Here is a 72,089-nt window from a genome sequence, read left to right on the forward strand (position 1 = left end):
ATGTTGCCATAAGCACTAAATGGCTCACAGGCGCTCAGTTTTGGACAAGTGTGGCATTTCGTTATGTGGAATAATTGCGTAATTTTGTTGTTTTTCTGAGTAGTTGTTGTAAGCACGATGCTAAACAATGCATATGGAATCCCGTTAACGCACAGGTTTTTATACCCATTCTTGGGTAGTGAAATGCATGGGGCTTGCATAAAAGTCAACTTTTGCATGGAATGCATGCTTTTCTGTAGCAGTTGCGTTTTTGTGACTAGATTCCATACATGTACTACAATATTGAAAACCAAACTTTACTTGTTTGAAAAATACACTAAATTATTGGTGTCACAGGAACTTTTCTTGTTGAGTATAGTACCCTGGCAAAAAAACAAGAACAAAGAAGTACTGCTTATTACCATAGTTAATGTATAGAGATCTACTTGAACGTTGAGGTAAAATGTACATATTGATAATCTATGTCAGGCAGAATAGTTTCTTTTTGTCTTTGCTTCAGGAGTTCAGACATGGTGTACAAAGTATTAGTAAGAATTAGTCTTCAGGCGAATCATATGTCCTGTGATGAAAATATGAGGGCTATATTGAATTTTACTTATCGCGTACATGACGACACTTTCAAAGACATGTTAGAAGGGGTTACTTTGATCAGAAACATTTTTCTTCAAGGTCAAATTGTTGGTTCTCAGACTCGCTCCAAGATAGCATTGCTACCTTTTATTGGTGAATTCTCACACAATTTATTTGGTGCCGCCCTGACAGTGACGTGAACATAATATGTCAACATGTCAATATCTTATCAAACAGAATGAGAGCTGAAGAAGCAGTTTTTAATGTGTCACAGGTTTACATGGGTTTGTACATATCTAAGGCCAATGACAGAATGGATGGTTTGAAGCAAGGTATAATTGCAAATCATAATGAATTGACTGAACTGATAAAGGTAGAGGATGATAAGATACGATGGTTTCAGGCCATCTATGCACATTGGATACAACTTGTTGCAAAGGAGTTACATTTTGCGACTATGGTTGAAAGGAAGATTAATCGGTTGAGCACAGGATTATATAAGTTGTTACAAAATGTACTATCACCTGAGTTGTTACCTTTCCGACATTTAAGGCGTGCTCTATCAAAAAAGGAGAGCATTAAAGGATAAATATCCAAATTTCCATCTGGTTCATAAGGATTTGCCATACTATTACACAGCTACCAAGGTACATTGCATAAGACATGTCAGTACTGTTTATGTCACTATGATGTTACCAGTAACATCCAAAGATAGGGAAACACAACTTTATCTTTTTTACTCAGTGTCATATTGATGATATTATGATTCGACATATGAAAGGTTTTCAATATTTTATGTGTAAAACTATCTGCTTCGTGAGTAGACTCATTGTAAATGTAAACACAGTCAAGAACTCTTCAGTAGGTTTTATCTTCTTAAGCGCTTTCTGTACCCATTCACGGCTAATCCATGGATGTGACACTCGCGGTACCAACAGTAAAACTCGTGTTCTGCATTCGCAGGGCTATCTGCTGTTCAAATGTGGCGTTTCCGGCCCATAACCAGTTTCTCTATCAGTTCTAATCCTGAAACCAGAAACAGATTCAGGAGGAAATTCAAATAGGAGTCAAACTACTTATTGTGAAATTTCTTATTTCATATGTACCATTTTGCTATCTTAGAAAGAATACAAAATTGCTACCATCATCTTACATGGACCCTTTGGTGAGCAAATAATATACTAGAAGTCAATTTCTTCTCAAATACAAATTCTTGTCCTTTTGCCTTGAAAGCAAGATTGTAATGGAACTGATTATCCTCAAACAAAAGCAAATTCAACAGTTCATACATTTTAAAAAGGTTATGCCACTTCTTGACAGAATGATATATTTGATATAATATTAAAGCTTTATGGGTGGGATGGTATTTTAAAAAAAAGGTGGTAAAACATATGTTACACTTGTTGCTGTTTTCATATATCTTACTTAGCTGTATTATAACCATATGTCACATGTATGAATCCCTGTATTGTTTGGTCAAGACTCGATTATTCACAGGTCACAATCATGCAGCTTGAATATTGACAAGTGCAGTGTCAAACAAGAAACAAATAATCTGCTTCATTTAGTGACACATTACTTGGAACAGTATTTCAGGCACGTCATGGCATGTCAGATTAATGGGAGATGAATGCCGAACATGATGCAAGTCGAAGACGTTTACCACTCTCATGAAAATCAAGACGACAGGTATTCTGCTGCCAAACCAAGAAACATAACCTGGACAATTCTATGACTTGAACCCACAATCATAGTATTCTGGCATGTTTTATGGACACGACTCTGCACAACTAAGTGCATGCCTTGGATGACTGGGTCTAGTCTGCCATACAGACCCTGAAACAATTATATCCAAAAAGAGTCTCTCCTTTTTATTATATTTTTATAACTATAATATAACAACTGTTTTGATCTGTAAAATATGTTCATTTCAGAGACAAGGCGTTTGTCTAGACTGGGCCATATGTGCTTCTGGAACTCCTAAAAACTTTTGAGAATCTGAGCTACAAGTCAAAGTATACCCTTACTTTAAAGAAGGTGTCCTGAGGTTATAATGTGTTGTGTTTTGGTTGGATCACATGTAACGGGTCTCCATATCTACAGCTTTCCATATGCCTCTATCTGATGATCTGTTGTTGAACTTCTTCTCTTGGCCAATGACATTCGCATCCTAATCATTTCTATCAGCATAGAGAAAATGTAAATGGTTAGTTCGTAAACGATGAAGGCGTAACAGTATGGTTCTTTAAGATAATATTATTATTATTGTGTTGTCATTTAGTTCTGTCTGCACCAAGTAGTCATGACTGTATGGCAGCAATATGGTAAGCTAATTTGAATCCTGCAATAAAATGTGGGACAAAAAGAAAACATGCCTTATTTTGAAAGGCAATTATTCTCATTCTCGCTTAGTATATAAGTTTTGAAGATATAAGCTTAAAGACTGTATGCATGTAACTTCTTGAAAATAATGATATGAATATTCTTTTTACAGCCAGACTCCGAACAGAATTTTGCACCGTTGTTGTGATTGAGCACACAGTACAAAACAGTGTTGCTCGTTATAACAATTTATCAAATACTGCTTCTTGCAACTACCGTACTTGAATATGTTTTTGTTTTGTAAGCTGCATCATTGGCTTGCTACAACATTATCAATGAGAAAGGTCAGTGTTAGTGATACTCATAGGTTATCTGTAACTTTGGACATACGCTCCAGACAAGCGGACATTAAAAAAGTTAAAACATAACCTTGCCATATACAATCATATCTAAATTTCACAGATTTACAAATTATTTCACAAAATATTATTGAATCTTCTTTTGTGTTCATTCCCATAGGGAATTCAAATAATTCCAGTAAAGTAAAATTATTTTTTTCTGCTACAACATTAACAATATGAGCTAATGACCTTGCTTAATTTACACTGAGGTTCTCACACTCTTCATATAGACTAACATATAGTCTCTGAAATGAACATATCATACAGAAAAAAACAGTTGTTCAGTTATCTAAATAAAAATCTAATAAAAAGGGAGCCCAGTGATACTCTTCATTTTCAGGTCCTGCAGTAATCTAGACTTGCCAAACATTATAGACTTGCATGGGCTGTAGTTGATATAAATGTATCAGGGTCTGTAAGACAGACTAACTCTTCATAGAGCCAGTTCCTCCTTGGAGTCAAGTATCCACAATCTGGTGAGCAGTAAGAGATCTGAACAGACAACTAGTCAGTAGTAATTAGGGAATCATATTGTGACATGTTTATGGCTAGTGTGTCAGGTCAGTGCTAGCAGTAGCTTGCCTGTATTCAGTTGTTTGAGCCCTCAACAGACCAATGAACCCTTCAGTATAAACTATCAGTTTCCACTTTCCCCAGTTTGGCTTTAGCAAGTCTAGAAATAGACAAATACACACTTCCAAGGAAGGTGGTAATACATCAATCAATACAGATGTTCACAGGTCATAATCAACCTAGGACATTTTATACACAATATCATCATACAATCTACACTTAATGGAATGTTCAGATTTCTACTTGGCTGATGATAGTAAATCACATTTCAAACTTGTGAGCAGAACCTGAGTACTATGGGTCAATATTTCTAATTTTAAGAGATTTTTTGCTATTCTATTACTCGTATCCCCTCGACCAGAAATGAGATAACACCTATAAAATCTACAGTTAATGGAATCTGAAGATTTTCTTTTGGCTGCGGATAGTAAATCACATTTCTAGCTTGTGAGCAGAATCTGAATGCTATGGGTTAATATTTCTAATTTTAAACGATTTATTACTATTTTATTACTCATATCCCCTCAACCAGAAATAGGATAACGTCTTTTAAGTCTAAGATTAATGGAATCTTAAGATTTTTTCATGACTACTGATAGTAAATAACATTTGAAACTTGTGAGCAGAATCTGAAATCTATGAGTCAAGATTTCTAATTTTAAGAGATTTTCTACTATATTATTATTCATATAACCTTGACCGGAAATGGGATTACACCTACAAACTCGACAAATAATGGAATCTGAAGATTGTCTTATGGCAGATGATAGTAAATCACATTTCAAACTTGTGAGCAGAATTTGAGTGCTATGGGTGTATTTCTAATTTTAAGAGATTTTTAACTATATTCTTACTCATCTTGCCTTGACCAGAAATTGGATAACACCTTTAAACTCTACAATTGAGGTAATCTTAATATTTTCTTTTGGCTACTGATGGTAAATCACATTTCTTACTTGTGAGCAGAATTTGAGTGCTATCAGTCAATATTTCTAATTTTAAGAGATTTTTTTACTAAATTATTACTCATATCCCCCCTCAACTGGAAATGGGATAAGACCCATAAAATCTACAATTAATGATATCTTCAGATTTCTTCTTGGCTGATGATAGTAAATAACATTTCAAACCTGCTAGCAAAAGCCTGAATGCTATGAGTCAAGATTTCTAATTTTAAGAGATTTTCTTCTATATTATTACTCATATCACCTTGACCAGAAATAGATAACACATATAAAATCTACAATTAATGGAATCTTAAGGTTTTCTTTTTGCCGCTGATAGTAAAGCACATTTCTAGTTTGTGAGCAGAATCTGAATGCAATGGGTCAATATTTCTAATTTTAAGAATGAAAGGAATCTTGAGAGTTTTGTTTTCTGAACATTGAATGAGTTGGGTTTAACACCACTTTTAACATTATTCCAGTTATATCACGGTGTGTCAGCTTAATGTGGGAGGAAAGCCCGAAGTGATGGTGCTGACAAACCTAGAGCATTATTGGGGCTAACCGGGATTCGAACCCACAATCATAGGTTGCTGGCGGATCCAAGGGACGCAACTCTGCACAGTGAATTGCGGCGCCTTAGACGACACGGCCACCCGTGCCCCATCTAATTTTAAGAGATTTTTTACTATATCATCACTCATCTGCCCTTGACCAGAAATGGGATAACACCTTTAAAATCTACACTTAATGGAATCTTAAGATTTCTCCTTGGCTGATGACAGTAAATCACATTTCAAACCTGTGAGCAAAGTCTGAACACTTTGAGTCAAGATTTCTAATTTTAAGAGATTTTTTTACTATTTTATTATTCAGATAACCTTGACCAGAAATTTGATAACACCTCTAAAATCTACAATGAATGAAATCTTAAAATTTCTTCTTGGCTGATGATAGTAAATGACATTTCTACCCCGTGAGCAAAGCCTGAACACTATGAGTCAAGATTTCCTCTTATGTTAAGAGATTGTTGACTATATTATTACTCACAACCCCTCGACCAGAAGTGGCATAAATGTAATGCTTTCAAGAATGAAAGGAATCTTGAGAGTTTTGTTTTCTGAACATTGTCATTCACATTTACAACCTTTGAGAAACATGTACTTTGACAATAAGCTTTGCATATGAAACCACATAGTTTTAAAAAAAGCTTCGTCCCCTTCACAGCTGTAATAGGCTAACTGATCATCATGGAGGGACTGACTGCACAATGTATGACATTGTGCTAGGTCTGTACCTGCCTTGATAGAAACCACAGAAAAAAAGTAAAAAGTAAAGGTATAATGACTTACCTACACATTCTCGTCTTATATATAATATTATCTTAGAAACTTCAGCTCCTTGGCCTTCAACAGCAAGGAACAGACGACCATTTTAATCAAGTTGTAAAGGGAGGATAACTCTTACTGTTGCTTTGTCTTGCAAATATTAATGTCAATGATGACAGAGCTTGAGATAACAAGTTCAGTTCTCCATTAGTAATGGGTTTATTAAATATATGTTATCTGTCTTAAGTTGGTAATTTTGAAACCTTTCTAAATATTTCAATCATATTAAATAATATCATTTAGATTCCATATGGTCTCCCCAGAAATATGAGGACATTTTGCTGGCAAAACGGTTTTGAAAGCTTCAACGTATATATGTCAATAAGCTACCAGGAATGGTTCAATGAGTTTCCCAGTTATTTTAATGCTGACCAGGAAGGAGATTTTGTCATACCGGGTATTACATGTGGTATTTTTTCCTTTAAAACAATGAGAAAAAGAATAGGGTGGTGGGTGAATCAAAGGAACATTAAAGAAATCTTTTTCAACAAGAGAAATCTTTTTCAACAATTTCTACTCTAATATTTCTATATGTATTTAGTTTCTTTTATTTTTTAAGTTAGACTTCTAAGATGAAGCACAAACTTTCTCACATCCTGCATCTGCTATGCATGGAAGCAGTTACATGCACCTCCACCATTAATATAAAAAATAGTTGCTTTTATCATCATGTACACAATAATCAAATGGAGTGATTTTGAATAATTGTTACCACTAAAATCTAACATGATAATGATAGTAATATTTACAAAAATGACTTTGGGACTTGAGAATACAAACAAAAATACACGCATCAGTTGCCAGAGGGCTGTGAGGTGTTGGGGCTTAGAATCCCTTGAAAAGTACAAATTTAACTGTACCCCTTTCAACTCTGACATGTTGAGTATTCATTGTTTGATGTTTAATGACACACTTAGTTATATTCAAAATAATTAATATTATTATATTGATGTACATACCCTCCCACATATCTTTTGTGAACATCATGGCCTATTGTACAATGTCATGAGTATTTATTCCTAGACATTTACCTGCTGTGTTACTGTGTATGAGAAGAAATATGTCCAACTCTCATAACTCTTTAAAAATAGCATAACACAAACATCCTAGGAACTTGAATTATTACGCTTGTATCCCCACCAATGAGTGGCATAACATCTTTAAAATACATAAATTAGAGAATAATTTTATTTTCATTTGGCTTTTGCTATTTTGTAGGAAACACTGTGTTCAGAAGTGGCCAAGATAGCTATTTAACAGAAAATTTACTCTGTTATTAAACATGTCACCACCTCACAAAGGTTATGATATGATAGACAATTAAATAATACATTTGGGAGTGATATCATGGTTAGAAATTAAACATGGCAATGGGCAGTAATTACAGATAATAAGCAACACGACCAGTTTTATAGGACTTGCATTTTTTTCATGAGCGATCTGGATAAAAAGAAGAAATTGTATTCCGCTTTAGTTCCGCAGTACCACTTTTATATGCTGCTATATTTAGCTGCAAATGTCGGACATCGAGTCAGTAGCATTGCCATTGGCGCACTTTTCAGAACGGAGTAAACATACAAAACACAAGAAGTGCAGATGATTTTGCTCTTATTAAATGTGTGTCAATTAAACACATAGTTGCATGCCAGAGATATAATTCTCCACGGTGTTTATCCCAGTTCTGGTCGCAAATTGACGACGCGCACAGAGAGGCGGGACCCAGTTTAACAGAACACCGGCTCCACTGGGGGGAATCCCCTGTTAAAAATAACAACGGGATCGAAAGAGCTGCACAACGTTTGTTTTGGGAGAGTTTGGTTTATGGAAAGTCTGGGCTTTAAAGGTGAGAAATATTGATACACTGAGCTGTCTAACAGTTGCATAATGGCTTCTGTAAAATGTTTCAGCTTTATTGTCACGATCCATGACACATTTACTTTTCTCCAACATCTAGATTTAGATCAGTAAATAAAATTTTTACCTCTGTACAAATAGGGGTACATATTCATTTACTGACCAATAACGAGTTCCTCTGCCACGGGCTGTGGTTTGGAAGTATCTCACTGTCACAGGAAATCACTGACTGACTTGACCATTTAATTATTACAGTCGTGATTTTTGGTCTTATACAGTGATATTTGTTGAACTTACATAATGAGTCATTTTAAAACAAGTGAAACATAGTTGTATTTCAATGTAGAAATAAACAGATTTATCTCTTTGCAAAGATATTTCCTTCAATTTCAACCAATAGTATCAACATGATTAGACCGCATAGGTTAACAGAGCTAGTGAAATAACAGTATATAAATTAGGGCTGGGACGAGTCCAAATTTCCCCCCTATAACCCGACCCTACCTGGGTACCCACTGTAGGTCTCAGGAGATTTCTCAAAATGTCCTATTGGGAACATTTTTAGCATAGCCCTTGCAAAACGCATTTAGATACATGTATTAAACAATCTGGTCATTCATACACTGAAGTTGAATTAAGTTATATGTTTATTCAACCATATGAAAAATCAGAAGAAATGGGTGCTTAGTCAGAAAGAAATGCGAACATTGTAGTGTAACCATAGAGCTCTAGATAGTTTTTGTCATTAAACAATATATCACGCGACTAACCATGGGTCCGGGTAGTCCTGTGGGTACCCGGGTCCTACTCAGTACCCACCCGACCCGGGTACCCGAGTTACCCGTCCCAGCCCTAATATAAATGAAATCTTTAGTCTTTAAATCAGGATATATATGGTACAAATATATATGAGAAACAACTTGTGCTCTAATCCCACATGCAAATTTAACTATTAGGCATTGAATATATCCACACATCTGCAATAGAATTTCAAAATGATGTTCGTACAGGTTGGCAAAGAATGAACATGATGAAGTTGAAAAGATTGGTCTGTCAGTGTCCATGCTCTGACAAATACAGTGATGTGATCTCGGAGAGGCCCAGACTGGGTTGGATGTCATCATTTGTGTTGATGAGAGCTCGCACAGCAGGTAATGAAAACTTTAAAACTTTACTGTGTCTTTACTGGTCTATACAAGATGTTACACTTGCTAAAATATTACTTACTATTCGTTTAATGACCCCCCAGTGTTTTGTCAATCCAATGTTGCAAAATGTGTTGTCAGCAGCCTTTCAATTTTTACAAATAACATGACGAAAAGTAGCTGCTATGAACATATGTGACTGCTAGCTTTTCCTTTTGAATGCTCTGCTCTGAAATATTTATAGTCAAGAAGTTTCCACACGATTTGATGTAAATATGAGTTACACAATACATTTTGTATCATGACCTATGTATCGCGACCTTCCTGTATTGTTCCACCCCTAGTAATCATGGTAATTAGTGCTACTGTGGTGTGGATAACACTGGTTATGGATTACCAGCATCTATTATAGCACTCTTACAATCTCCGTTGTCGATCCCACCATCAACCGCTGGTGTGATTGATCAAGTATTGCTGAGTCACCATGCTCATCCGATATTGTATTATAGCTGTAATATTTCTGTCCGGGATGTTAACAATTCTGCATTGATTGAGGTAAGTATGACCTTTGAGTGACTTGCCTTGAAGGTCAAGGTAAGTTGAATCACCTGTGAAGAACCGGGGTAGAATAGGTCTTTAGCAACCCATGCTTGCCGTAAAAGGCGACTATGCTTGTCACAAGAGGCGACTAACGGGATTGGGTGGTCAGGCTCGCTGACATGGTTGATGCATGTCATCAATCTCAATTGCTCGTGATATCAATCACTGGATTGCCTGGTCCAGACTTGATTATTTATACCGACTGCCGTCATATAGCTGGAATATTGCTGAATCACCTTTGTGTACTGAACTAACCCTGTGGTGGTGTGTGATGTGTATGACAAAACACTTCCTGTCAGGTTTTCATGAGATTTAAAACCCTTGGATTCAGGTTTTAAATCTCATAAAAAATCAAGAGGAAGTGTTTTATCAAACTTATGAACTGACAAGAAATCTGAAACAATATTTATCAACAATTTTATGTTTTAAACTTTTAATCATACTTTTCATGGACCTTACTAAAAGGGCATAAAATATCTGTGGCTGGTGTGCATGTACTTTAAAGAGCTAATCTTAAAAGCATTATGATTTATCAGTACCTCTGTAGCCAAGTGTTACACTCACTTTAGGCTACAGAGATGAAGTTTGTAAGTTCCATCCACTGAACTGTTTCTCACCTGACTCTACTTCATTCTGCACATTTCCATGTCTACGCTGTGTTCAAATGCAAAATAAATGTCATGGGGGGTGCATTCACACGTTACGATATTACAGGACGTTGTAAATATGTAATCCAAGGATATTATATAAAATCCCTTGGATATTGTATAATATCCTGTTTATGAAATTTAATTTAATTTAATTGGAGATCAATAGGATGACATCACTTGAGATTTATAAATGTTTGTCATAGCTATAGTGACCATATAACTTGATACTATCAAGCATGTGTTTGGCTGAAATTGAGGTCAAGGTATTAAACTGGATTAGGATACATGTTTTTGTCCTTGTGAAAGCTATAACTTTCTATTTTCATGTTTATTTTCCATTATTTTCCTTTGGTAAGCCTATATGGATTTATTAATAGACACTATAATGGTCACATGTCAGTACTGTTTCATGTTTTCCTACTGTTTCAGATGCTCGTCACTTTTCATGCCACATGTTAAGTAAACTGAAGCTGTGCCAGTTGCATGAAACATTGACAGTATTGTTTGCTTTTGTGGTAAGAAAAATAGTGAATGCATTAAGGAGTGGCCATTTATTATGGGGTTGGGTGGGGTGAGGTTTAGGACGGGTCCTGAAAAAATGACTGTGAAAGAGGGTGGCCAGCAAAATTTATCAAAACTATATGACACAGTTCCATTTTTTCACATAATTTATTTTATAAATTTGAAGATTATTTAGGGACTGGGCATCTATATTAGGGTGTGGGTGTGGGGGTTTATGAACAATTGTTACATCTATGGGTAGGGGTGTTGAGGGCGCATGAAAAAATGTGTGTTTGTCAACCAAATATGATACACTCCCCCCCCCCCCCCAGCAGAAGTTGTGACCAGGATGTTTACATGGTTGAAGAGATCTGAGAATTGCATTCTGATTGTGTCATTGTCCCTAACATCTACCCGAGGCAAGGGAGTTAACTGACCATAAAATTCAAGTTTCCACCCTTTCCAAACTTGACTGCAATTATCGAGTTATGTTTTGTCTGGACTGACTAATCTATGCATAGTCAGTTCAAAATTGCGTAATAAAGTCCACATCCAGATTTGGAAAGCATGTGTACTGCCAACTCAGCGTCAACAGATATTTTCTAAATCTTTTCATGTTTATAATAAAGATGCTCTCATGATTTGATGCACTTTGTGACGTAAGAGACCTGTTTTATCACAATATAGATTTTGACTATTGATCAGATTGTCTTCACTGGCGCCACGATTTTGTTTGAAGCAAATGCAAGTGATGTGAGAGATGGAATCTGATTGGTCAACAGGAAGGAAATAGAAGGGACATAACTCGTAATAGCCACTGTTGGTGCTATGATCGAGCCCAAAAATTCCAGTCCAGTTTGTTATGGGTGGACACTGGATTTTTACAGTCAATTAACTCCCTTGCCTCGGGGAGATGCAGCTTGCAATCAGTTCCTATGATAAGAGTATGGTTCTCTTTGTGAATGTTGGGTGAGCCTAACTACTCGGTTGTTATTTCAACAACATAATATAATGACACACGACTGACATCACTTCTGAAGGAATGCCTTTATTACATTACTGGAAGTTTGTTTCACTCACTCCAACAATGTTCTGATTCCATGTATTATATGTAAATATTCAAATGTGTTGTTTATGTAGATTCTACTGTGTGCATGTGGAACTGTAGCCGAGTCAACATCTACCGATACAATCCAGTACAGCATAGATGGATCATGGATTACATGCAAAAGTGTCACATGCCCTCGTGGTAGGTCATGCTCTACCTTACTAAGATATGAGACTTTGTTTGTTTGTTTGTTTAGTGCTGCACTCAGCAATAATCCAACTATATCATGGCGGCCTGTAAGTAATTGAGTCTGGACCAAACAATCCAGTGATTCATATTGTGAAAAATGATACACATGACGTCAGGGTGCGATGACACACTGTCACCGAGTCTGACCAACCAGTCCATTTTGTCGCTTCCTATGATAAGCACAGCTTGCTGGGGAAGTACTCTAACCTGGAGTCCCCACAGGGAGACAAGCCTTTAGTTGAGTGGTTCTGGGCCGGGAGAGCGAAACCTAGCCATAATGAACTCTAAAATCTCTTCGCTGTCGTGAAGCTACAGTAAGACTGGTTGCGCTACAGTAAACACGGGATATTGCTGTACTGGGACTCTCAAATTACAAGAAAAACACAGAAATGCGTATACCGTAATTACAGTAGTAATTTATTAGATGCTGAAGTATAGTATAGTTGCACAAAAGTACTTTACATTTAACAAATTTAATAACTCTAATACTTTAATATTTCATAGATGTACATTATAATTTCTACAAAAACAACAATAACTTACATCTTAACATATAATGGTAAATACATAAATACATTCTATAATAAATTTGTGGTTGCAGTGGCATACACATTGTGTTCAGGTCATTCACTCCAAGTGGATCAGGTCACCAACGTGATCTGTGTACTCAACGTTGCCGATGACGTTGTTGACGAGATTTTCTTTCAGAGCCTGAACAAGTGCTGACCACCTCGCATGGTATCAACCATGGTCACTCGAACTTGTGCGTTAGCTATTTTGGACATAGATAACTTACTTACTTACTTACTAAATTTGGAGATTTAACGTGCGCTTTCCGACTGATGCGTATTTCGCACACAGGCCCGGCCAGGCCATTTGATGTGTTTCCAAAAGGGGCTTAAGTAGTGTGTGCAACCCAAGAGGGCCCTATATGGGTTGCTTATATAGAACTTGGGAATTTTGAGATTTGGAATAGATGCCGATGGAGTTGGGGAGGAGAATTAAGCTTATTTCTGGGATTTTGAGGGATAGTTTAGCTGCTTTTAATTACCGTATATTCCTACGTGGGAGGGTATCCACAAGAATGTTATTTGTTTGCCTGCCTTAGTTAGGTCGTTGGAGCTTTTAAGTATTTGATTTATTAATTTAGGTCGGTTTTGGGTATTTTTGTTTTGGAGGGCTTGCAGTCCACTTAGGGAGTTGGTAAGTATTAAGATTTTTTGTGGTTTTTTGGATTCTTGATTATGGAGGGATGATGCCATGCCCATTAGTTCTGCCGTAAATATATGGATTGGTTGTTTGGTTTTAGTTGGTTGTGTGGTATGGACTCCGAAACCTGTGTGTTTGGAGGTCGGATCTGAAGAACCGTCTGTATATGTGACATCACATAGATAAATAAGTGACACTCTTTATATAAACCCTCAAATACATACCGTATGTATTCTTAAGAAACGACTCTCCTCTAAACCCATCGGTATCATAACCCATATCAACTAAGAAACTAATTGTTTGTTCAATTAAGATACTGATCATCTCTTCTCCTGTGTTTAAACATCCAACTGTATCATTTTTTTACGAAACGAATCTCTAGTAAATCTCCTCTCCTCTCCTCTGTTTGAACAGCACGGCGCTAATCTAAACTACGGTAATCCGGTGTTTTTATAGCAATTACTCATTTTTCGCTTTCGTAGGACAAATACCCCAACTTGGGTTTTCGCTTTACTGATACTAGGGAAAAATGGATTTTCGCTAACCCGGCACGGCACCGGTTGAGTTGGACATGATAGAGACTTTAGCTAATCCCTCAATCTTTGAAACTTTTATCTTCCTATTAGTTTGGAACACAATCTAAGCTAAGATAAATAATCACTCTCAACATCATGCTCTGCAGTACAAGTCAGGGCCTCTCTGAGTGAGTTAGTATGGTTTTACGATGCTTTTAGCAATATTCCAGCAATATCACAGTGGGGACACCAGAAATGGGCTTCACACATTGTACCCATGTCGGGAATCAAAACGAGTCTTTGGCCCGACCGCCCCTGGGCGTCTCTGAGATGAACATCATGAGAAAAGAATTTCTTGCATAATCGTTTGACAAAGAGTAATTTCAGACATCGGGCATCCATGTCACTGGACATCCTTCCGCCTATAATGACTGGTCATTATTTATGTCCATCATCATGTTGCCGCCATGCTTATTCACCTGACTCGTTTTAACAAGATTTGGTCGTGGATTCCCCTTCATGTAAAACAATTCAAGTTCTTTAGTCATCCAAATCATCATAATCAGTCATAAATGAGTTTAGAAGATTAGGTTACCATTGTACAAAACAACCTTAGTGCTACCTATGACTGTCTGTGTTAAGGTATGGAATTTACAATCACTGGCGTGGTTAAATCATTTTGTCCAACGCACCCGGGCCTTGGTCTGGTTACTGGAGGATCTGTTGATGATTGTATGATTTATGGGGATATAGATAGTTCTTCATGTAGCACAAGACAGTCCCTGCTGTATTCTCATTGACAAATCAGAATGAAGTATTTTCTAGTGTGTGAGTTGGGTTTAACGCTGCTTTTAACAGTATTTCAGTTATATCACGGCGTGTCAGATAAATGTGGGAGGAAAGCCCGAAGTGATGTTTACCACTTCGGTGAAACCCACGAGCACTGGTATGGTGCTGACAAACCGAGAAACATATTTGGGGCGAACCGGTATTCGAACCCACAATCATAGGTTTCTGGCATGCCCAAGGTACGCAACTCTGCACAGGGAATCGCAGCGCCTTAGTCGACTTGGCCACCAGTGTCCACATATTTTCTTAAGTCAATGTAGAAAAACTGTTGAAAGACTGGGTAAATATATATATATTTGGATTTCTTATCTCATGTGAAACTAGATCTGTAGTTTTGAAGTGACAAAATACATTTTTGCTACTACAGGGTACGAAACAGTTGCCTGCACGAAGAATGGAGGGAAAGACACGTGTCACTTGTGTTCCTGGGACAAGTACCAGCCAGTGGACAATGTCACATCTCAGATGAGATTGAAATGTTTCCCAATAGTTTGTGCTCCAGGTAAATGGCTATTTTGTTTTGTTTGATTGACATGCCTGATCTGAATGTTCATGTGAGCTTAGGGATCGGTCATGTGTTATGGGGTGTGTGGGAATTCTGACACCGTCATTTTATGTAAGATTTTTTCCTAGCCCCTCCAAATACATATAACATTTTATCATGACCATCCTCCGCCCGCCTATGTCACATGCAGTATTCCGCACTTGTCTTAGTCCTGCACGTGTTGCTGTGTCCCTACTGTGGACAGTGGAACCAAACAAGGCAACTTAGATATGTTAGAATGAAAGGGACCATTTCTTATAAATAAATCACAAACATTATGGAGAATATAGAACAAAATTAAAGCTTGAAACAAGAACTATAAATGTTCAAATACAAAACAATTTCAGAAAATTAATTAACTTTGATGCAATTTGAAATCCTGTTAGCTTTTAACTCTTACATATTTATTAAGGAGTAAATTTATTTGTGCTAAGCATTTTTTTTCTCTCTTTTGGAATTAAAAATGTGTCGTCTGCTAGAGGCGGCTGCTGGTCATCAATCATCAGCTGTCACATGGTCCAGCAATAGCCCCAGATCAGAGCCTGTAAATGCCGTGCACTTTGGGACCTCAAACAAATTCTGACCACTGGAGGATACAGTAACTATTATCAACTGATTTAATAAAAAATACCATTTTAGGTGAAACTCCCTTGTGTTCTAACACTGCACATAATTTAGATTGACTTTCGAAATCAAAGGTCTTTGAAAAATCAACAAATATGTATACAGTTCACACTCCTTTGTACCCAAACGGTGACCAACAACTGTCTGCAGGATGAGCACATTATCCCCAGTAGAACAACCCTGGTGGAAGCCAAACTGCAATTCTGAAGTTTTATCATACACATCACACCAAAACTGTAAGAGATTGTTCAAAACTTAAAATATGACGTTTACTGAAAATACATCTATTATGAGATGTACAAATAAGATTGTAGTACTATCAATCATATGGCCCAGGGTCATGAGAAAACACTATCATTTAGCAGGCCATTTATGAAGGCTGTAAGAAAAGGCTAAATGAAGTCACTGGAATGTTTAATAAAATTCAGCTTTTATCCTATCATACCCTGCTGATTTTTAGGATTGAAGACAACCAAGAGCAGCTTTAACTTCATTTTCAGTATTTGGAGAATCCCAAATATCTGCTGTAAATACGTCACTATCTGGAATGGTATTTAATGGGATATCAGTGTTATCAATAGTATAAATATATTGTCAGTTGTACCTGTATGCAAGACAAGTCAAGACAAATGTATTCGGTATAAGGCCTTTGGCCCAAAATACAGACAGATTTTATATCTATGCGTACGCATTTACAAATATGTATCATATTTTCAGATTTTTTCTTCTTTGTTTAAATTTCTAGCATTGATAATTTTATAGACATAACACAGAAATAAACCAGTGTTATAGATGGTTTCCTGGTCTTCATTTTGAAAAAGACCCACTATAGTGTGCATGGTATACGGTTCATGAATAAATTTACCAACATATTTTTTTTCTAATTTCTTTATAAATACTGCAAACAAATAACACATGGAATTCATCTTCAATATCGGAATGGTCCCTTGATTTGCAAAGGCTAGGCTATGTGTGTATAACATTTATTTTTAAGTTTCATACAATCTTCAGCTACAAATAACATGTGTAAACATTTCTATAGCATCATTATGATCAGTATTGTCTACACAATCCCCCATCATACAGGTCATGTGGGAAGAGGTCTTCAGCAACCCATGCTTGTCGTAAGAGGCGACTTAACATGATCGAGTGGTCAGGCTCGCTGACTTGGTTAATGCATGCCGTTGGATCCTAATTGTGTGGATTGATGCTCATGATTTCAATAACTGGATTGTCTCGTCCAGACTCGATTATTTACAAATTTAAGTGCCATCATCATGATCATATAGCTGGAATATTGCAGATTGTGATGTTTAACAAGAAACAAACAAACAAATGAACAAACAAAACGCTTTATCCAACACAAAGTACAAGTTGTCAGCTGATGCACATAAATCACGATCCTGCACATGTGATTGGTGCGTGTCCCGTGCATGAAATGAGCAAGTTAGTGGTAGATGATCCGAATCTGACCAGGATATGATACATAGTCAATTACACATTGTAAACATCATTAAGGTAAATACAACACAGCCAATAACATTTCTTCCAAGTAGGCTAAGAAAGTGTTCTCTCCACTGCCTACATCAGACCCACAGTGACTGTTCAAAATAAACAGATTCAGAACACCACTCAAGTCATCTTCCCAAGACAAGGACGTTAACTGACTATAAAAATCCAATTCCCACCCTTGCCGAACTTGACTGCTATTCTGGAGTTACATTTTGGCTGGACTAACAAGTCTATGCATAGTCCAATCAAAATCGTGTAATGAACCACATGGATTTCAACATGCAGGTTTCGGTCAACTGCAGGATTTGCCAGGCATGTGTACTGCTAACTGGGCATCGACAGATATTTTGCAAATCTTTTCATGTTTTTTATCAAGGTGCTCAAGTGATTTGATGTACTTCGTGGAGTAAAACCTGTTTTATTACAATGTAGATCTTGATTATCAATCAGATCTTTTTTGATTAGGCGCCGCCATTTTGTTTGAAGCAAATGCAAGTGATATGAGTGAGGAAATCTGATTGGTCAATGTTTTTTTTCTAAAATTGAAATGTTGTGTCTCAGAAACTGCTTGACCAAATATGGTGTTCACATTAAACAGGCACATTACAAAGCTGATTGACAGCCAAACACTCCTTCCTGAGTGTGTAGAGATTTCATTGCAGATGACCTTGAACATCCAGAATGTTGAGCCCACCTTAATTGTCCCTGGTGCACTATGTTTCCTTCACATTATCACTTTTCTACATCAAATATTAAGTGTAGTTCAGCTTTTCACGACAAAACCAAAATGTGATAATAAGGCGTTTTATTTGTGCGTTTGCAAACATTTTGGCCAAATATGGTCTTTATATAGGTGGTCAAAATGAAATAATTTCATTTTCCAGATTAGTACAGCCACTAATGAATGAAAAATGAATTTTGATTGTGAAATGACACCAAAAGTTATTGGATTATTTGTTTTGCTGGAATACAGATGTTTGTACATATTATTCACCATCTCCTACAGCGGTGATATTATCTTGTATTGTTTTCATTTCGCCTAATTGTAAAACAAAGTTGCCCAGAATATTTTTTGTCAAGTCAAAACTTGTCATTGGCCCAATGTAACATACATTGTCGGGCCGACATCTGCCCGATGTGGGCGTGCTAGTTGGGTTGATGGTGCTTCTTTATCATAATGCTATTAAACTGTTGTTTTGAAACACTTTCACATTATCATACTTGTAAGACATACATTTGCTGCAAAACCAGACAAAAGCGTAATTGTTGTGGCATATATGAAAAACACCCATGTTTTCAGGCATTTAATCAAATTGTCCAAGGGAGGCTACTCCAACTTCACAAGCATGACAACAATTGTTCACCATGTATATGGTTAAGGCTGAATGTTATTTGCTTTAACACCTGACAGTAAGCACTCTGTAGTGAAGAATACGTCCCTTCTTGCAGACAATCAGAGGCCGGTACAGCGAGGAGAGCCTGGTCCAGGGAACCCACCGGTCTGTGTGTGTGACACCACAAGACACAATTACCAACACAGTGACATACCAGAGGACTGCAGGCGCCGGATCTGTGGCAGGTCAGAGACTCTACTCCTGAATGGTATGTGGAATGGACACTGCTGCTGTTAGGTGGATTGGTTTCCCAAACTGGACATTTTTGGTGCCAAATATATGGGGAATTTAGGACTGGTTATTTCTTTATAAAGGGTTGTGTTTTTTAAGAGAAACACCACAGGTTATGAAGGATGGTTGTGTAACGAATGTACAAGATTTTCAATATTGGATCAAGAAAAAATATACATTTACTGCTAAATATATTAAATATTTTGATGTGGCCAATATCTTAAGACCGAATTACTTGCTGTCAAAGAACTTCAATACAGCTATTCTGCTTCTTCTTTTGAAGCTGCAGTTTCGTTATTCTAATAATAACATGAATAACACAAATACGACAGACTTGGTTTCACTTCTGAACATAACATAACTAGAACACACATCAACCATATCATATCTATAACAGTTAGTCCTTCATAGTGCACTATTATACATATCTATAACAGTTAGTCCTTCATAGTGCACTATTATACATATCTATAACAGTTAGTCCTTCATAGTGCACTATTATACATATCTGTAACAGGTAGTCCTTCATAGTGCACTATTATACATATCTATAACAGTTAGTCCTTCATAGTGCACTATTATATATATCTATAACAGGTAGTCCTTCATAGTGCACTATTATATATATCTATAACAGGTAGTCCTTCATAGTGCACTACTATACATATCTATAACAGTTAGTCCTTCATAGTGCACTATTATACATATCTATAACAGTTAGTCCTTCATAGTGCACTATTATACATATCTATAACAGTTAGTCCTTCATAGTGCACTATTATACATATCTATAACAGTTAGTCCTTCATAGTGCACTATTATACATATCTATAACAGTTAGTCCTTCATAGTGCACTATTATACATATCTATAACAGTTAATCTTTCATAGTGCACTGTTATACATATCTATAACAGTTAGTCCTTTATAGTGCACTATTATACATATCTATAACAGTTAATCTTTCATAGTGCACTGTTATACATATCTATAACAGGTAGACCTTCATAGTGCACTATTATACGTGCGAATGAAAGGTTCATGAGGGGGATTCTTTTCCTCTGTATTGTACTTCACAATGATGTATAAAGCTGATGAGTTCTATATGACGATTAGAGTTGTTATTGATTTAAACGTTAAGGCTATGCCCCCCAAAATAGTGGATTTTTGTCGGATAGAGAAATTGCAGACCTGTTAACTCCCACCACCCCCAAACTTAAGAAATTTAGACTTTTATCGGACATAGAACTTTTTTGAGCTCCTCTTGTTTTATACATGTTGATGTAGCAGGGCGTGGAGTTATCCCTCAGATGACATACTTACCATGTCAGCTTGCTGACGGGGTCAACCTCTTTGGTCATGTGGACAAGGCGTCCGACCTCTGATCAGAAGGTCCGTGGTTCGAATCCCATCATGGGACTCGGAAATTTTATGGCCGCTACATTGGCGCCTAATGTGGGGCTGAGTTAAATAAGTCTCAGTACCCTACTATGTGGCCTTGGACATGCCTTCTGTTGACGGGAAGGTATGTAGCAGGGCATGGAGTCATCCCACAGATGACATCCTTACATTGTCAGCTTGGCACTATTGTTGTACATGTGACATCTGTATGAAATTGTAAAGCTGCCTCCGTCCGTATACATATGTACTTAAAATTCATTGAAGTTTCCAGCTACATGTTTATTGTTAAATTTGCTAAGGGACTGGTAAGAGAGTATATTTGGGGTCGGGCTGGCGGGAGGGATTGGTCCTAGGACTGTATCATATTTTTCATGACCCCAATACATTTGACCTTTTTTCATGACCCCCAGTCCCTTATAAAGAATATCTGGGACCAGCTGGCATCACAATGGAATATCTTAAGGCTTCTAAGAGCTGTATTACCCATTTCCTGACAATCATTCACAATCATTCACAACTGTTGACTGGCGTCAACAACCTTACGTCACAATAAGATTCGAATGACGTCATTACTGTCGTCCGGATAACAGAAACAATACACTGGTACACGAGAAGTGATATTTGCGCTAGTACACATATGATTTTTTATCAAACATTATAGGTACTTAGATCAGTCTTTTTTACACCAAGAATATGATATAATGTAGATGCTTGTAGTTGAATATTGCTGAGTGTGGCATTAAACAACAAACAAACAAACAAACAAACAAACAAACATCACTCCAAGAATAGTGTTGACAAAAGCCCAATTTTGCCTTACATCTCATGCAAATAAAGGCTGCTGTGACTAGTCACAGATATAATAAAATGGAACAAAGTATTACTTGTACTGACCTTTTAAAGTTTTTGGGATGCTATTTGTAGTTACACCTATTTTATGTTATGGATCAGACATTTGGGAAACTATAATGGTAAAATCATAGAAAATGTTCAAATTATAACTTGTAAATACCTTAACACTACCATATACCTGTAATATCTTGGACAATAAACTTGCAAGAGTTGTGCCCCCCTGCCTGACACACGAGGTGGCGCCGCTTGTGTCGTAACATCAGTCGCTAATAATCATCAGAGCTAAATCTGGTTTGAGAGTACTATATATATACTGTATTATGCAAGGAAACTGTTGAATGATTGTAATCTGGGCCTGATGCCCTCTACTGAATACATTGTCTGTCATACTTTCAGGTATGAATAGATTTTTTAAAATGTCTGCTGTCTGCTTTAGGAACATGTAATTGTATGAAGGGCCGTGTCAGAAACAAAGATGGACATTGTGTATGGAACCGGCCTCAGCCAAGTCTCTCTTCTGAATCTATTAGGCAATTGGATGCTACTCTAGGTGAGTGTTATGTATAAAAATGCCTATTTATCCATACTCTGTATCACTTAAGCTGAAATAAGCATAAATTTATAAATATCATGGCTTAAATTGATAATATATCACCCATTCATTGATTGAGTTTATGCCTTGTACTGGTGTGTCAATTGTACCTGAGGAGTACTACCTATCAAAGGCATTGCTTGTTGACACAGAAGTAGTAGTATTAAAGTCACTTACAACAAAAACTATCACATATACAGTTCTGTCAAAAGTGTACTTGCATCCGTTTGATATCATTGTTTGGTTGCTAACTTTGTCATGCTTTTGTTCCTGCCACCTTTCACAAATACATTTTCCTGATCATTTTCTGCTTATCAAAGTTTTACTGTATAGGCTCTCTGACTGTGTTCTTTTCTTCCATTCTGAGAAGTAATGTTATCTAAAATCATCACTTGATTATCACAAACTGCATGTGTCTCTATCTTTCTCAGGCACCAGTGCCGCACCATGTCAAGCAGGGGGCACGAGGGGCGTCTAAGGCGCCGCAATTCGCTGTGCAGAGTTGCGTCCCTTTGGCACGCCAGAAACCTATGATTGTGGGTTTGAATCCTGGTTCGCCCTGATTATGTTTCTAGGTTCGACAGCACCATACCAGTGCTCGTGGGTTTCACCGAAGTGGTGAACGTCTGAGACCAGCATCACTTCGGGCTTTCCTCCCACATTAAGCTGACACTCCATGATATAACTAGAATACTGTTAAAAGCGGCGTTACACCCTACTCACTCACTCACTCACTCACTCACTCACACACTCATGATAACAAATTTCGATCAGAAACACATGTCACTTTATGGGCACAACTGAATCAAGTGTGTTTGCAAGTTAATCTACAAGGTTATCTCTCTTAGTCCACAAATTCCAGTGGTAGGATGTCTTTACATCAGTTTAGTGAGCATGGTTGCCGCTGTTAGCAATATTCCAGCTCTATCAGCAGTATTCCAGCAATAGCACAGCAATATTCCAGTAGTATTCCAACCATACCCCAGCAATATTCCAGCAATATCCCAGCAATATTCTAGCAATATTCCAGCAATATCACAGCAATATTCCAGCAATATCACAGCAGTATTACAGCCATACCACAGCAATATTCCAGTTATGTTCCAGCAATATTCCGGCAATATTCCAGCAATATCACAGCAGTATTCCAGCCATACCACAGCAATATTCCAGCAATATTCCAGTAATGTTCCAGCAATATTCCAGCAATATCACAGCACTATCACAGCAGTATTCCAGCCATACCACAGCAATATTCCAGCAATATTCCAGCAATATTCCGGCAATATTCCAGCAATGTCACAGCAGTATTCCAGCCATACCACAGCAATATTCCATCAATATCACAGCAATATTCCAGCATTATTCCATCAATATCACAGCAATATAACAGCAATATTCCAGCAATATTCCAGCAATATCACAGCAATATTCCAGCAATATCACATCAGTATTCCAGAAATATCCCAGCAGGGAACACCAGGGTCCCATGTGGGGTCTTCAAGTTCAGTGGTGGGGTAACGCAATGTCAAACACATTTGTTAAACCAGAGATACTTGTGGTCTTTTGTTAAGCAAGTGACAAATTGATTTTTTTTATATGTGATGTTTAGTTTTATAAGGAGGGTAGTTTTGCAGAACGGATTTTTGTGAAATATGTAAGGGTGAAGCAGATAATGTTAAATGCATATGGCCGACTGCAGGGTACGTACAACCAGGACCTCATACCACTTCTACCTCAGATGTTCTGGCCAGAACTACGGCCAGACATAACACAACCGATCATGGTGCTGTAACAGTATCAACAGGATCGATATCAACAGATACTTCCACTGTGCCAAGACTTGAGTAAGTGCAAACATGTTTCAAATGTAAGCCAAGATGTGTATTTTGTTGATGACTCACTTCATCCAGTTCAGCTTGGCAGTTCATTTTTCTTGTTCTGACCTGGTTAGATTAATCTTCTATTCATGGATCAGTAAAGGACAAAATATGGTGTATTTGTGAACCAGGCAAATTGGTTAAGTTCAAGTTGGTCAGAGGTCATTTAACAAATATCGAAAACTAGCCGGAATGGTTTTCATTTGTTAACTTAAATTGGGCAAAGTTTGATCAATTGTGATGCTATTTGATTGTAATGTAGTCTTCGTTAAGCAGTCAGATTGATGAAAGCCAAATATCTAATGACAATGGTGATAATAATGTCTCAATTATTGTTGGTTGATAACTTCAACTGATACCAATGGCTGTTGACTAAAGTAGTGGTTATTCATGTCAGGGTAACATCCTCTAATCCGGATAACATCACCCACCTTACCCAATAACATACCTCCTTCCCAGACCACATCCTGACAACACCTGCCCCCTTCCCAGAACACATACTGACCTGACAACACCCTCTTCCTTCCCAAACCACATCCTGACAACACCCTCCTCCTCCCCAGACCACATCCTGACCTGACAACACCCTCCTCCTTCCCAGACCACATCCTGTCAACACCCTCCTCCTTCCCAGACCACAACAGGACCTGACAACACCCTCCTCCTCCCCAGACCACATCCTGACTTGACAACACTCTCCTCCTTCCCAGACCACATCCTGACAACACCCTCCTCCTTCCCAGACCACAACAGGACCTGACAACACCCTCCTCCTTCCCAGACCACAACAGGACCTGACAACACCCTCCTCCTTCCCAGATCACAACAGGACCTGACAACACCCTCCTCTTTCCCAGACCACATCCTGACAACACCCTCCTCCTCCCCAGACCACATCCTGAATTGACAACACCCTCCTCCTTCCCAGACCACATCCTGACAACACCCTCCTCCTCCCCAGACCACATCCTGACTTGACAACACTCTCCTCCTTCCCAGAGCACATCCTGACAACACCCTCCTCCTTCCCAGACCACAACAGGACCTGACAACATCCTCCTCCTTCCCAGACCACAACAGGACCTGACAACACCCTCCTCCTTCCCAGATCACAACAGGACCTGACAACACCCTCCTCCTTCCAAGACCACATCCTGACAACACCCTCCTCCTCCCCAGACCACATCCTAAATTGACAACACCCTCCTCCTTCCCAGACCACATCCTGACAACACCCTCCTCCTTCCCAGACCACATCCTGACAACACCTGCCCCCTTCCCAGAACACATCCTGACCTGACAACACCCTCCTCCTCCCCAGAACACATCCTGACTTGACAACACCCTCCTCCTTCCCAGACCACATCCTGACAACACCCTCCTCCTTCCCAGACCACATCCTGACAACACCCTCCTCCTCCCCAGAACACATCCTGACTTGACAACACCCTCCTCCTTCCCAGACCACATCCTGACAACACCCTCCTCCTTCCCAGACCAAATCCTGACAACACCCTCCTCCTTCCCAGACCACAACAGGACTTGACAACACCCTCCTCCTTCCCAGACCACATCCTGACTTGACAACACCCTCCTCCTTCCCAGACCACATCCTGACAACACCCTCCTCCTTCCCAGACCACATCCTGACAACACCCGCCCCCTTACCAGAACACATCCTGACCTGACAACACCCTCCTCCTCCTCAGACCACATCCTGACTTGACAACACCCTCCTCCTTCCCAGACCACATCCTGACAACACCCTCCTCCTTCCCAGACCACATCCTGACAACATCCTCCTCCTTCCCAGACCACATCCTGACAACACCCTCCTCCTTCCCAGACCACAACAGGACCTGACAACACCCTCCTCCTTCCCAGACCACATCCTGACAACAATCTCCTCCTCCCAAGACCACATCCTGACTTGACAACACCCTCCTCCTTCCCAGACCACATCCTGACAACACCCTCCTCCTCCCCAGACCACATCCTGACTTGACAACACTCTCCTCCTTCCCAGACCAAATCCTTACAACACCCTCCTCCTTCCCAGACCACAACAGGACCTGACAACACCCTCCTCCTTCCCAGACCACATCCTGACAACACACTCCTTCCCAGACCACATCCTGACAACACCCTCCTCCTTCCAAGACCACATCCTGACAACACCCTCCTCCTTCCCAGACCACAACAGGACCTGACAACACCCTCCTCCTTCCCAGACCACATCCTGACTTGACAACACCCTCCTCCTTCCCAGACCACATCCTGACAACACCCTCCTCCTTCCCAGACCACAACAGGACCTGACATCACCCTCCTCCTCCCCAGACCACATCCTGACTTGACAACACCCTCCTCCTTCCCAGACCACATCCTGACAACACCCTCCTCCTTCCCAGACCAAAACAGGACTTGACAACACCCTCCTCCTTCCCAGACGACATCCTGACAACACCCTCCTCCTCCCCAGGCCACATCCTGACTTAACAACACTCTCCTCCTTCCCAGACCACATCCTGACAACACCCTCCTCCTTCCCAGACCACAACAGGACCTGACAACATCCTCCTCCTTCCCAGACCACAACAGGACCTGACAACACCCTCCTCCTTCCCAGATCACAACAGGACCTGACAACACCCTCCTCCTTCCCAGACCACATCCTGACAACACCCTCCTCCTCCCCAGACCACATCCTGACTTGCCAAACACCCTCCTCCTTCACAAACCACATCCTAACAACACCCTCCTCCTTCCCAGACCACATCCTGACCTGACAACACCCTCCTTCATCCCAGACCACAAAAGAACCTGACAACACCCTCATCCTTCCCAGACCACAACAGGACCTGACAACACCCTCCTCCTTCCCAGACCACATCCTGACCTGACAACACCCTCCTTCATCCCAGACCACAAAAGAACCTGACAACACCCTCCTCCTTCCCAGACCACAACAGGACCTGACAACACCCTCCTTCCCAGACCACATCCTGACTTGACAACACCCTCCTCCTTCCCAGACCACATCCTGACAACACCCTCCTTCATCCCAGACCACATCCTGACAACACCCTCCTCCTTCCCAGACCACATCCTGACAACACCCTCCTCCTTCCCAGACCACAACAGGACCTGACAACACCTACCTCCTTCCCAGACCACAACAGCACCTGACAACACCCTCCTTCCCAGACCACAAAAGCACCTGACAACACCTTCCTTCATTCCAGACCAAAACAGGACCTGACAACACCCTCCTCCTTCCCAGACCACATCCTGACAACACCCTCCTCCTTCCCAGGTCACAACAGGACCTGACAACACCTACCTCCTTCCCAGACCACAACAGGACCTGACAACACCCTCCTTCAACCCAGACCACAAAAGAACCTGACAACACCCTCCTCCTTCCAAGACCACATCCTGACCTGACAACACCCTCCTCCTTCCCAGACCACATCCTGAAAACACCCTCCTCCTTCCCAGACCACATCCTGACCTGACAACACCCTACTTCATCTCAGACCACAAAAGAACCTGACAACACCCTCCTCCTTCCCAGACCACATCCTGACCTGACAACACCCTCCTCCTTCCCAGACCACATCCTGAAAACACCCTCCTCCTTCCCAGACCACATCCTGACTTGACAACACCCTCCTCCTTCCCAGACCACAAAAGAACTTGACAACACTCTCCTTCATCCCAGACCACAACAGGACCTGACAACACCCTCCTTCCCAGACCACATCCTGACTTGACAACACCCTCCTCCTTCCCAGACCATATCCTGACAACACCCTCCTCCTTCCCAGACCACATCCTGACAACACCCTCCTCCTTCCCAGACCACAACAGGACCTGACAACACCCTCCTTCCCAGACCACAACAGGACCTGACAACACCCTCCTTCCCAGACCACAAAAGCACCTGACAACACCCTCCTTCCCAGACCAGAACCTGGACTTTTATGAAACTCATGTTAGTATGCATGTATTACCCTTACTCTTGCTTGGGAAATACAAGAATTCTGACACTCATTTCGTAAAATCAGTATGACACACATGCTTGTATTATAATCTCTATTTGTTAAAACCTATTGAACATGCTTTGTCATAGATAAGCTGATCATGCCGTGTCCATGCTTCTGTTTCTGCATGTGATGTAATTTTGTTTGATTTGTCTTTTTCTGATTTTGTCTCTATTTTCAGCCAAGAACATGGAGTAGGAAAAACCTGGACACCTGGCATTGTTGCTGCAGTTGTTGCTGTTTTGGTTGTTTTAGCCATATCCTGGGTTGTGTACAAAGTTGTTGGTAGGTTAAACTTCACATGTAGATCATTATTCTCTCAATTTCTTTTGTTGTTGTTTCAGTGCAATATTTATTGTTATATCTTTATAAGATAGATTGATCCAGTTCTGGCATGTTTTGGGGTGTTTCCACTCTGTTCAGGACAGAAGCTCATATCTTTTGGTGGTGGGGTAGGCCTCAGGGTGTGCCTTAGCCTCTTAAAACTAGGGGTCATTATGCCTCCCCAGCTGTTCTACAGGGAGTCATAGATCTTTGCAAGGGGGTCATTTTTTCAAAATATTAATTGATGTCAGATTTCATAATAAATTTCACTTGTGAAGATCTGGGTAGCGAATAGATCTTCAGCAACCCATAAAGCTTGTTGGAAGAGGCGATGAACGGGATCGGGTGATCAGGCTAGCTGACTTGGTTGATGCATGTCATCATATCCCAAATGCATAGATCGATGCTCATGATGTAAATCACTGGATTGTCTGGTCCACACTCGATTATTTACAGACCACTGTCATGTAGCTGTGATATTGCTGAGTGCAGCGTTAAACAACTAAAAAAACCCAACAAAATGTAATATATTTAATTTGGTCCTTATTAATAGTATCTTGTTCCTCTCTAACCCTTCTTATAGATCATGTTTTAGGTACTATCTATGCAGTTATTAATCTACTTAAATCATATAGTTCATTTATTTGAAGATAAGAGATTGATACTGACTAAGAAAACATCTGCTATCAGGGATGAAAATGAACAAAAAAACAAATTAAACAAACCCACAGCACTTGTGCATTTTTTATCTGCAAGCCCTGCAAAAGGTTACCAGTCCTTATGAAATAAGAAGACATTTGACAAGTATCACTAAATATCAACAGAGTGTGGCCTTTATTCTTATTTCTTGCTTCCGTTCCAATCGTCAAAGATAGTGTGAACTCGGAAATATGAATGTTATGCATTTCACTTAAATGTTGAACGCAGCAATTTTACAGTGGCAATCGAGAGGATGATTGCTAATTCATAGAATGTGGTAAAACACTTAGAGGCTCTACCATCAAGAGACTTTTGTTAAACCAGGCCTCATCATTGCAGCCTTTCGACCCGTGAAGATATGGGTTACATGTACAATAGGTCTTCAGAACATGCTTGCTGTAAAAAGCGACTATACTTGTCGTAAGAGGCGACTAACGGGATTGGGTGGTCAGGCTTGCTTGACTTGGTTGATGCATGTCATTGAATCTCAATTGCGTGGATCAATGCTCATGATATCAATCACTGGATTGTCAGGTCCAGACTCGATTATTTACAGACCGCCGTCATATAGCTGGAATATTGCTGAGTGCGGCGTTAAACAAGAAACAAACAAACAATGCATCCTTTCCCCAAGAACCACCTGTTCCAGTAGAAAAGAGACAGTCATGTGATAGTTTTGTAAATGCTTTTGGACGTAAGCTACTGGAACTGTTTCACTCATCATTGATATATCTTCAGCTGACTAACTGCACAAAATTTAACATTTGAAGCCTCAGGCTGTGCATTCAGTTCCCAATTCAATTTAGCGTGGTTAAGTCTACAGGTAACTTAGCTCTACATGGAAAACACAGTATGTTTATCTCCTAATTATAGTTGCCAGACTCTGTACTGTACACAATAAGTTATGTGTCGTTATTTCTTTAACCACAGAACATAATCCAGAACAATAACATCTTTGTTTGACTTCAACATCAACATATTTCATTTTGAAAGTCAAGTAGTAGATTCTGAGTGGTCAGCCTGTTGTCTCACTTTGAAGAATTAATATTCCTCGTTTATTGCAATCTGTGACACTTTGGTTGAAAATCAGAACTAGATTTTGTCAATGTAATTATGTCATAGAAACCTTATGATATTAATTATCATTAAACGTGAAGAAATTCCTGTGTTTTTGATCTTAGCATTATGCTGCATATCTTTGGATTTAAAAGTTTGTCACATATATTTTCTTGATTTCAAACATGTGCCAACAAGCATCGATTGGTCTGAGTATTTCATCAAACTGGAAGTGATATCCTTATTGTGAAATTGTGTAATGTACCATATTTTCTTGAGTATAGTGTGCACCCTAGTATAATGCGCAGTATTTTGGAATTCATATTTATGTGGAGAGAGAAATGTGATTTTCAGTTTTTAAGTTTTTTCTCAGACCAATAGTAACACTATTAGACCAGAAATTTCGGTCCTTCGTTAAGTAAGCTGGAGTCAAGGTTAAGGGCTGGAGGGGCATGCACATAACCAAACTATAGGTAATAGCCTCACACAGGAAATGCATGCGGGTAAGTAATTGGGGTATTCTTCTGGAAATGGTAATGAAAATGTTGAGCAAAGCCAATGCTGCCTTCTCAACGCTGTGGTAATGTTGCTAGACATATAATGGGATGTATCTCCCGTAGCGTTTTAAGAGGTCAGAGACGTAAGGGGGCGTAACTCCCAAAATACAATTCGCTGATGAATAGAAACTTTCTCTTTACCGGAATGGATAGTTGTGGCAAAGGAGAGAGCCCGAGTAAGAGGTTTACAAATATCCTACTACATTGGTTGGCACAGAGATACCATTTATAAATACTCAATATTGCTTTGTAAAACAGTGTTTTATTGTATCAGTGCTTCTAGAAAAGAAGAAACGGGATAGAAGAGTGAAGGTGGATAAGAACGGTGGGGAAGAGGGACTTTTGACGGCAGATGAATCAAGTGCAGGTGAGGATGCGTGTGGACCATGATAAGTAATTAGGTTGGATACTATGATGTCAACAGTCTTGTTGGGAGTAGTAAGACATGAAGGGAAATAGATAAAAAAGTTAGAGCGAGGCAGATAGGCCCAAGGTTTTACAATTTTATCTATCCCCCAAGGCCAAATTTGAGGTCGTGAACTGATGTATAAGCCGACATCTTCATAAATTGATATTCTTATGTATAACATTTGATAGTCACGATATGGATGAATACTGCCGATGTGACTTTAAGTTTTAACTCACTCACTCACTCTTTAAGTGATACATCCATTAATCAAATATTAATTTAATATTCATACCCATATTTAGAATGAGTTTGTCTGATGCTCATTAATATGCTAGCATGTGATCCAACTGGTTGGCAACACACACGAACCACGTGCTCAGTGAATCTTTACTTCATCACCTGCCCAAATGGCTCAGTGGGAAAACACTGGTTACAATACTAAACATGAGCTATGTGGTAGCAGGTTCCATTCACGGCAAACTAAAACCTTAGGTCTTGCTTGTAAGATGTAAAACCTCAAAACAGATCTTGCACGGAAAGAAAAACTTCTTTATGTATAGTCAATGTCGCTCCAAGTTTTCAACTTGAGTGCAAATACTTGCTCAGAGGAGAAAACCCTATCCAGAGCAATGAGATGACGTCACTGGAGGTTTATAATTATTGTAAAGGCTTGCAATATTTGGAGTGATGTTTGACATCTAACTTTGGTTGGTTGTAGTATACTTCACAAAACATGGTAGGTTAATCTCCATACTGTTGTCATAGTCACAGACATCTCAAACAAACACATTGGTTTATGTTATAATCAAATATTCCATATTTATTTAAGAACTGACTTCAATATGTTTTGCAATTATGGAGTCATAAATGTAGAAATGGGTGTGGATACTGGGTTAGTCTACAATTTACAGAATTTGATGTATTTCAGCTTCGTCACAAGAAGTCCAGAAGGAGAGTCCTTCCACATCGGAAACATGTACACAAGTGATAATTGATCAGAGCCAGCACTATCATGCACCTGTCACAAACATCACAGCCTGCAGTGGCGTACAGATCGGACCAAACAACAGCATGACCAATCAACCAGACCAGGATGGAGATGATGAAATTTAATGTCAGCATGAAGGATGACTCTGTAACAAGTGTTTGTCTGTAAGAAGAGTGTTTTCATTTTGATACAGCACACATACAATTATTTCAGTTGAACAAATCTACTGACGAGATAAGAAATACAGCTGCATATTGGTTACACAGGTTAGATGTGCTAGATGATTTTCTTATTTTGAAGGGATTTAATATTATGGTGAAAATTAGGGTTTGGAGTCTATGTAAGCAAAATTTAGTTAAAAAATTAATCATCATTGATATCTCAATATAACAAATTTATTTCAATGTAAACAGAATTATTGAACTCAAACAATGCCATATAACACATCACTTCCACTTTTACCAAAGACTTTGCTTTTTGTAATGGTAATGGTTTGGCTTCAAATGAAATTTATTGGGCATGAATCTAGGTTTATCATCTAACACAAAACACGAACAACTATGTAAGCAAATAATTGTGAAGTTATCAGTTAAAATAATGACAGACCAATGATATGTTTGTTAAGTTAGATGCTTGACTCATGATGCCATATATATTCACGACTCTGTTGGAAGTTTAGGGTGTGAATGAGACGTGCAGGATTCCGTACTAACATTCCATGTTCATCTAAACATGTCAGTTATATAAATGACTTATTTCTGGAATGCAGTGAACCTTTTCCTGATAACTATTTCTGATGATTTGTAAGTAATGCATTACTTGTATACAGTTTCAGATAAGCTTTTAAATAAAGTACAAGAAGAAGACAGAGTTGTCAATATCCCCTGCTGTTGTAAATACTTGTTATGAAAAGCGATGGGTAAGGAGAAGCTGGAAAGCGAAAAAAAGCAATCAAAAGTGCTACTTAATGTCAGATAAGATGTCAATTATTATGTTTTGTTATTGTATTTTAAAAATAGGAAAAATGAGTATTTGTGAAAAAAACCTTTATTTGCCAATGACTACAAGGAGTGAAATTGGGGATAAATTATACTCTATTTATCCCCAATTACACTCATTACATCTCATGAATGAGATGGACAGATCACGTACATGTCTTAGTAATGATGTATCCATGTCACAGTTTAATGATCAACAATGTAATCCAAAACAATGCACATTGCTGCAGTTTATAACACAGCAGTTTATATAATGAAGTTTCTTATGATCTTGATCAAAGTTGAAGAAGCACAACAATATATATTAAGAACAATCAATATCATGAGCATCCATCCACGCAATTGGGATCGATGACATGCATCAACCAAGTCAGCGAGCCTGACCACCCGATCCTGTTAGTTGCCTTTTACGACAAGCATAGTCACCTTTTACGGCAAGCATGGGTTGCTGAAGACCTATTCTACCCCGGAATCTTCAGGGGTCCCAGACAGGAAGTATTTAAAGAAATCTGTAAATCATTTCCCGCCATTTTGGGAACTGGAATAATTCGTGTAATTCCTTCATGTTACTTAAATTAGATAACTGATATCAATAATTGATATGAAGATATCATCAAAATTATTAATGATATCTTTAATTGGATTTTTGATATCAGTAACGGTCAGAATTAATGATATCTTGAATTGAATTAAAGATATCTCTAATTGAAATAAAGATATCTCTAATTAATTTAAAGATATCTGTAATGCATTTGTGGATATGTATAACTTATTTCAAGATATCTTGAATTTATTTCTACTATATTTATGTATAGTAGAATGGTAATTGTTTAATGATATCTTAAATACATTTAGAGATATCACAAACTAATTTGTTGATATCACCTTAACATTTTAAGATATCAGTTATTGTATTATGGATATCATAGATGAATTTAAGATATCTATAATTATGTTTTGATATCTTAAAAACATTATTGATATCTTTAAGTAAAATACCGATATCTTTTAAAGAATTGAAGATATCTGTAATTCCGTAATAAATGTGAAAACGGCTTGCCCTACGATCCCACTGTAAAGCAACGACAGTCGTTGGTCTAAGTTAAAGTATGTGACTTGCGATAACCTTAGGGCTACAATAGTTTTGTGGAACGGACGCCTGAATTCTGAAGGTAGACCGTTGTATGGTATTAAATTCATACGTTTCAACTTTTGACGTGTTTGAAGTATTATTATGTTGAACTCAATTGGATTATGCCGTGCGTCGTGTAGGTGTCAGCCTATTAACACTCAACATTATAATTCTAAAAACGTTATAAATGGCAAGTAATAAATACCACAGATAACAGGGCATATATCAATATTCATGCGCAACCAGATTTTGCAACCGGTTTCAGTTTGGTCTGTCAACGAACAAAAGTTGTTATGTCTTTACACTTACATACATATTTAACGTGGGTAATAAATAAAATACCACACTCATTCTCGTTAGATACCATTTTTACGAAACTCGTGAACTTTCGTGAGCTTTCGCTCGATCAGATACCATAGAAAGTCCACTCGTTTCGGAATGGTATCTAACGAGAATGAGTGTAGTATTCTCTATACCTGCACCAGAGCATCGTGAGTGATTGAATTCAAATTTAACATCGTATCAGGATTATTTCACCCATATAACATTGTACCTAGCCATTAAACAAAGCAAGGAATGACATACAGAGTTCTTTTATTTTTATCAACTCATTTTTATGGACACAGGGTGGTGTCAATTACCAGATTTTTAGACCAGGAATTTGTCCAAAACTAGAACTGTCCATGGCCAGATTTGGAGACATACTAAGGAAATATGTTTAAATTTTTGATCACCAGCAAAATCACTCAACAAAGGTAAATAATTTCATGGCAATGAATCATCACTGATCTTAATTGGTTTCCAGGTTAAATGTGTCCATATTAAACATGACAACGGTAAGACCAATCTAGATGGCCTGGCATTTTAACAAGTTCAAAGAGCTTACAACAAACTGCATCTGCATTTTTAGCTCACCTAACTGATTGTGAAATGGGCCAAATGGCCGTCACGGCAGCCATATTGATAAACGGACATGGCATGTTTTGTTCAAAATTTACAGAAATTGATATATGTGTAGTTAGTAGTGGGGCTCAAATGTTAGATTTTTGCGCCATTTTAAAAGTTGATCTTTACTTGACTTTTGCCCTCTGACCATGTTCCCAAATGGCTAAATTCACTAAATGCTATTATTTCCTCAGAATCCACAAGATCAATGAAGCTGCATCTTGACATGTTTGTTGCAACCAATGGTGACATGTGAATTTGTACAAGAAGTGAACATTCTTGAAAAACATAATTATGCTTCAGATCTTTAAGACGAAAAATATTGCCTGCCACAGAAGAGGTGTTTTTCTTTAAAAATAATATTCAGCTCATAGTTTTAAATAAAAAATATATCTATTTTTGCAGCTGAAGCTGAAAAAGATATCTTATCTCGATACAAAATCCCAGCCACGACCCCACCCCCTCGAGAGTATCAAATGGTCAGTCCCTAAGTGTTCTGTATATTTCAGTTATATTTACAGTGTGTCTTCCAATATTGATTAGTTATCTGAACTGTGACTCAAGCTCTCAGCATCCTATCTCCTGTTTAGAAGTAAGCTGTTTATTTCATTGCAACCATAGGATCACACTATCCTCTGTGTGACAACTGGCAAAATCTGTATGTGGGACAAATGACATGTCCGACTATTGGGTGGGAACTGCCACAAGCATTGGTTGCATGGGACTTATTCTGAACAAGAAATCCCAACAAAGTTGTGTTTTCATGTTATCATGAATTCATGAGTCATTATGCATTGTTTACACCCACTTATGACACATGTTACTCCGAATACACTTGAATTTCTTAAGATAAATTTTGACATAAGCAAATGAATTTCCATGCATTCATAGCAAGTTCAATATTGGTTTAGCCCCTGTGAAGATCTGGGTTAGAATAGGTCTTCAATGACCCATGCTCCGTAACAGGCGACTATGCTTGTCGTAAAAGGCGACTAACGGGATGGGTGGTCAGGCATGCTGACTTGGTTGATGCATGTCATCGTATCCCAATTCCGTGGATCGATGGTCATGATGTCAATCACTGGATTGTCTGGTCCAGACTCGATTATTTACAGACCGCCGTCATGTAGCTGGAATACTGCTGAGTGTGGCGTTAAACAACAAACAAACAAACAGAATTTGGTTAGTTATATAACCTTGTCCCTGAAAGCTATACGGATGTGATCCTGTAACAGGATTTTGTAAAGATAGTTTTCAGGAATAAAGTTTTAGCTTTTTCATTTCAAGTAGTTTTTATCTTTATAAGTTGCATCATATGTTGTATGCACCTTGGTTATGAGTCCAAGCCGTTTATTCTATTCATGTTCCGTTGTCTCAAACACTTCCGCTTCTCAATACAATATCTTTCAGCTCCCTAGCTGATTAACATTATACGACTTTCTTCCTTAGCGTGGATGGGATCGGGTGGTCAGACTCTCTGTCTTTTCGTGGGTCGAGGCTCATGATGTAAATCGCTGGATTGTCAGGTCCAGACTTGATTATTTACAGACCGCCGTCATATAGCTGGAATAATGTTAATAGTGCGGCGTTTAACAACAAACAAACACACGACCAAAGAATAAATGTTCATACCGTCCTTGGCCTCCCTAAATGTGATCACGTCGTTTTGTTCTTTTCGCTGGTAAAATGTTAGAAGGTCTGCACTGTCTCTTTTGCAGGATTTGCGGCTATCGTCCCATGACTTAGGATCTCGCACGCTAAATTTGAGACACAGTTTGATGGACACTTGGACATATCCCTCATGCGACGAACAGATACTTCCTGGAAATAAGTGAACAATTGACTTGCCTTTGCATGTATTTGTGACGGGTGGCCATTGGCGGGGCAGGATACGCTCACCTTTTCGCGAACATTTGGCATCATCGATATTTGATAGTGATTCATAAACATATGATCATGATATAATGGGAATCGTACAATCGACTTGTTTTTGACAGAGATTTCTTGTGAATCTGGATCGATGCTCATGATGTCAATCACTGGATTGTCAGGTCCAGACTTGATTATTTACAGACCGCCGTCATATAGCTGGAATATTGTTGAGTGCGACAAAGAAACTTAGTATTTGCACATTTTGTAGTTACACTGCTTATAACTGCACAGAGGTCATTGTCAACATGTTGCTCGATGAGTTATTTACGTATTCTTTACTTAAATGAAATTCTAACTTTTCTATGAAATATGTTATCATTAATGTAAATTATTGTTAATGTTTATCTGTTATATTAAATAACCAGTATATCTTCTATTTTAACAGTGTAACGTGTTTAATATGTGTGTATGTGTGAGAGCATGATTTGATGATAGTTTTGAATGTAGAGCTTGACTTAGACTTTGGGTTTCTATAATTTCAGGTAAGTGTCGCCATAATTGATAAGTATGTATATTCAGGCATGATAGTTACATGTTGTATTTACTTATTATAGACCCGTGAAGATCCGAATTTGAATAGGACTTCAGCAACCAATATTTGCCGTACACTAGTCGTAAGAGGCGATTATCGGGATCGGGTGGTCAGGCTCGCTGACTTGGTTGATGTATGTCATCGTATTCCAATTGCTCATGACGTCAATCGCTGGATTGTCTGCTCCAGACTCGATTATGTACAGACCGCCGTCATATAGCTGGAATACTGCTGAATGCGGCGTTAAACAACAAACTAAACCAAACCAAAACTTAAGGTAGGATATAACCAACAGTTGTATCTTTGAATGTTATAGTCAAAGTATATAGTATATCATGGTATCCCCCACCCCCCCTCTTTCATGAAGTAACACCTCCATCTGCCTTTCTGTCTTATTACTGATACATTACAAGTAAACTCTTCATCAGGTGTTCCGACGCTCGATCCAATGATGCAATGATTGTATACTGTTAGGTCATGTGACTTGGTATTGTAAAAAGGTTTCTGAAACTTGGTTTATTTATTCACAAGTTGCAACACCACTTCATTTGAAACATGCATATATTTATTGTTAGTGTTAATATTCAATGGAAAGTGCTACACTTCACTCAGACTCGCCATAACCTGTTGTAGGCAGCCTTATTTGGCAGATGTAGCCGTACTTAAGTCCGCAATATTTATTACGTATTCCCCTTTTGTTTAAACTAACACAGTTGAAAGAAGTTACAGACGATGGACTGTTCGGGCTCCAAATTCCAACGAAGATGCTGTCCGAAATCGCGATGAAACGTTTTCTGCTTCTCTTTACACCAATCCAAAATAACTTTCCGACTGAAACATAAAATGTGACATTCCACATTTAAATATGATATTAAGGACATGATGTGACTATGATGTGCCATAAAGAAGTAATTTCAATTATTTTCTGGTTACTTCTAGTTTTTTCCTAGTGATTTCGATTATATTTTCGTTATTTCAGTTACGTTAAAAAAACCTCGGAATTAACGTTTTTCTCGTTATTTCAATTATTTTCTCCTAATTTAGATTATTTCTCATTTTTCCAAGTTGATCTGATCGATTTTTTCCTCGTTACTTCGATTATATTTTCGTAATTTCAATTTTTTCTTTTTACTTCGATTGTTTTCTCGTGATTTCGATTATTTTTTCCTTATTTCGGTTATGTTTAAAAAACTCGAAATTTTTATGTTGTCATTATTTCGAATGCTTTCTCGTTATTTCAGTTATTTTGTCCTAATTTAGTTTATCTCAGGAACTCAAAATATCTAATGTATTCTCATTGCTTCAATTATTTCTCGTTGCTTCGATTTTTTCTCTCGTTAATCGAATTTATCCCCAATACTCGAAATTTCGATATTTTTCTCGTTATTTCAATGAATGTCTTGTAATTTCGAGTTTTTAATAAATCGAAATAACTTGAAAATAATTGAAATAACGAGAAAGAACTCTTAATATCGAGAAAATAGTTGAAATAACGAGAAAAATATCGAAGCAACGAGAAAAAAATCGAAATGAATAATGACTTTTCCAAGAGATGTGGAGACAGGTTACAGTTTCAATTTAACAAACTTTCACAAACACCAGATTTGGTCTAAATGAATACGTGGCATATACGTTTTAAAATATCTACCAGTCTTTAGAAGTTACGTGTCAATTCCCAAATTGAAACAATATGATAACCCGGAAATCTGTACGCAAATGAACTTAGTGTGAAACCAACAAACAACCACTAAGTGGTAAACAATCAACAAGTGTATTACAAAAATTCACTAGGTTTGCAATCAATACACATTTCTGCACAGCAATTACAATGGCAGTACACAATTGTGTGGTAGTACCATATTCAATGGCAATACATAATATGATGCCAGTGGTCAGTATCAAATACACTAAGAGATACGATGTAGTTCACCATTCGTGACTGATACGACAGGTTGTACACGGAGAGATACGATGTAGTTCACCATTCGTGTCTGATACGACAGGTTGTACACGGAGAGATACAATGTAGTTCACCATTCGTGTCTGATACTACAGGTTGTACACGGAGAGATACGATGTAGTTCACCATTCGTGTCTGATACTACAGGTTGTACACGGAGAGATACGATGTAGTTCACCATTCGCGTCTGATACGACAGGTTGTACACGGAGAGATACGATGTAGTTCACCATTCGTGTCGGATTCGAAAGGTTGTACACTAAGAGATACGATGTATTTCACCATTCGTGTCAGATACTACATCTTGTACAGGAAGAGATACGATGTAGTTCACCATTCGTGTCTGATACGACAGGTTGTACACGGAGAGATACGATGTAGTTAACCATTCGTGTCTGATACGACAGGTTGTACACGGAGAGATACGATGTAGTTCACCATTCGTGTCTGATACTACAGGTTGTACACGAAGAGATACAATGTAGCTCACCATTAGTCTGATACTACAGGTTGTACACGGAGAGATACAATGTAGTTCACCATTCGTGTCTGATACGACAGGTTGTACACGGAGAGATACGATGTAGTTCACCATTCGTGTCTGATACGACAAGTTTTACACGAAGAGATACAATGTAGTTCACCATTCGTGTCTGATACGACAGGTTGTACACGAAGAATTACGATGTAGTTCACCATTCGTGTCTGATACTACAGGTTGTACACGAAGAGATACAATGTAGTTCACCATTAGTCTCTAATACTACAGGTTGTACACGGAGAGATACGATGTAGTTCACCATTCGTGTCTGATACTACAGGTTGTACACGAAAAGATACGATGCAGTTCACCATTCGTGTCTGATACTACAGGTTGTACACGAAGAGATACGATGAAGTTCACCATTCGTGACTGATACTCAATATCCATCACTGGATTGTCTGGTCCAGACTCGATTATTTACAGACAGCCGTCATATAACTGGAATAATGCTAATAGTGCGGCGTTTAACAACAAACAAACACACGACCAAAGAATAAATGTTCATACCGTCCTTGGCCTCCATAAATGTGATCACGTCGTTTTGTTCTTTTCGCTCGTAAAAGGTTAGAAGGTCTGCACCGTCTCTTTTGCAGGATTTGCGGCTATCGTCCCATGACTTAGGATCTCGCACGCTAAATTTCAGACACAGTTTGTTGGACACTTGGACATATCCCTCATGCGACGAACAGATACTTCCTGGAAATAAGTGAACAATTGACTTGCCTTTGCATGTATTTGTGACGGGTGGCCATTGGTGGGGCAGGATACGCTCACCTTTTCGCGAACATTTGGCATCATCGATATTTGATAGTGATTCATAAACATATGATCATGATATAATGGGAATCGTACAATCGACTCGTTTTTGACAGAGATTTCTTGTGAATCTGGAAAGGGTTTTGTCGCTTTTATTTGCCGGTGGTAATTAACATAATTTATTTGTTATTATGGTGGCCATCCACTTGGTTCGCCTATATTTTATAATAACAATAACATCCAGTGACATCATCCTGTTGTTCTCCAATCGGTATATAAATATATATATATACTGAACCAAATTAAAAACTTCACAATCCTAAAATTTTAACATTTTGACCAGTTATCATTGTGGGCCCTTATTGTGTATTTAAACAGTAATGGCCACGTATTGTCTTCAGATAACACCCGTTTTTGTGCTTGTGAATCAATCAAAATCATGTGCACAGCACAATAGTGGCAAAATTGTTTTTTCACGTGCAACTGGTCACGTGGCCATAATACCGCACGTGTTTTCAGCCATACTTTTAGCAGTCATTAACAAAAAAGAAAAACACACGAAAACAAAAGTCTTTACGGCCATTTGTCATGCCACGCCTTTCAAATGTGCAACGTGAACGTGCCATCGGCATGTTGCAGACGGGAACGTCCGTAGCTGAAATCGCAAGGACGATGGGTTGTAGTCGACGGACTGTTTATGATTTACAGACGCGTCTACAGTAAACGGGTACCACCGCTGATCGCCCACGGCCAGGTCGACCACGTGTGATGTCACATGCAGAGGATCGTCAGATTGTCTTACGGCACCGATTTTTGACGGCTACATCAACCAGAAATGAACTGCTTAGGGGTAGACTGAGTGCGCAAACTGTTCGAAACCGTCTGAGAACTGCTCACCTTCAAGCACGACGGCCATACTGCTGGCCGATTCTGACTCAATTACACAGACGTCAACGTCAATTGTGGGCACAGCGACACTTACGATGGACTCAGAGGAATTGGAATCAAGTCGTCTTCAGTGATGAATTCCGATTTAATCTTCGATTTGCTGATGGTAGGGTGAGGGTGTGGAGGCGCCGTTATGAACGTTACGCCCAGTGTTGTGTACAGGAAGTACTGATACATTTGTCCGTTGTATATCATATATGGGATTACTTTTTAAAATGTGAAGTTTTTAATTTGACTATATATATATATATATATATATATATATATTATATATACTATATATATATGGATGGCTGTATATCCCCGTTGTACAAAACGAAGTGTGAGGAATGATGTAATATCACATGACAAATGGTTTCTGTATATTTTAGTGGAAACCACCCGTGACGATAGAATAGGTCTTCAGCAACCCGCGCTTGACGTTAAAGGCGACAATGCTTGTCGTAAGAGACGACTAACAGGATCGGTCGGTCAGACTCGCTGACTTGGTAGATGCTTGTAATCGATCCCAATATCATGAATATTGCTGAGTTACACAACAAACAAACAAACAAACAATCAAACAAACAGTGGAAACCACATGGGAACACATGACTCCGGTGGTCTTCAAAGCAATAATAACATTCAAAGCTGCAAGGATGCGACAATCGTTCCGCAATATCACGGAGGGTGACGCCATCAATGGGCCTCACACATTGTTCCCCATTCGATAATCTTAGGCGATACGAGCGGACGTTCTGACCTCAAAGCTACCGCATCGCCCATTTTCTTACATGAACCAATGGTCGTATATCATAACGATATAACAAAATATAGCTTGATCAATATCAACTTGGCCTATGTCAGATCGTCCTCTATATCTACACAATGTACCTGCATTGGAAGATGGGGCCTTTTCTATCGTTATTTTCGATGACACTGAAATGAAAAGAAAAACATACTGTATTGCAGTACTTAACACATACGTGTAGGTTAGGAGAGGTGAGGTGAGGTGAGGTGAAATGGGGTTGAACGTCGCGTTCAATATTATTGCACTCATATCGCGACGTGGATGCACGTGAATCTTTTTTTAAATGTTTATGACAGTTTCTGGCACTTAACCAAGGCGTTTTCAAGGAAAGACAAATATGTATTTGATTGAAAATATGACTTTCCTTTATAATTCTTGTTTCATGATGACAGGGCAACTTTTATACACACTAGCTGAGGAAGTTGTGATACTGTGATTGCATACAAAGGAAAAACAGGTTGGCAGCAGTACCTGTATGTAGACCACATAAGGTGAACTAAAGTCATGGGGCGTGGCTGACTGGAAAAAATACATCTGGCAAGGTAAACATGTACACAGACACATTTCTTTTTACTCCAACCAGAAGACTGAGACAAACAGAACATGATACGGACCTTTTCTGACCGGATATTCTGAGACCCATCAAATGATCAAGGATATCAGATCCATAGCTTGTGATGATCTGAATTTATGTTAATTTTTTTATACATCACACTGACTGATACACGAAAAACTGTTGACCAAACTCCACAATGGTTCATGTAACTTCAGGGACACGAGGCTCACTGTCAGACACCCGAGCATACTGTAACAAACCTGGAAAGTCCTGCCAGACTAATTACACATTATTTTATTGGTGAGAACCCAGACAAAAAAACATGCATAAGGTAGGATATTTCCATGTACGTTTCTGCAACAGAACAGAACTGCAAGAATTGTCAACATGCCCTATTTCCTTTTCAAAAGATAACATTTTCTTATAACATATGGCTAACTCACCAGCTTATGTGCCACAGTGGTTCGTGTGATTAAACAAACAAAAATGTCATGTACTGTTACAAGTAATTAATGTATCATATTCCTATTACAAATATATTTAAGAATTGTTTTATTTGGAAACAAACCACTTAATGCACAAGATTAATGTCCATATGAGTTTAGTATGTATATGTCAAGGATCTGATCAATTTATTCATTATTCATGGAATACTTAAATTAAATGATGACATCAAATAGGTACTTATTCACACAATTAATGTTCAGAGTGAAAGATAGTAATTGTAGAATAAAATATCTGTAAAATGAAGATAATAATTGAAGTTTGATCAGTAACACTGTGCTGATGCATTGACCAATATATATAGACGTATTGCGTGGGATACACTTATCATAGTGAAACTTATCAGCGTGTACAACGCAGAAATATGAACCATGTCCATTTATATTCACCGTAATTTTGAATGGTGATTCTTAAATATCAACAAAAGTTCAAATAAAAGATACCGAGAAACTTGAATGTGGCATGTTGATTTATCGTCTACCGTTTCCGGATCCCGGGAGCATGCAAGGTCAAACGGAATAAATAATACGCCAATTATATCGTCCAAGTCACCTTTATTTCATATTAGTGGTGATTACTGATACAATGTATTGACTGTAATTGTTTTGGTACTAAAAATCTTTGACATCACATCCGGTGACCTTTGCAATTACTAAAATATTGCTGTCAGAATTCACCATATTAATTTTCGTTTATCTCTCGTCAAATTAACTGGAAAATGACGAATAAAACATTCTTCGATCGTCAACTTTCGCCAAGGCATATTTATAAAGGCAATGTAAACTTTGTTGATATTGAAATTGCAAAAAGTTATTCAGAGGTCTGGGAAGCGCGCCATGTTTGATTTTAGGACGTCTGCTAGCATCAAGGCACGGTTTTTTTTAGTTTTGTATATCATAAATATTCAAACAAAACGTTTCAAATTAGGATAAATGAATATTTATAAGTCATTAATTGTTTCCTGCAAATTTTATAACATGACACATCAGATTAACCCGAATGTTATTTCTGCACATGATAACCTCGAAAATTAAGTTATTTTTCTGTTTAACGTTTAGATAATAAAAATACTGAAATGGTTCATAATTAACCATCGCGCTGTTATTTGCCGATACAAAAACGAATGTTTAGTCAATTAAAATTCAGATATCGGAGATATGATTCTTGAAATCAATTTGCACAATTGTTACGATATAAAATGATTCCTAGCATGAAACGCAAACCACCTTCAATAACGCAATTCAGGAAAGTTCAAGAAAATTTACAAATTTTGTGTTCGCTTTGGTCTTAACCATCGGGATATGTTTATATGGTACTGTGTAGTTTTCTATCAGGAATAAATGTGCAAAATATTTCTTCAATTGGCCCTTGTATAATGAGGCACCGACTGTTTGAAATCAGCCACCTTTTTTAAAGTGCCTTATGCTAAAATTAATCCAACATACTGGTCGTATGAGGCGGTGGCACATGTGACCAGGGTGACATCTAACACATGTATAACCTAGCGAAAATACCAACCTTGTACTTGTCCTGGCAGCTTTTGGACGTTCTTATTGCTTTGAAGACCACCAGAGAGGGGAATGCTCTTAGTCTTTTCTAATTGTGATGAAAATAAGAAAAATCATTAAGGGATTGTGTTGCTGTGTAAATGTTGTCTTATGCACATGCATAGTTTCTACCTCTTAAGAGCGCAGGTAATCGACGAGAATAATGGTAAAATGATGTATTGGGCTGAAATTGTCCATGTTAAAACTTTAAACTTAATTTATATACCAGTACGTTTCATTACATGAATGAGTGAAAAGGGTTTTACGCCGCTTTTAGCAATCGTCCCGCAATATCATGAGGGTGACGCCGTAAATGGGCTTTATACATTGGCTCACAAGGCTACCGCTTCGCCCACTTTCTTACATGAACCAGTGGTCGTATATCATAATGATATAAGAAAATGTACACAATGTACCTGCATGGGAAGATGGGGCCTTTTGTATCGTTGTTTTCGATGACACTGAAATGAAAAGAAAAACATACTGTAATGCAGTACTTAACACATACGTGTAGGTGAGTAGAGGTGAGGTGAGGTGAGGTGAGGTGAGGTGAGGTGAGGTGAAATTGGGTGAGTGTTTGCGGTTGTTTGTACTACCCATTAAGAGCACAGGTACCCTGTGGGAATTCGAGTTAAAATTGTACCCAATAACCTGTCCTGGAGTATATCAAATAGGTTACACATGCTACCCATATATCAAGGAGATACTTTGACGACCAGAGTTCTTAGATCAAAACATAGATCGCACTGAGGAAGAGAACAGTGTCTGTGTTTGTACTAACCTTTACACTGGGACTCCAGCACTTGAATTTTCCTGTCGTTTTTAGAAACCAATTTGAGCAGGTTCGCAATTTTATATTCTAACTCTGAAGTCGAAGTAAAAAAGTTGTTAATTCGAATCTTTCATGTAACTGTGCTTCATATAAAGTTCAATAAATATTAAATGTTTTCTCAAATAAAATAATGCATTTTTCAATACATCTTCAAGGCAATTGAGGTCGTGATTCACAATTTGCAGGAACATGAGAATTGTAATATGACAGTGTATTGTATTGTTTAACAGTAGCTATGTTGCATTGTTTCTGTTGGGTTTCGGTAGACGCTCAATGTATTGTGTTAGGACAGTGATCAGTCGCCAGGACGTTACTATATGTAGATGTTTGTGCGGTGTGTATGGAAACTTCTTTAATGTTCTTGTACCGTTAGACTGGTGAGTAGCTTGTTAGGGTGTATATGTTATGGGACAAGTGCTTGTTTACGTATCTCTCACACATTTTCATCACACCAGAACCAGGTTTCATGTGAGGATCGCTAATCATTCCTTAATCCCTGCCTAGCCCATCTCGGAAGCTTGACCACCGTCGCCGCTGGGTTGACATATATGATTGTCACTAAGTTTTGCTGTGGCCGCTGCGATCATATTATATATTGCCATATTGTACTACCATTCTATTGTGTACTGCCATTGTAATTGCTGTGTAGAAATGTGTATTGATTTGTAAACCTAGTTAATTGTGTAATACAATTGTTTATTGTATACCATTTGATGTTTGTTTGATGGTTTCACACTAAGTTCTTTTACGTACAGGTTTCTTGGTTAACAAGTTGTTACAATTTGAGAATCACGGCGCATAACGCACTATGCACGGCGCACATTGATAATGATATTGTTTGTGTGTTTGTTGGCATGATACTCGCAACACGTGGTTTCTGAATGTAGAGAGCACATAATGATTTTTTAGCTTACAGGTGCTCATAAAAACACTTTTGTTTAACCGTAAATAACGCTAACCAAATGCCACGGCTTGCTGAAAATCAATGTCTTAGCGCCGTGGGTGATGCTGCAAACGGTAATGGCGCAAACGAAGTTTGCAGACTTTTTAATGTTCACGGAAATACAAGATCATCTCTTTGGAGACGTTATCTACAGCAGGGCATCAGTCGTGACATGCCTAGGGCCGGTCGTTCACGTTTGACGCCAAGTCAACAAGACAATCATATTCGGTCGGTGCATCTGCAGAATCGGCCATTTACAGCTGGACAAATCCTCGGTTTAGACCATTCTTTGGCAAAATCGTACGCAACCGGTTGATGAAACACAACGCCCAATTTTGTTTCCACGTCACCGTAAGGTACCTTAGCCTGGTGTAGACAGCGTCTGAGGCTCAGAAGACAAAGCTGGGAAGGTATACTGTTCACGCCAACGACAGGATCAGAAACAGCCGTTAAGGCTAGCTCCGCTGGACCAATCAATTGTTGTCATTTGGAACACTGTTTTCAATGATCTGGTGTCTTCAATGGGCCTCCGCTGCCTCGCCCGTATCAAAGCAAGTGGTGGTTATGTGGCAGGCTCAAGTATTTATACATCTGTAGATAACTTTTAATTAAGATTGATTAGTTTGTAGTAAGGTTGAATGACATTTTTACCATTTTAACTAAATAGTTTATTACGATATTTACATAATAAAATGAATTATTTGTTAGAATATTAGGTATGTTTTATACTTTAGTATTTTATACCTTAAACATTAATTCCATAGCTCTGTAACACTTAGTCAGTTTTATCTGATGTTTGGTGGAATAATTTTGTGTTCACTGCCAAACTTGAACTGTCATGTTTTGGGATTCCGAACGACTTTTACCACATTGAAACAATGCAGCCGAAAACAAAAGTCAAATAATCGTCAAAGATCGGCATGATGTAATGAATAAAAATGAATTGATAAGTTCCCATTTTACATCTTCCCCAGGCACTTTAAACGTCCAGTTTCCACCCTTGCCGAACTAGGCTGGAATAACTGGGCTCGACCGTAGCGCCACCGGTGGCTATTACCAGTTATGTCCCTTTTAAGCCTGCCCTAGCCTATGGGCCATTCAGATTCCATCGCTTGCGTTTGCTTCACACAAAATGGTGGCGCCTAGTCAGGACGATCTGATCGATAATCAAGATCTATATTGTGATAAAACGTGTCCTACATCGCGAAATGCATAAAATCACGTAAGCACCTTGATTAAAAACATGAAATGATTCAGAAAATATCTGCTGACAACGAGTTGGTGCTGCACATGTTTTGCAAATCCTGCAATCGACTAAAATCTGCACGACAGTTTACGAACCGGATTTCGATTTCGGTGCGCGATTTTGAGTGGACTATGAAAAGAAAAGAAGTTAGTTCAGCCAAATTGTAACTCCATAATACTAGCCTAGTTCGGCAAGGGTTGAAACTGGAATTTTATAGTCAGTTAACTCTCTCCCTCGGGAAGATGCCATACCGCGTTTTGATTTCGTCATAAGTGATACAGAATAGAGCCGTATCGTTCTTAGAACTAACTTAACGCCACTGCATAGTGGCGCAGATTCGCGCCATCAAAGCACTGCATGGCGTCATCAATGGAATGTCGCTGCACATTAGGAAAATGCGTATGATTTTATCCATTTCCTCTTTAATTAGCAGCCTAAGATACATACACTATGATGGTGTATCTTAGATGAACGTTAAATTACATTGTTGCAAGGTGTTTTTCTTAAAAAATAATTTCAAGATCATAATTTTATTTAAAACAAAATTTGTTTTGTAGCTGTGGGCGAAAACCAATCTCGACACAAATTGGCCCCTTGAACAACATCGTGCACACAAACCCTCTCTTTGTTCAGTTCGAAATCCTTTTTTAAAAATATTTATCTTAATCGTTAGTCACATGCACGCTTTTCCTCATGTGGCTACTCTTGCATATGAAGAAATAATACACATGCGAGCAAAAGATACAGATCGTTTGTGTTTCAACCGTAATGAAGGTCATATGATCTGACTTTTGCGTGCATGCATACGTAGATCAGCAGCAGTTTGCACGAACAGATTACCTTTCTTCAAAGAGGTAAAAATATGTTCCGTGCAACTTTGTCCAACCAAGACATGCCAGTGCCGGAACAACTGTACTTGGATCATGAAGTGGATGTCAGCGTGACACTATATGCATGGGAAGTAAATATACATATCATCAAATATATTTTTGGTCATCCAACTGTATACCAGGAGTATCTATATACACATATGCAAATGACAAAAATAGATATATATATTTATATGTTTTTAAATACTCACATGAGTTAAATTCTACATATAAATGGGGCTTTAAACAAGTTAGGGACACGGGTGGTCCAGTCGTCTAAGGCGTGGCAGTTCGCTGTGCAGAGTTGCATCCCTAGGGTACGCCAGAAACCTTTGATTGTGGGTTCGAATCCCGGGTCGCCCCGACTATGTTTCTAGGTTTGTCAGCACCTAACCCGTGCTCGTTGGTTTCACCGAAGTGGTAAACGTCAAATACCTGCATCACTTCGGGCTTTCCTCCCACATTAAGCTGACACGCCGTGATATAACTGAGAAAACTATTAAAAGCGGCGTTAAACCCAACTCACTCAGCCAATTTAAAAGGGTTAAATACTCTGAATACAAACCAGAGTACATTTATTAATGAAATCTTACTAGCTCTTGCATATCTGAAGCCTTCGGACAAGCCCTCAACAACAGTATTAATGTTTTCCAGCCAGACTAAGTAGAGGAAAAAAACACTTCCATATTCGTTTGTTTGTTTGCTGTTTAACGCCGCGAAATATAATCAGGGTCTGAATAGGTGAAGCGTTAACATGTGACCCTGGCAGACCAACGTGCATGTTCTCAGTATTCTACAATTGCTCAACACTATTTGGGCGCTGTTTTGTTGGTTTGTTTGTTGTTTAACGCCGCACTCAGGAATATTACAGCTATATGACGGCGGTCTGTAAATAATCGAGTCTGGACCACACACTCTAGTGACTGATATCATGAGCATCGATCCACGCAATTGGGATCGATGACAAGTATCAACCAAGTCAGCGAGCCTGACCACCCGATCCTGTTAGTCGCCTCTTACGTCAAACATAGTCGCCTTTTATGGCAAGCATGGGTTGCTGAAGACCTATTCTACCCTGGATCTTCACGGGTACAAATTCAGTTTGGGTTGTTCCAGACACAAAGGTTACATAAGACATGCATATATACCTACACAGAAGGTTTCGATTGATATGATACAGTGCTGAGAGGATGGCATCATGCTTGTTTCAGGTTATATAGAAAAGAAGTGAATACTTTGGGTGTGCGTGAGTACGTAGTTAAACCTATGTGTTGAAAGTTGGTATGGTCTCACTGCAGATTAGATACATCTTATGTCATTTGTCGGTCGCTAAACAGTAGGTTTATCTCCATTCTACCATGGCGGCAAGAACGCTTTGAAAATTTTGCTCTCTTGGAACGGGTAATTACACATGGGTACAAAGGTCCCTATCTATGGACATAACAAAATGGGCCACAGGTTGTAATCAATGTAACAAATATTACTAAAGTCTAAGATTGAAATACTCATAGTTTAGACGAGTTCAAAATAACGGTTCAAGACACATAGTTTTTTTCAAAAAGATGGGGTCAAATAACCCACCAAAGATACAAAGTTGTGTTTTACTTTCACGGCACTGTTTGGACTCAACCAAGTCATTTCTTGGAAATCGAAAATGACATCACCCACTGGAGGGGGACAGGCTGCAGTTAGTGAAAAAAATGTTGAATGAATTTATTTTCTGACAACCTTGATTAAGTTATTATATGTTTGTTGTTTTGAAGTTGAACTTATGTAGCAGTTGCGTTGAAATAATTACCCACCAGTAATGCATATTACGAATGACTCTCTCCCCACAACGAACTTTGAATTGGTTGAACTGGGCTTATTCCATTCTGTCCATGCCTGTCAAAATAGTTGTTCACCGTGACAGTGCTATTTACAAATTGCTTGATCCCAGAGGACAAACTCGATCTGTATACGTCAATGTTAAAATGCTACATTCGATGTTGTGTGTATGATGGATAACCTCGCTTGCCTTCATCTTCACTCTCTGTGTTGAGATATACTGTGATCCCTCAATGCTACCAGTATTTCTAATTATCTGAATATCATTTACCTAGTGCACACGTGGACACCGGACTAGAGAACCCTCTCACAGACTGGTCCCTGGGGATTATCAAGAGAGGTATTCATAGATGCAAGGTAAACCATCAGCACAGAAGTTACCGATCATGCCTTCTAATCTCTCTGCTTACACATTTTTAAGAAAATCGACTATGTTGCCTTCAAATGTGAAAACTCCAAAACTCCAGACAAGCAGTTGTGTATTCATGACGCCACATGGTATAGTGATAAAGTGCTTTAAGAAATAAGACATAGTAAAACCATTCAGTTTGGTCAAAGGATTCTGCAAGTCCCCCTGTGTAACATTGCAGGCTCGTCCTAGTGTCCAGTAACAGCTGTATAATCTCCACGGCAGCTTCAAAACGCGATACCGGTGCCATGCCATGTGTTCTCTATTGCTTGAACAAAAGGTCAGGTCAACTGTGTGACAAACGATACGTTTGTCAAGGCGTTGCGCGGTGTGTTAGCGGCGTGCGGATACGTTTGTCAAGGCGTTGCGCGGTGTGTTAGCGGCGTGCGGATACGTTTGTCAAGGCGTTGCGCGGTGTGTTAGCGGCGTGCGGATACGTTTGTGAAGGCGTTGCGCCGTGTGTTAGCGGCGTGCGAATACGTTTGTGAAGGCGTTGCGCGGTGTGTTAGCGGCGTGCGAATACGTTTGTGAAGGCGTTGCGCGGTGTGTTAGCGGCGTGCGGATACGTTTGTGAAGGCGTTGCGCGGTGTGTTAGCGGCTTGTGGATACGTTTGTGAAGGCGTTGCGCCGTGTGTTAGCGGCTTGCGGATACGTTTGTGAAGGCGTTGCGCGGTGTGTTAGCGGCGTGCGGATACGTTTGGCAAGGCGTTGCGCGGTGTGTTAGCGGCTTGTGGATACGTTTGGCAAGGCGTTGCGCGGTGTGTTAGCGGCTTGTGGATACGTTTGTCAAGGCGTTGCGCCGTGTGTTAGCGGCGTGCAGATCATCACCTGAAGACGTCAGTGGACATCCTTTCCGGATGGGCGGCTGTACTTTTGCATTAAATATCGGCATGCTACTAGTTCTTATACAATTACGCGGGAACTAGAAGTCAAACGCCTTCCAGCGTTATATGACACCTGAAAAGGATTTTCACTGTAAATTGACGTAGCAGCTGGACAAAAGTTTAAAAAATAGGGTATTACAACCGTCTTGAGGGTTTTGAATTGTAAAAAAATATTTTAACATTAAAAGAATTTATCGTCAATTAAATATTGACCTTACCCTAAACACCGTTGTTTGTCTTTTCTTAGAGTTATGTGTGTTTTACTTAATTGTGTGATATATTTCATAATATTTGTAAGTCAATCATTCTTCAATGTCATGGTAGAATGGTTATACCTTACATGCACGGCTCTAAAAACGATACAGAAACATAGCCTCTCGCCTATGTCCAGCCTACCTTCATTTATCAAATGCATTATCATCTGTATGGAATAGTATTTTAATCATTATTAGCAGTTACAAATAAGGGTTATTACACATGTTTACTGAATACTGACCTACCTTTACTATTTATTTGCTCTTCTGTCCGTGGTCGTTTCACATCCTTTTGTACCAACTCTGGCAAAATGTTAATGTAAATTATTATTCTGTCATGCTACTTTCTTACCCGAATTTACATACTGCTTATTAACTATTAACAAACTAATTATGATATATTTTACAATATAATCAGTATCGCATTGATTTTCAGGAATCACTGTACATAGTGGAGTGCACTGAGCCTCAGTCATTTCAAATTGTTTTGTTTTTTGGACTCAAATGATGGTGAAGTCCTATAGATAAAAACTGGTCCGAGTGTCAAACGTCGGATAAAAATGCCCATTATAGGACAATTTTTCAAAATGGGTGCCATCTGAAATCGTGAATTGCAATTGTTTGAGTAAAAAGCGCATACTTTTCTTACATAACATAACTTTCATAGTTATGTGAAGCTAAAACTATGTAGGGAATGAACAAGAGTCAAACAATTAATGTTCTGAATCTTTTTCAGGCCACAAAGGAAAGTTGACTGCCAATTTTGAGACTATTTTTTCAACTGGGACATGGAACTAGAATCTCAAGATTTGCAGTTTCCTTCATCACAAAAGCCTGGGTTGGACCAACATCGTCTGTGAATCACTTCACAGAAAATAGAAGCAGGCAACAGGGGATCCATCCTACCTAATTTCCATGCATGTCACCCTGGTTGGTCGCTCAGGGTGATGGCAGAAGACGAAACTCAGAGGTGAAGTTTAAGACAAAAGCAGCTATGTTTATTGTTACTGGTTGAAATAAGTGCAAATGGTGTTAGTTGATAATAGAGATAGAGAAACAACTTCATGTATTTCCATGACAAAAACAAAACAAAGAAGAAGACAGCAATGATGATGAAAGTGCACCAATTTAAGCGTCAGGCAGCGCTCTATGGACAAGCAATTATTTTAGCTCAACAGCTGTGGAGGGGATTTGGAGGAATTTGTTCGCCACGAATCTTCCCTATACCCACCTTCAACTCTCGTACCAAATCATATTTGTTAGTGCACATCATTGAAGACACAAGTGCGAGTAGCTCTGCTTCTGTTGAGAAACTCGTTGCACTAGATGTTTATGATTTCCTATATGACTTTGTTTTTGACAGTATAACACTGATACGCTCACTTTCTGATACGATCGACAAGATTAGACAGTGGGACAAGTATCATGCACTGACACACTGCACAAGGGAAAAACGTGGAACAGGCACTCGGCAGTGTGTATCTGGCACTGCCAAAATTCGAGGAAATTGGCAGAAGTTTTGGCAAATGCTGATAACAAGAAGGAACCGTTCTTATTTCTGTCCCGAAAGAAACATAAGTGCAATTACCTGATGTCAAGGATGTCTACATCACTGCAGATCATTAAGTCCACCATGTTGGAAACAGTCCACCAATGGGTCAATGCAACCATGGGGAAGCGGACACCAATATTCCAGTACATCTCCTCCATGACCGCCAAACAGATGCACTCGGGATGGTTCATACTGGAGATACAGATGTAATTCTTCCTGGTACTTTCCGTAACATGAAGGCTCTCATTTCCAAATGTAAAAATCTGGATCTCCTTCAAATCAGGAAAGACAGCCAGAATGATCTCTCTGAACACTATTGCTACAAACCTAGCATTCAATGGATCCGACAGCACTTTTTCTTTCAAGTTTAAGGTAAAGCGATACAGCTCATACACAAAGTGCCATCCCTCATAGAAGAATTTGCGATGGTCATCAAAGCTGCATTCCAAACATCGTCATTGCTGAAAGAAGTTTGTAGACTCTACACTACTCAAATGAAGAAAATAATGCTGACCTAGTCCGAATGAGGGTGTTCCCTATGAAGACTGCAGACATAGAGAGGTTTCCCTCAACCAGTGATGATTTGGATCAACATCTCAAAAGGAATTTCTTCAAAGAGAGCATCTGGACAACATCCCAAATGTCCTTGATGCCTGTCAACAAACACCTGATCATGGATAGAAATAGAAAGAAAAGGACGGCACGCTGCTTCCCCTTTGGACAACACGGGCCATCACAAAAGGAAGTATTCCACCTGCACTCTTTGCAAATGCAAGAGGGCAAAGTTAAAGTGTACACGTTTTTGCAAGTGTACATGCGAGAAGTAGATGGGCCACAATATTTCAATAATTCTGATTTTCAGATTATCGACCCTTTGGTCTATTTTAAGGATATTTGCCATTATTGGCAAAATTATTGTTTCTATGGCTTAAGATTAAATTTGTTAAGCCTGATTTCCAATCAAATTTTAATGGTCGTGTCATCCAATCAAAAGATATTGTAGTTTGAAGAATTTGCATTAGCCGGTCAATGGGCATGGTGTGTTCTACGCCCAAAGAATGCCAATCTCTTATATGAATGCTTGACACTCGGACCAAAATTCTTCTCAATGGGCTTACCTTCAAGCTTGTACTAAAAAAGAAACTTTTGCATTAATCTGATATGAAATGAAACTATTACATATGTAGGAAACCCCATTAACAACATCATCTTAGCCTGAGTAATGCTGTGAAAGATGTGAACACCAGAATACACCTCAATGCACCTCAGAATACCCTGTTATGATATCATGACATTCAGTTACATGTCACCATACAAATAAAGTACAAATACATAGCTTGCCTTCTTTGGTACATTGCACTTGAAGAGATGTAATGTTGGATTTGATTTCAGCCATAGCTGTGATAATTGTACTCATTGTCCTTTCAACTGAATCTGCAAGAAATAATTGTATGACAGAAAATTGTTTGTTTTAATTGTTCAAAAGGTATGAGTAACGAGTAATTATTTAGTTAAATAAAGTCTTTCTTCGTATGAAGACCACTAGCCCATGTACAGAGAAAGTGTATATATACATAACAATGGTCCATGAATTAACACATAACAAACATCATATTATTCTAGAATTTACAAAACTTTGTCTCATTTCATAATTTTCACATAGATATTTAAAAAAAATGTCTTTGTAAAATTACGTTGTTCGAAAACAAAAACATTCTAAATTTGTACATATTCGGATTATAACAATACTTTTAAAGCAGATAAAGGTGTCTTATGTTCATGTAGGGATTACATATTAAGGTAATGCAATTCATCTTCCGTCCGCAGATTAGAAAGAGGACACACACGTAAACTTATATCAATCACCAGCCATCCCCATTCGTTAACTTTCATCTAAACAACCCCTTCTTAACTATTACCAAAATATACTCTTAAAAAGAAAAGAAACGCCAAGCCAGATTTGTGTGAGATACGAAAATCCATTTATACAAGGAACCGTATAAGGTATTCAGCCAAAATGTTGTGGAGAGAACACTTGGTGATTGTAGTCATCTGAGTTATCGATACATAGGAAAAGCCCTAGGTGAAGGTCAGCTACCATCAATAACGCGTATGTCCCCCGTTGGAACCGGTAGCGGCCTGACATCTCCTGCCCATGGAAGAGACGAATATGCGAATCACATCCTGGGGAATGGTAGCCCACTCGGCCTGCAACGCAAAAGCCAACTGCTGCAACGTCTGGGATTGTGGTTGAGGTCGGCTTAGCCGTCTATCCAAATCATCCCACAGGTGCTCTATCGGGTTCAAATCCGGGGATCTGGAGGGCCAGGGGAGAACATCAACGTTGTTGTTGTGTAGACAAGCTCTTGTGATCCGTGCTGTATGCGGTCGAGCGTTGTCCTGCTGGAATACACCGTTGCCGTTGGCTGCAATTGGGAGGACGTGTGGTAGCAGAATTTCGATGTATCGTTGAGCCGTAATATTGCCGGCCGTGGATATGGACCAAACCTGTCCTGCCATGATGAGAGATATCCACCCACATCATAACGCTACCGCTACCAAACCTGTCCACTTCCTGTACGCAGTTTCCGGCGTAACGTTGTCCCCGACGTCTGTAGACCCGTGCTCTTAAACGGTTTTGTATGGTCTGGTCGGAGATTCCGCGCAGTCCGGGTATTTGGGATGCGGTTGAGGTGGCTGTGGTCGTCCTTTCACGTAGGTGGCGCATTCGGATGTAGCGATCTTGGGCGGGGGGGGGGGGGGGGGGGGGGGGGGGGATTTACTCTTGGTCGTCCCGACCCTGGCCGATCACGTGTTGACCAATGCTGTTGAAACCAATCCAATAGCCTTGTGATTTTGCGCGGCGCTACATTGAAAACCCTGGCTACAGCAGATCGGTATTCCCCTGCCTGCAAGCGACCTATGACGTTGTTTCTTTGCACTTTTGTTAATCTTCGTATGTTGTTGAACTGTCACTGTTCGATTGACGCAGATGCAAGGCATTCAAAAACCCTGCACTTTAATACCGTTCATAGAGCTGCTGCATGTGCAGTGCGGGCAGCAACATGGCCCTTTAGTTAATGCACGAGGTGCGTTTTTCCGAATCGTTCATGGTTGCATATCCTTGTTGTGATCTTTTTGATCCGGGAAATTTGCCACTGACACTATTACACATTAAACCTCTTAATTTTGCACCTCTTGGTCCGCTATTTTTGCTTTTATGGCCAAAAATATCCGTTTTGCGTTTCTTTTTCGAAGAGTATATATCGCTGTTTCAGTTGGTAAAGATATGTCCCGATTAATGTACAGTAGAAAACTTAAAACGGTACAATGTTCATATCGGACGGGTGGGCGTGGGTAGATGAAAAGGATAACTTTGAAGTCTATTATTATAGTTTACCGTGGCAGCATGCAAAAACAATACAAGACGAATTTGTCAAACTGCTGGAGCAAGCATTGCACTCAATTTATTAAGGGCTCATTACTACTCATAACAATACTAATGATAATAATTCTGAACACTGATCCATACACTGCAATGCGTATTGGATACAGGAGACCAACACGCGTGTTACTGCCTCCAGTGATCTATAGAGAATAATTACCTGTCCTGTTTTCAAGCTGATTGGTCTTTTGCTCTATATCATCATGCTTCACTACTTGTGTGTAGAAGCTAGGTCCAGGGTGGAAGGCAGATACTATACATACGGCAGTAGCTGTGTGTACCAGCAACATGGTACGGACAGCCATCTTCAACAAATACAGAAGTATTTTCACATTACACGTTACACACGAGGGCAAAGCCGACTGACGTTAATCCATTTCCCCACATCGCCTGCTGTACACGACTATTGGTGAAATAAAGGCTGAGAATGCTTTGATCTGATGCTACGTTTCAACATGGGTATTTTTATTGTTTGACTTCTTGAAAATATTTGAAGGACATAACAACAACATGAACTCTGAAATGTTGACAGTCACGTTCTTCTCTATAAAAGCAAATATATATATATATATATATATATATATATATATATATATATATATATGACTATACCACTTTCAACCTGCCGACACATGTGGCTAATTTGGATAGATCTACCTGTCTATAGTTCAATATGCATAAGAAAAAATACACAGAAATCGAGGAGTCGATCCACCATGTATGGATTGGATACCAGGAATCCATACATAATCCAGCCAGATACAAGTGAATTTTAAGTTAGGGCTGTATGTCATACATAAAGGGGGGCGGTCGGGTAGCCTAGTGGTTAAAGCGTTCGCTCGTCACGCCGAAGACCCGGGTTCGATTCCCGACATGGGTACAATGTGTGAAGCCCATTTCTGGTGTCCCCCGCCGTGATATTGCGGGAATATTGCTAAAAGCGGCGTAAAACACTACTCACTCACTCACTCACTCACTCACTCATACATAAAGGATCCCTTTGCATCATATCAGCCCAACAGCGTGGCTCAGTTTGGCACGGATGGCGATATAATTAACAGCAATCAGCCAAAGTTAGCCATCCACAGTCCACTGAATTAAAATAGGTTGCGTGGTTTTGTTCATCATGACGTCTGGCTTTGATTTGTGTATGTGATTAGAGTGTGAAGTGTGTGAAAACAGTTGGAAAAAACAGAACCCCTTTGGATACACATGACAAGGTTGGACCTGTGGGGCAGAAATGCAGAAATTTCTGGTAGCACGAGGGAGAATTTTCTTTTCTCGGTTTGCCATGTTTGGCATCCTCCGACCTAGCAGCAGGCAACCTGGCGGAAGTCTGAGATAGTAGCATAAAAGTCATCTAAGGCGCCGCGATTCGCTGTGCAGAGTTGCGTCCCTTGGGCACGCCAGAAACCTATGATTGTGGGTTCGATTGGTTTTGTTGGTTTGTTGGTTTGTTGTTTAACGCCGCACTCAGCAATATTCCAGCTATATGACGGCGGTCTGTAAATAATCGAGTCTGGACCAGACAATCCAGTGATTGATATCATGAGCATCGATCCACGCAATTGGGATCGATGACATGTATCAACCAAGTCAGCGAGCCTGACCACCCGATCCCGTTAGTCGCCTTTTAAGACAAGCATAGTCACCTTTTATGGCAAGCATGGGTTGCTGAAGACCTATTCTATCCCGGAATCTTCACGGGTCTTGTGGGTTCGAATCCCGGTTCGCCCCGATTATGTTTCTAGGTTTGTCTGCACCATACCCGTGCTCGTGGGTTTCACCGAAGTGGTAAACGTCTGAGACCTGCATCACTTCGGGCTTTCCTCCCACATTAAGCTGACACTCCGCGATATAACTGGAATACTGTTAAAAGCGGCGTTAAACCCAACTCACTCATTCACCCACATTGCCATGCTAGCTAGACAGGGAAGCAGACATCAGAGTAAATGAGAGCTAAGGTACTATAGTATAGTAAACTATAGAATACGAGAGCTAATATACTATAGTATAGTATACTTTAGTATATGATTTCAGCAATAAATGTTAAATGTGTTTCCACTCAGTCGCGGCGACAACTACATCGATGAACCGACATGGAATTAAGAAGATAGAGTCACTGTACACAAACAGCATATTAAAGATCCCATTGTTCGATGCCTAAGTGTCAGCAAACACATTGACGGTTGCGGAAACGGGAAATTTATTATTTTTCCGTTTTATAAATTGTATACCAGAGACTGGAAAAAGAAGAAATGTTTATCCGATTGATGAAACCCAAATTGAACTCTAGCATGCATAAATAAATACATTTGTCATTTCAATCGTAAATGTTACACTGCTACTTAACAAATACTGTAGATTTTAATTCAAATGTCTCCCAACAATCGTTAAATTATGTGGTGTCGTCGTCGCCGGAATTTGCAAATACATTATGACGTCAGTTGAAATTTATGACGCCATCATAAGTATGACATCATTCATATGTCATTGTGTCTGAAACTGATATAAAGAAGATGTTGGACGTGGACTTTATTATTTTATTATATATGACATGTACACCGAGTGAACATTCGTTATTTGATTGATGAATAAATGTGACCCATCAGGAGAAAAGGGACCTTACAGTCCCTTGGCCTATACAATCGCATCCCTGCCCATACATTGACAACCCTGGGATCAAATGGGGACAATTTTAATCTTGCAAAATTGTCTGCCAAGAGCCAGCTGATAACTGTGTCAGTGTATCAACCAAGTATGAACACTGCTTCAAAGCCTTTTTTTGTGGTTTAGCTTGTGCCTCATTACTCACCTCCCTGCTGTAGTGTAACGCGTAGACTTTGATGATGGGGGCAGAGTCATAACCTCTTCCTCATTCAGGACAGTGTATTGAATGACTGGGTGATAACAACATCAAGTGTCGGTATAATATCTCACAAAAATGAGATACATGTGCAGTCCATTGAATTTTAATTTGTTTTGAATTTGTACAAAAGATCAACCAAACTGTATATGTTCAAACACATATGAAAATGCATATCATTATCTCTTGTTATCTCATTGTTAGTCTATAGCGTGTAATTAATTTAACAGCCTTAGAAATATTGTTCGTAACATATCTGTTGATGAAAACGTATCGGATACAAATATGAGTTCCTCTTTCATATCAAGTTTATGTCCCGAGTGGAACAAGTCTGCTTTTTCCCGAGCTGAAGCAAAACAAAATTATCCCACAAGGGTCATAAACTTGCAATGAAAGAGGAACTCGTTTTGTATCCTATTTTTTACCCATCCCTTTTAAAGTTTTAAAAACGCCCCCAAACACTATCCTTAGCGTTCTCTACATTGGAAGCGATATGCGTAGTAATAGAATCGCTTGCTAAGTGGAGCGTCGACCGTATAATTTATTTAAGAAAATCGTTGCGTGCAGAACAAATATCCTGGATTAATGATTTAAAATAACAACGATAATATATTTACATTTTGATGTAAAATAACCGTTTACTTAACTTTTTATGTTCATGTGCATAAATGTATTCACTGAAACAGTATTTTCTAAATCCGAAGACGAATCCGTCATAATGACGCGGCGACGTTCTATTGACGTTGTCAGGTCATTGTGAACACGAGCGTGATCGTTTCAAATAGCGATCTATACTCGTCCGAAATCCCCGCAAAGATGAGGGTTCATATTCAACCCCGCCTAGTGTCTTTGCATCCATGAAACATTTTTGTATAATCTTTTAACAGAAAAACGTCAATTTCCCCCTTCCAAATCAGATCCGATACATTCTCATCTGTCACAGTGTGTAGTTCAATATCATCGCCTCGAAATAGTTCATGCAGATGCTCTTGAGACAGATCAAAATCATGACAAACAGTTTCCGGTAGCACATGATTTCGGTACCTAGGTACTTGCATTTCTCCCAAGGTTGTTTTCACAACAAATATGTTGAACGTGTTCAAATATCTACTATGTCCACAACCCTTCCAGTAATGTTGCCATCAATTTTCACAAAATCATTGACGTCAAGCGCGTCGTCGGTGGGGATTGTCTTTCGGCCATGTTTGTTTTCACAGACAATAGCAGACGAATATGTATATTTTTATATCACATGTATTTTAGCGCAATATGTTTTCAATAAAAACAACAGTAAAGCACTTTTGTAATAATTTATTTTTAAAATAAAAAATCCTTTTGATGGAGGTCATTTTGTTCTCGTTGTCATGCGATTGACAGTTTTGTAAACTTATGAAAGATAAAAATAGCCACGGCAAGGTCAAGGTTCATGGTCTCAGCCAATCAACTTACAGGAAGTTGTAATGACACAAATGTTACCTCTTTACGAAGTACCATATAGGTAATAAGTCTCAAATTAAATGATCCATTACTTATGCAAAGTTACAGTTTTAAATATCAATTGAAGCGAATATAAAATCACATAAGAAAGCTTCATTCTCTGCTGGAAAAACTCGAAGGCTGAATCCCATGAGGTTATTTCAAGAGTTATTTCCCGTCCGTCGTCTCTTCAAATGCGTTGTCCTGGAAACAGGTAACTGCAGTACAATTTTCTCACAATGATTCCATATATATAAACATGCATGGTCATTGTCAGTTTTGACTCATTATGTGTCTGAACCGCTGATACATTTTGGAATGATTTAGTTATGTCTAAAACGCTGATAGCATTAAGAAGTGAGGTGAAATGGGGTTTAACGTCGCGTTCAAGACTTATATAGCGACGTACATGCACGTGTGTGTGTGTGTGTGTGTGTGTGTGTGTGTGTGTGTGTGTGTGTGTGGCTGCATCTACTTGTCCGGATTAATGTCGATTTTATAAGTGCTAGCCCACTCAGATACAATGCCGCAGTTAAACATGAATATCCCACTCAGACACTGTATACTGACTCCGAGCCAACCAGTCCTTGTTTTAGCCCTCCATGCCGAGCTCCAGGCAGGGTAACAACAAGTACCATCTTTTAACGTCTTTTGATATGATGGATCGAGCCCCGGACCTTCCGTTCTCCGGGCGGACGCTCTACCACTAGACCACGGAGGCGGTCCAACCATTGATGAACATCGTCATCATTTATAATAACAAATCCACCACAATGTGTGAGTTGATGTTGTTTTACGCCACAGACGTGTTTTCATATCAGAGCGGCAGGTATACACCCTGGAAGAGGCAAACCAAAGGTTGATAGCAAAATGAACAATCCCTGCTATTGGAATCTCTCCTCATTTTACTGGGTACTGTGGTTGCTTGCTGTTCCAGAATGCCCTCGGGTATTCACGCTGGACGTATAGTGAGGTATCAATGTTGATCGCACGTCGTGAAACCGGTAAGCATAACCTTATCCCACATGCAGGGAAGAGAACCACCTGTACCAAAACAATAGTGATGTCGCAGTTCTTTTTACAAGTTTCCAATTTCCACTATTATGACAAACGCTCCACGCAGGAATAGTTGTAATATCCTGTCGCCGAGTAGTCTTTGTGATTGATGTATCAGATTCCAACTGGCATCTGTCTCGGTGGCTGCAACTCTCCACGCACTGGGAAGCGATAATCAGATATAAAATACATTCAACTCGGCGGGACATAATCTCAATGTTAATGTTGATTTTGTTGATGGTTCTTTACTACCGGTGCAGAAATGAGTGTCAACCCAGCGAAGTGCCATATCAAATCAGCCCAGACTCAGTTTTTCAAGGAGAAGCTATCTGAACGACCACTGCATCGTGTTTACGTACAGTGTGTTGAGAGGATCAGCAACTCTGTAGAGTCCGTCGCTTGGTTGAAGTCGGTTGTCCTGAAAAGTGAAACAGAAGGCTTTTTGTTAGCTGCTCAGGACCAGTCACTTCCCGCCGTTAATGTTTTATTTTGCATCAAAATGTACATATGCCTTGTAGATTATGCAATGAATTTAATGAGACTTTCCAACAAATTGTCAGTGGATGCCCAGCTTTGCGCAAGCTTGCGGTTTTGACACAGAGGTCCATCCATGGTACGACCCAGAATATGTTGAGGGCGTCATGATTAAATGATAAATTTAAAATTCTTTGGAATAGGCCTCCGTATACAGCCTCAGGCCTGACCAGGCCAACAAACCTGATCTTGTTCTTTTGGATAAATCCAATAGAATAATCTATATCATAGATTTTTCTGTCCCTTTTGACAATAATGTGATCGACAAGATTCAGGAAAAACATGGCAAATATGTGGACCTTGCTTTCGAAATGTCACGCTTGCATCCCAAGTACCAAGTTGTTCGACTCGCCATTGTTCTCGGTGCCTTAGGTTTAGTACCCCCAATCTGTTGACTGACATTGGGAGAGTGCCCGGGTTTGCTGCCAGGAATACAGCCCTTCTAACAATCTGGGTAATGCAGAAGGCTGCAGTGTTGGGGAGTCTTCACATTCTCCGAAATGTTCTGGGTGGGTTTGCCAGGCAGCGCTTCCTGGGAGAAGTCCCATTCGCTGTCTGGGCTGCGTGTGGAGGGGGCACGGGCCCTGAGCTGATGATGCGCCTAATAATAATAATAACAACAACAACAACAACAATAATAATGTTTAATAATTATGTTCATGTGTACAAATATTATATTATTTATTTGTCTGAGATAATATGGTATCACCATAACAAGGCAGGAAACGAAAAACATTCGAAATCAGTCCTCATCATTTCGTTACAACTATTAAGATTTAAAAGCAAATATATATTGTAGATTAAGGTGTAACAAGAACAATTGTAGGGCTGCTTCCAATGCCACCAGTACCAGAAGACGACATCTGTTACATACAAAGCGGCTGCTTGCACGCAGTGAGCCTCATGGACCTAACATATGTGTAACATTCTAATTAATCTGATGAATAGGATACTCCGGCAAACCGCATTGTCTGAACCGCCCGTCCGTCCGTCAAGCTTTAATCCCATCGATATAAACTTATCTCATCCCCGTGTTGCTATGAATCTGACATGAATATTGCCGACCTTTATTACTCTCCGTCTGACCTGACCAAATTACTGATGGTTGTGGATTACAATAATAGTATCAGACTAGTATCCGATAGTTTCTGTATTCAACAGCAACAATAACGCTATAAATGGACACATAACCTAAGAAATGTAGGAGAAAGCACCATAATTTCAAGGAAAACCGAAGCTATTCATTATTAGACACATCAAATCGTGCAATGGGACCAGTCTCCCTCGTGTCGAAGCACTTGGAATAGTGCCTGTGTGTCTGTAATATGAAATATGCATAGACTTGTCTGGAACGGTTTAAGAATCGTTAGATCATATTGGCACAATATGATTTGCTCACTTATGTTATTGTTTTCGGTTTATGAGGCACATAACGCATACACTGGGAATTAATTGTCTTCCTCTTGTTCGTGGTTTAACGGCCGCGCTGTTTTCAAATTTGCACCACCGGAAATGGAGGTAAATATTCTGAACGAATCTATTTCTTTGCTAGAAAATATCAGTTTTTGAATGTAGCTTTTCATTCTATGACAGTCATATGTACTTCATTTCAATGCGTCTGAATTGTGTGTGATATTTGAACGCATCAAAGCGAGAACATGGTTGCCTGTTGTACCAAACCAGTGAGTTTAATTAGAGTTGAATAGAAACATCATTTTTGTGAATAACACGGGGCACTATGCACTTTACATTGGATATCTACTTTTATTGACTCCAAAGTTCGAAGCGAGGGTTGATTGATAAGTTCGAAGCCTCACATAGAAGGAATTGCGCAATAGTAAAATATGTTGTCATGGAAGTATATCCACAAAAAGCTGAGTTAATTAAGCAAAATTGTTTCGCTATGACAAGTCAGTTAAATAGGCAGGAATCTATGACCTTTGGAAAATGGACACAATTGAGGAATAGCAGTGATCAAGAACTTGCAGATTGGTGTTTGGGCTCGGTCTGGGAGTGGTGAACCCAGGTTTCCTCCAATCGCTTCACAAATCGTTGCAAGAACCTTCTGGATCAGCTTCAAACAGAGCTTGATTTTCACGAGACATGTTGTTTTTCTACAAATACTCGATCACTGCACGCTCCTCAAGTTTGTCCATTTGTCAAAGGACACAAGCACCTGCTTACATTTGATTGACACAGCGAAACAATGTGCGTCATCGACTCAAGTTGGTTTTGTGGATACACATATATGACCTCACATAATGACCACAACCAAAGGTTACGACATTACGTTATTCCTTCTATGTGAGACGTAGAGCTTAGCACTCAACCATCGTACGTCTTCACATGGCGGATTACTAGGTTACTAGATAGCATTATGAAAGCGCAATGGTGAAACAAGCGAGTTCCGACCTTCGAGTTAGTCAGAATGAGAAGACATAGAAACGACGCTTCTTGAGTAAGAATCTAACAGCAATATGACTTGTGTCAGAATACCTAAGAAGAGGAAGCACAGGGTAAATAAATAATCAAATAAACGGCGCGAATGAGGGGAAGGCGTCTCTTGTGTAGTGTCTATTAACCACAAGCAAAAGGGCATTCTTAATAACAGTAGCATCAATACTTGTGTTAATAGTTCTGTAGCTAAACCGTTAGTATAATTGGAAGTAACACAACCTATCTTACACTGAGTACTAGTATTTATAAGACAAACAACTTTACGAGGACAGAAGAAACATGTGAACCGCGGTCACCCCTATTGCTTTTATTGATGAGGAACTATGCTTAAGTGCCCTAGACGGAAAACCAATTTTCCTGATTAAATTTTCGATTCCTTCAAGCGAAATGGTACAAGGAATTATGTTGTGTGGACACATTGAGAGAGTGACGCCAGCTTATTCAAGTGTTGGATGCGACCAGTCTCTCATGAGGACAAACAAACTCAGCATTGCTAAAGGTGCCCCGGTCCTCTCCTGTAGATTACAGCCCTGCCACCGAAAAACACGGAGTTAAGAGTATGGAATTTCGACATGACTGTAGCATTAGCACTACTGTCACTTTGATCTCTCGGCCAATATTTGAATTCCTTCTATATCCAATACAACATCTCTTTGGCATAGCAAATTCATTTCCGGCTGTATACACTGAAGCGTGAACCCAATCCGTAATTAGAAATGGAACGCCTTTTTCCCTTTCCTCAAATTTGCCTCAATTTTTCACTCGCCGCTCATGCTAAATGATTTACGAACGCTCAAGCCCTATCAGTGTAGCTCAATGAACGGTTGTTGCCAAGCATGTGGATTTTTGTAGTCTTGCGTGTTCCTTTGAGCATCCCCGGAGCAGCTGAGCGGCAGATGATGTGAGCATATTCCACAACGTTTAACCTTAAGTGAAACCCACGTGGTAATTGAAAACCAAAGATGTCTTGGCATGATAGTGTCACTGCTGTCCCCAGGGGACGTTTCAAGAACTTCATCACGAAGAAAGGCAAGAAAAGGGAACAAAAATAAATTCACGTCTTCTGAAATATGATGATCAATAATTTATAAAATATGTGCACTGATGCCATTTCTTGTGAAAAAGTGGTGGCAAATTTCAGTTCATCAGCCTATCGTCTTCATGTACAGATGGATACGTCATGTAGCAACCCTTTTAACGATATGAAATGTGCGGCATGGCGTATTCTCCTTCATTATGTAATAGCTATATTGTATTGTTTAATACTGAAAAAAACTACAATACAAAAACGGCAGTAACATTTGAACTAATTTGCCGTTTACTTTTCTTGCAGTTTCATATGTCTCGATGTCTCGATAAAATCATCGTGATGGCTATCATTTATTCAGTCATGGTTGAAAGATATAAGTAAAGGATATAATACAAACTGATTTAATGAATTCGAAGCTGTTGCTCATTATCTGGATACACTTTGAGTAATTGATGTGCCGATCTTGAATAACATTTCTGTCCATATATTACAAAGGATTTGTTGAATCAAGAACCATTGCCAGTGAAACAACTAGACATGCGGTGTTCCTGTCCAGGTCGGCGCCACAAGTCGATGTGCAGAGTTGCGCTCCTTGAGTGTGCATAGAACCTGCATGAGGGTGTTCGAATCCAAGATGGCTTTAAGGCCTACGTCACATCGGGCATCCCACGTTAAGATGACACGCCGTCACATAACTGAAATACCGTTCAAAGCGGCGTTAACGCATTCACTCACTTTCTAGGCAATGTTTCGTGACGACTGACAAACACATAAGAGGTTAACTGAATAAATAGCTATTGTAAATGGGCTGCGGATATTAGTGAAACGGATACATGACGAATTCACTTAGGCCAATGACTAACATGAACCAGCTATTTAACATTCGAAACCCATCGCTTGTACTTAGTTTCTCTAATGATGACACGCAGTAGCATTTGCAAAACAACTCCTCCGCAGATACAAAGTTGAAAATCTGGCTTTATGATACATTACGGACTGTTTCTTAATAGGTAGGACACGTGAATACATTAAGAGACGTCGCTTCATTGTTCTTCCCGTCTTGGTACAGAAGAATGACTGAAGGTCATCCTCTACAACATGCGGAAACGTCCATCAGGACTCCATTCGTGCTGCCATCTACTTAGCAGCAGTATTGAAGGGGAACTGGATTCAGAATAGGCCCATTACCTTCCGATTCGACCTCATATTGGTATGCGTCTACTAATCTATATAATGAGAGGCATGGCAGCTGAAGGAAGACGTGTTTGAAAGCCTTGATGACACGTAGAAATATCTGCTTTGTGACATGGTGATTATCGTTATCTGAGTCACAAATAGAACACAATGAAGTCTCTTCAAAGGAACGGGTGCTTGATAGTGGATACCGTCCTATAAGTGGAATCAGTATCTGGAAATGCAATACCACACTGAGAAGGATTTATGAAGTATAATATTTAAATCATACTCTCTCTCTCTCCCTCTTTCTCTCGCTCTCTCTCTCTCCCCCCCCCCTCTCTCTCTCACTCTCTCTCTCTCTTACACACATACATATCAAAGAAAGTATGGAGCTTGATGTAGGGAACATGCAGTAGTTTTATTGCACGATGTCATGGTGAAAGGATTTCCGTTCTTTGTGATGTGTGGCAACTGTACGTATGCCGTGTCATGCAAACGAAGTGAACACAATCAATGCACCGTGTTCTTATATTTTTTAACTTTCTCATAGCTCACGCGATCCCATTATTACATTGACTCATAAGACCGTCTATTATATTTAGAAAAACACGACACAAGAATTAACATCCACTGACATGGAGACATGTACCACTAGTTCCTTCATCGAATCAATGTATAAAAAAATTAATTTGTTTTTCATTTCCACCCGCCTGATCGGAAGTTTGAAAGAAAAAAACCCAAAAAAACTGCTGTCCTTCAATACAATATTGCAACAGTCCAAATTTATCAAAAGAATCTTACATGGACAAGAACATGGACAAGAACCACTACAAATGACAAGTACATGGTCCAGAACCACTACAAATGACAAGTACATGGCCAAGAACCACTACAAATGACAAGTACATGGCCCAGAACCACTACAAATGATAAGTACATGGCCAAGAACCACTACAAATGACAAGTACATGGACAAGAACCACTACAAATGACAAGAACATGGACAAGAACCACTACAAATGACAAGTACATGGTCCAGAACCACTACAAATGACAAGTACATGGCCCAGAACCACTACAAATGATAAGTACATGGCCAAGAACCACTACAAATGACAAGTACATGGACAAGAACCACTACAAATGACAAGAACATGGACAAGAACCACTACAAATGACAAGTACATGGCCAAGAACCACTACAAATGACAAATACATGAACAAGAACCACTACAAATGACAAGTACATGGCCAAGAACCACTACAAATGACAAGTACATGGACAAGAACCACTACAAATGACAAGAACATGGCCAAGAACCACTATAAATGACAAGTATATGCCAAGAAAAAACTACATATGACCAGTACATGAACAAAAACCACTACAAATGACAAGTACATGGACAAGAACCACTACAAATGACAAGTACATGGCCAAGACCCACTACAAATGACAAGTACATGGCCAAGAACCACTACAAATGACCAGTACATGAACAAGAACCACTACAAATGACAAGTACATGGCCAAGAACCACTACAAATGACAAGTACATGAACAAGAACCACTACAAATGACATGAACATACATGGCCAAGAACCACTACAAATGACAAGTACATGGCAAGGAACCACTACAAATGACAAGTACATGGCCAAGACTGACTGACTGACTGAATATGGTTTTACGAATACGGTTTTACAAATTTATCAAACAAATCTTGAAGTACATGAAAAACACCCACTACAAATGACAAGTATATGCCAAGAGAAACTACTTATGACCAGTACATGGAAAAAACCCACTACAAATGACAAGTATATGCCAAGAGAAACTACTTATGACCAGTACATAAACAAGAACCACTACAAATAACAAGTACATGAACAAGAACCACTACAAATGACAAGTACATTAACCAGAACCACTACAAATGACAAGTACATGGACAAGAACCACTACAAATGACAAGTACATGGCCAAGAACCACTACAAATGACAAGTACATGAACAAGAACCACTACAAATGACAAGAACATACATGGCCAAGAACCACTACAAATGACAAGTAAATGGCCAAGAACCACTACAAATGACAAGTACATGGCCAGAAACCACTACAAATGACAAGTACATGGCCAATAACCACTACAAATGACAAGTACATGGCCAAAACTGACTGACTGAATATGGTTTTACGCCGCTTTTAGCAATATTCCAGCAATATCACGGCGGGGGACACCAGAAATGGGCTTCACACATTGTACTCATGTCGGGAATCGAACCCGGGTCTTCGGCGTGACGAGCAAACGCTTTAACCACTTTGCTACCCGACGGCCCACATGGCCAAGAACCACTATAAATGACAAGTACACACATGGCCAAGAACCACTACAAATGACAAGTTCATACATGGCCAAGAACCACTACAAATGACAAGTTCATACATGGCCAAGAACCACTACAAATGACAAGTTCATACATGGCCAAGAACCACTACAAGTGACAAGTACAAGGCCAAGAACCACTACAAATGACAAGGACATGAACAAGAACCACTACAAATGACAAGTACATGGCAACTACACAAACGCCACTGATAATAGTAAAGCTAAAACCGTAGAAGGTAAAGCATAACGTTGACCTAAGCCTTCCATGTTGTCGAAAGTACGAATACCTATACAACAGTAAGGTTTTCACTACAATAGCTCATGATATTTGATATTATTCAATCTGAACCCGGAACGTGATATGTAGAGATTATGTCTCGCTTACTTCCAGTTCTATCCTATCTTCGCAAAGTCCAAATATCTGACCATGGCCTAGTGGTACATGGCAATAAGCGACGGATAATCTATGGTCAAATAACATAGTGAATAGGAAACCGTAGCAAGACTCCATCACTAGCTACCAGCAGGCATCAAGTTGAGTGCCCGATCACACTGCTTCTACTTATCCGCCGTGCGAGTTTGGATGGGTAGTATGACGGGTAGTATAACGGGTAGTATATGAGCTATTCCTAAAGTTTAATGAGTCAGGATGCATAGTTTGGTTTGATACTGTGGCACGAGTATCTTAAGTATTAGTAATTTGAACATCAACAGCCGGAGACATGGTACAAGAACTACAGTTTGAATTGCTTTAGTGTATAAGAATAGCTCTTATCTGTGATAAAAAAACGTATTAATCCACGGTTAACCCCCTAAAATGTCTTATACAATTACAGTATCCGGGGGCGGGTGACATATGTGTTGAAACACCGTTCTAAAGGATTCCATAGCAATTGACCCACAACATAACTCAGGGCTTCATCAAGGCTTTCCGGCAAGCTGCTGCGTTGCTGGTCTCTTTATTTGACTATTATACAAGTAAATCCAGTTGACTGTTGGATACAGAGCCTGGCTTTGTCTGAAGAGCTGCAACAATACCAGTCACACACTCTGCAGCTCTCAATAACGATTTCTTCCACACCGCACTGTTACTTTAGCAGCATGTAACCAAATACTTCACATTTTTATTCAGTTTCAGTCCGGATAATCAACTATTGTCGCAAGACAGGATATGGAAGATTGATGGCATGTTGCGATATTCAACCTTTATCGGCAATCTGTCCGAGTCACACTACTGCAGCATAGAAACTGAAGAAAGCGAATGAAAGGCGAGATGGATTTGTGAACATCGCCACAGATCCCACAATGCTGCTGCAACTTGGCGGAGTTTCGTGTCTTCATATCGCGTCTCCAGCATCGCTCAACACTCCACGTGTCAACGCGTTCGGTGAATAGTTGCTAGATGTTTATTTCTACTCTGAAATAGGAACCACCGCAGAACCTATTCAGTGATTTTATTGGTGTGTTATCGTAGAACTTCTGAAGTTCCTCGTACTTCCAGGATACTCAACGTTGGGATTCCGTAGATCACAGAGAGACACAGTGCAGTGACTTGCTACATTAGTCCCGAGATCGGTGTCATCCCGATCGGTCGAATATTTCATTAAGAATAAGGAAATACAGGTCGACCGATCGACACTGTACATTCAAGTATATTCGATGGAGTAGTTGTACTTAAATTTGTACATAAATATAAAGTAAATGAATAAGTAGACCCGAAGTGGTTACCATGCATGGCTGGCAACACCGATTCGACGGATAGGGAAGA

The 72,089-nt window shown here is 39.3% G+C and overlaps 2 protein-coding genes across 6 annotated transcripts; one reads left to right on the plus strand and one right to left on the minus strand.

Annotated features, from left to right (window-relative positions):
- The first annotated feature begins 7,874 nt into the window (after positions 1–7,874).
- LOC124132262 lies at positions 7,875–36,953 on the plus strand. Of its 5 annotated transcripts, XR_007220374.1 has the most exons (13): positions 7,875–8,041; positions 9,063–9,203; positions 10,877–10,962; positions 12,089–12,197; positions 15,186–15,320; positions 18,948–19,100; positions 21,813–21,926; positions 23,671–23,815; positions 28,076–28,179; positions 30,805–30,897; positions 31,868–32,091; positions 32,757–32,846; positions 36,721–36,953. XR_007220374.1 is itself a non-coding variant. In XM_048394299.1 (12 exons), the coding sequence occupies exons 1-11, from the start codon at positions 8,020–8,022 to the stop codon at positions 32,050–32,052; spliced, it is 1,287 nt and encodes a 428-aa protein (XP_048250256.1). In that variant the 5' UTR covers positions 7,875–8,019; the 3' UTR covers positions 32,053–32,091; positions 32,757–33,738. The 5 variants fall into 5 exon arrangements, 3 of the variants coding, with proteins under 3 accessions (XP_048250256.1, XP_046352062.2, XP_048250255.1); XR_007220373.1 differs by having other exon boundaries at positions 31,868–32,846; XM_048394299.1 differs by lacking the exon at positions 36,721–36,953 and having other exon boundaries at positions 32,757–33,738.
- Positions 36,954–38,031: 1,078 nt separating this feature from the next.
- LOC124132296 lies at positions 38,032–54,078 on the minus strand. Its single transcript, XM_048394852.1, has 8 exons — positions 53,949–54,078; positions 52,582–52,638; positions 45,853–45,936; positions 45,488–45,532; positions 45,043–45,120; positions 42,548–42,592; positions 40,478–40,666; positions 38,032–38,297 (listed from the first exon to the last, which is right to left on the minus strand). The coding sequence occupies exons 1-8, from the start codon at positions 54,076–54,078 to the stop codon at positions 38,071–38,073; spliced, it is 855 nt and encodes a 284-aa protein (XP_048250809.1). The 3' UTR covers positions 38,032–38,070.
- Between the last annotated feature and the right edge of the window lie 18,011 nt (positions 54,079–72,089).

This window comes from Haliotis rufescens, unplaced genomic scaffold (genome assembly GCF_023055435.1).
Source record: "Haliotis rufescens isolate VD_foot unplaced genomic scaffold, xgHalRufe1.0.p SCAF_13, whole genome shotgun sequence".
Lineage (NCBI taxonomy): Eukaryota > Metazoa > Mollusca > Gastropoda > Lepetellida > Haliotidae > Haliotis > Haliotis rufescens.

What these genes read in the sequence shown, in the direction of transcription:
- LOC124132262 (XM_046496106.2), top strand. Translation starts at nt 8,020, where the DNA reads ATGGAAAGTCTGGGCTTTAAAG. An exon ending in GGAAAGTCTGGGCTTTAAAG is followed by an intron (nt 8,042 to 9,062) that starts GTGAGAAATATT and finishes ATGTTCGTACAG; the next exon opens with GTTGGCAAAGAATGAACATG. An exon ending in GCAATTGGATGCTACTCTAG is followed by an intron (nt 21,927 to 23,670) that starts GTGAGTGTTATG and finishes GGCCGACTGCAG; the next exon opens with GGTACGTACAACCAGGACCT.
- LOC124132296 (XM_048394852.1), bottom strand. Translation starts at nt 54,078, where the DNA reads ATGAACCATCCCGAGTGCATCTGTTTGGCGGTCATGGAGGAGATGTAC. An exon ending in GCTGGAGTCCCAGTGTAAAG is followed by an intron (nt 45,533 to 45,852) that starts GTTAGTACAAAC and finishes TTTTCATTTCAG; the next exon opens with TGTCATCGAAAACAACGATA. An exon ending in ATTTATGGAGGCCAAGGACG is followed by an intron (nt 38,298 to 40,477) that starts GTATGAACATTT and finishes TTTATGTTTCAG; the next exon opens with TCGGAAAGTTATTTTGGATT.